General features: G+C 28.9%; 3 protein-coding genes across 8 annotated transcripts; all 3 read left to right on the forward strand.

Annotated features, from left to right (window-relative positions):
• Window positions 1-7,243: 7,243 nt before the first annotated feature.
• LOC111026765 lies at window positions 7,244-20,174 on the forward strand. Of its 3 annotated transcripts, none has more exons than XM_022304900.1 (4): window positions 7,244-7,386; window positions 16,248-16,417; window positions 19,204-19,329; window positions 20,107-20,174. In XM_022304900.1, the coding sequence occupies exons 2-4, from the start codon at window positions 16,286-16,288 to the stop codon at window positions 20,149-20,151; spliced, it is 303 nt and encodes a 100-aa protein (XP_022160592.1). In that variant the 5' UTR covers window positions 7,244-7,386; window positions 16,248-16,285; the 3' UTR covers window positions 20,152-20,174. The 3 variants fall into 3 exon arrangements, with proteins under 3 accessions (XP_022160592.1, XP_022160591.1, XP_022160590.1); XM_022304899.1 differs by lacking the exon at window positions 7,244-7,386 and adding an exon at window positions 15,371-15,749; XM_022304898.1 differs by lacking the exon at window positions 7,244-7,386 and adding an exon at window positions 15,905-16,164.
• A 14,223-nt stretch (window positions 20,175-34,397) lies between these two features.
• Window positions 34,398-41,190, forward strand: LOC111026767 (phenoloxidase 2-like). The gene is made up of 13 exons (XM_022304903.1): window positions 34,398-34,530; window positions 35,391-35,520; window positions 35,780-35,969; window positions 36,173-36,396; window positions 36,941-37,143; window positions 37,262-37,412; window positions 37,500-37,601; window positions 37,891-38,055; window positions 38,149-38,277; window positions 38,343-38,531; window positions 38,780-38,915; window positions 39,529-39,764; window positions 40,581-41,190. Exons 2-13 carry the CDS (start codon window positions 35,413-35,415, stop codon window positions 40,866-40,868), a joined length of 2,121 nt encoding a protein of 706 aa, XP_022160595.1. The 5' UTR covers window positions 34,398-34,530; window positions 35,391-35,412; the 3' UTR covers window positions 40,869-41,190.
• A 5,558-nt stretch (window positions 41,191-46,748) lies between these two features.
• On the forward strand, window positions 46,749-58,396 carry LOC111026758 (probable phosphorylase b kinase regulatory subunit alpha). Of its 4 annotated transcripts, XM_022304891.1 has the most exons (25): window positions 46,750-47,307; window positions 47,374-47,430; window positions 47,531-47,689; window positions 48,329-48,545; window positions 49,996-50,078; window positions 50,141-50,332; window positions 50,406-50,594; window positions 50,659-50,811; window positions 50,909-51,082; window positions 51,154-51,367; window positions 51,644-51,753; window positions 52,757-52,904; window positions 53,198-53,270; window positions 53,340-53,431; window positions 53,490-53,651; window positions 53,709-53,850; window positions 55,966-56,099; window positions 56,156-56,328; window positions 56,393-56,515; window positions 56,582-56,810; window positions 56,888-56,940; window positions 57,283-57,447; window positions 57,541-57,594; window positions 57,664-57,867; window positions 57,931-58,396. In XM_022304891.1, exons 3-25 carry the CDS (start codon window positions 47,627-47,629, stop codon window positions 58,150-58,152), a joined length of 3,369 nt encoding a protein of 1,122 aa, XP_022160583.1. In that variant the 5' UTR covers window positions 46,750-47,307; window positions 47,374-47,430; window positions 47,531-47,626; the 3' UTR covers window positions 58,153-58,396. The 4 variants fall into 4 exon arrangements, with proteins under 4 accessions (XP_022160581.1, XP_022160583.1, XP_022160580.1 ...); XM_022304889.1 differs by lacking the exons at window positions 47,374-47,430; window positions 52,757-52,904 and adding an exon at window positions 52,145-52,292 and having other exon boundaries at window positions 46,749-47,307; XM_022304888.1 differs by lacking the exon at window positions 47,374-47,430 and having other exon boundaries at window positions 47,221-47,307.
• The last annotated feature ends 13,693 nt before the right edge of the window (window positions 58,397-72,089 follow it).

Genomic DNA, 72,089 nt, shown 5'->3' on the forward strand with positions numbered 1-72,089 from the left:
ATAATAAAACCAAGGTGGATTTAATAAATAATCATAAATAGGCTACAGGTACCTATAACATCAACAATTATAATTATGTGATAATTGATAGTGTTATTATTATTGTACAATAGTGTAAGTCTTCGCGATGGCAGCCGACCAAAAACGAATCGCCGCCGCCACCATGAGAACGCGACCGCCGAGATAGTCATCGCGGGCGGGTACGTGCCCGACGTTTCGGGTTTTGTTTTCGGTTTTCCTAATTGACAATTATTATTATTACTGTTGTTGCCGTTGCATTGTAAAACGAGCGCGAGCGGGTTCCGTTTAACCCCGGTCGTAAGTAATTCAGCGGCCGGGGTTTTTTTTTCGTTGTTTAAGGTTTAAGAGAAAGATCTCACGGTTCTATTCAGACAGCATCCGCGGGTTCAACGCAACAGTTGTCGTGTTTGTTTAATTTATATATTTTTTTTCTTGTTATCGTTCGACGCGGTTTTTCGTTTGTACCTTTCCTTGTTGGCGGTGCACGTATATCGTATATTATGTAATAACTAATAAGTAGTATATAATACTCGGATCCATATTCTTATAATAGAAATTATAATACGCACAGGATTAGTGTAATGACTCCAATTTGTTGTAGAAAGGCAACCCACATATTATTATAATATTATATACTTGAACGACCACGCGAAGATTCGTTCTCGATCGTCGAGTAACGCTGAGGCATCAGCGATATACGCATATAATTATTTCATTTATTTCATTAATTAACTAGCTTTAAGTTAGCTTTAGGCCTTGAGCTGATTGGTAAAAAGGGGGGGGGATGTTACCTCCTGGAACATTTTTGAGTGAGCCTAGGACCTAGCCTATTGGACACGTCGGTTTAAGTGTAAATCGCACGATGGCAAATCGGATCGGGCTGGGCAATTTATACCGCCAAACCGACATCGTTACTTTATTTCTTCGACTTCAAGATTCGAAGGCGTTACTCTTCATTTTTCTCGACTCCGAGAAGTACAGAGTATTTTTATTTAGCTATGTCGTCAAAATGAGAAAAACTGAGGAGGCCACCACACATATTCTGTTTCCCACCGAAAGGTGATGACTGTTGCACATCGTAGAACTTGCAAGGTATAATGTTCAGCATTGTTTCCTCAATAAATGTAGGCTGCTATATATTGTATTTTATTGCTCTAGACATCTAAATAATACAAGAATGTATCTTATTAAATTGCAAACTCGGGACTGCCTTTCAGAGCACATGTTTTTATCATACGTATTGCTACCAATGTGTGACGTTCTTCTGCGATAACGACACTTTAATATTTAGTCAAAGACACCCGATCAGTGCGATTACCTTCAAGAATTGCAATATACTGTATAGATATCACTGATGATTGGCACTGACAGTCACTATTATTGTTACTATCTATATAATAATATCTATAACTGCATGGTTTCCACAGTATTCTTCCCCCTGAATAAGAAACGCAGTAAAAGCCAAATTTTTAAAAATTATAGATGAATAATATTATAGATTATTTGATAATATTTTTATTAAATAGGTAGCAAACTATGAGTCTCTTTTATTAAGCGAAACTCAGTAAAAATCACTATAAACAGTCAAACAGCATTACAAGTGATTTCAAAATGAAGTAGGTACCTACCAATTAATTTCAAAATATTTTATAAAACTAAAAAAAAATGCAGTAAGTTACTTAATTACCCCTTATAATGAAGCAGTACCTGTATGCAATGGATATACTGCGTATTTTATTAGTTATTTGATTTCTCTACATACTTCAAAATGTACTTAGTATATTAGTATCATGGCTAAAATGATTTGCAGTAAAGGTACCCGAACATTTTTTCAATGTCTTTGTGTCTATTACAATTTACTTTACATTTGCGTTTAAATACAAATTAATTAAGAAATTGTTGTGGTTATCCTAATATCTTAACATATTAACAACATATAAACTAAAATCAGTATTACACTGAATTCATAAAATATAACTATGTAGTTGTAGTTGTGTGTTATCATATTAAAATAAAATTAAGTAACTCCTAGAAAATCAATAAATAGGTGAAAATAATTAAATTTAAAAAAAAATTCAAAGAATAATAATATATTATGCTGATTTCTAACTAAAAAGAAAAAAAAGAGGTGAAAAATGAATGAACCATAAAATTCTTTTTACCAGCATTTGGTTTTTGGCTATATAACGCCTTTCAATTTTGGAGAGTAGTATTTGTTGACTGTATTGGGACTCAGTATTCTCATACCCTAGAGGAGGCTGCAGGTTAGGTTAGTATTGATATTCTGTATTATTGGTCATTTGTTTTCTCTATTTATAAGGAAAATGCACATTGAATTTTATTATTCTTATTTAATATTACATTTTATTTGTTTTAACCTCGCGGTTCAGTCGGTGATGTTTGACCACGCTCGACTCTATTTTGTGTATTCTATGTTTCAACGAAATCAATCTTGAAATGTACGAAACTCAAATTTAACAGTAAATCCTGAGTTTCACTGGTATTCGTACTTTTACAGTTACATATAGGACATAAGTATTTATTATAAGTGTATATTATATAGTATTATAATGTATTCTTTTCTTCTCACAAGCATTGTGTAAAATATTATAACTATACATTTTATAATCAAATACTTTAGGTGCTAGTATAAGTAAGATACTCCAAAAAATCCGTCGAATAAAGCTCCATACTCTACAGAATCTGATGGTCCACATTACTCCATCGCTGTCGTCCGTCCAATAAATAGTTGTATGTTATAGTTATAAATATTATAGGTATGATGTTTGATCTGCACTTTTAGTAGGTACTGTGATTTATCTACAACAACAATTATTATTACGGTGCGTTTCGCGTATGAAACCTTTCAAATTATTTTTAGTAATTAATTATTTTACCATTTTTTTTCTGACTATCGTATTATATTACAGTATAGATCATAATGATACTAGCAAGGCTTGATGTTTAATGCTAATAGTTAAAACATTTTTACCATGACTAGGTAAATTATGTTGGGCAAGTTTGGAGTATACACTATAATTTATAGTGATAATAATAAAAATATGATTTATATTAGTTTATATATATTTAAAAATAATTCGAATTACATTTTTTAAAATTGTTAGAACATATTTGAATGTAATTATTAACAAATACATATTTTGTTTGCATGTTTGATGCCATTTTTTAAGTGTCCAGTTCCTAAATAATACAAATACAATTTGAAATCTCCCGTTTTAGAGAATTAATCTAACTACATGTTATCACAAATTTTTAATTTCAAATACTACACTTACATAGTTACATCGTAGAAAAATAATAAATATAGACTTCACTTAAAATATATTTTCGAACGTTTATAATTCCTTTAAATGTATAACAAGGATCATTATAATCATACATCATTTTATAACCCATCCTACATTACAACGTATTTTTCTCAATTTTGGAATAGTCACTATAAACGTATTTCGATCAATTTCAATTACACTGTATTCTTATTCAATTTACGTCGGACAAAAATTACACGTTCGCTAACAACCATACGATAGTAATTATTGTAATCGCCGGTTAAGTACCTGTATAAATATACACGAGCCGCACGGTTCTCTGCCAGTAAAAGGTAAAACACACAGCTCGGGGGCAATTCATTTATTTACTTTATCGTTTGATCTAAAAGCCAAAATTACGTAAATCACGGTCAAGTGGGTAGACTCAGCTATTATTGTAAACACTCGTACACAAACACATTTATTACAGGTGCATTACCGTGGACGATAGCGGGAAGGAGGGAAAAATAAAGAACGGTGGTGATTTAAAAATAATGAAATTAAAGACCTTGCCGTCCTGCGGCGTTGTAAATAAGGCCACCCCCTAAGTTTGTACATTTATTTTTCCGTGGATTAATTTTTGTTTTTTTATCTCCCTACAATCGTAAATACCTGGTCACTGAAACCCCTGAATTATTAAGGGCGGACACAAAATTAATACGAATTATACTTTTGTGCCCGGCATGTAAAAAACAACATATAATAATATTAGGTTATTATGACCGATAATACACACACAGTCAATAATCATATTAAAACTACAATTCAAAAGAATTGATCATCACCAAAAAAAAAAACATAAATTGTATGCATTTGTATACCTACCTAGTACCTATTTTATAGAGGGATGATAATATCAAATATTTTGTGTGCGGTGTAATATATTAATTGGTAACACACTTTAACAATACATATATTATGGGAACAGAATATGTTGTCTAACATCATTATTAAAATGTGATTCACTAAATAAATAAGTACAGCCATAAATAATAATAATATAACAACACTCAGTTCACAATGCATAGGGCATAGGCCCATAGAGCATAATATGGTAAATAATATCATAATACAAATTAGATACATCTCTTGCGTCAGCAAAAAGGTCACAATGGTTCTTGAGCACATTGTCAACAGAGGCTGTAGCCCATAAGCGCAGAATACGACCCAAACACAAACCACTAGAGCAAAAAAATACATTTTTAACAAGCTATAAGGCACAAATAAATTTTTTTAGAAATGAAATGTATTTTATTAAAATCATATAATGTCAAATCATCAATTAAGCTTTAGGAAAAATATCGAAATGAGTTAAAACATTTCAATTTAAAATTACATATGACGCAAACGTAAATGATCGTAGCGTAGTCTGGGTATTTAAAATTAAACAACCCACCTATTTCCATTTTTTATTTTACTATAATAGCCCTATTATTTTCGTATACAGAGACTATTTTGAAACTTCTCATAAATTACAAAAAATATCAATATAATAAATAATAATTTACTTTGCAATTGTAAATAATTTAAATTGTATTTACAAGTGGTTAATGTTATTGTAAATATTGATTTACCTAAAACACAAATATGTAAGTTTACCCACCCATCAGTGAGTAGTATGTAAAAATGTCCATGTTAAGAATGGCAAAGGAAAAATTGTTCAGATAAAAATGTCTATGACTATATAAAAATTAGTTGGTACCTATCTAGATATAGAAATGTTCACATACAAAAATGGAAAAGAGAAAATAAATAAGTGAAGAGGAATGGATAAATCCACATTATCAAGTAAGGGGCTAAGTACAAAGTAAAATTAACTCAAACCAAATGTACATTAATAATAATATTCAATCATTGTTCTCTTAATACTGTCACACAAATAAACACAACACGTTTTCTACAACGAAAATGAATCAAAAATTAACAACTATTTTATATTGTGTCTGTGTCTCCACCGAGACATAATTAGACAAAAATAGGTGATGTTTAATAAAACATAAAATATATATTAAGGTTTTATTATCTCTTCCTAAAAAGTAAGAGAAATATTTTTAAATTACAACAACGTAGCTAAAATCATTGTTTTTAGTTTAAGTTTTGACTTTTGATTATTAAATTCGATCATATTTTTAACTCCAAATGTCTATAAAAAAAATTGTGCTTGTATATTTTAAAGGTTTATTTGCATCAGAGTGAGAAATTAATGAGAATTCTTGTATCAAAATGTCAAGCATTACTTATACAAATCGTACGTTTCATACATTTTAGTTACAAAATAATTTGAAAATGTGAGAGATTTTGACGAATTTTATCAACATTTCAACTTCAACAGTTATAAAAAAAAATGTTGCTCTTGTATTTTAAATATTTTAAAATCACTTTCAAAACAACTTTTGTGATATCTAGTATTACGTAATAATAAGCTTTATGGTTGAGACTTTAAAATCACAGCTTTCAGAAATCTTAAATATCTTAAATTTAGTCAAAATATTTAAAAAATGTTCATTGAGTAGTACCTATATAATTGATAATTCAAGTAAAAGTAGAATGTTTCAAGTCTTTAAGGTTAAAACGTTTTGAATTAAATCAAACAAATCCAAAATCATTTTTTAAGCTTTTAGGCATTTCTAATTTCGTCAATATTTTAACCTTAGAAGCTCATTATAAAATATGTTTGTGGAATTGCGCATGTCTATGATTTTTGTAAAATAAACTTATGTACTTAAAATCTTTATTTATTTTTCGAACTTGAATTTTAAAATTTCATGAATTTTAAAAAATGAAATAATTTGCAAATTTTAGTAATTTTGACAAGTTTTGTAAACAAATGAACTTTAAACTCTTATAAAAAAATATTTTAACCTTTAGCTTGATTTATTTTTATATGATAGGTACCTACATGATTATATGAACAATTTATGAGGAATTTTGAATCATATTAAGTTATTTTGTTGCAATTCCTGAATTCCATAATATCAATATATTTTTCAACTTTGAGAGTGGTTACTGGTTATACTGGCAATTGGATCTAAATGGTTACTTAGTTTTTTTGGTGTAACACAAAAATGAAAAAAGTAGATACTTGAAATGTTCACTAAATGTTTAGGTATATGAAACATGGTATAACTTTCAAAATATATTGACTCTTTTTGAACTGTTAATAGACATTTTGATACTCTCTTATTTGACACAATTTTTTTTCTTAAATGTCAAAAAATATTTCTTTTGATAAAAAAGCATTAAAATTCAATACAAGATTTCTCTTAAGAGATTTTAATCAAATTTCAAAAGTATTTAAGATACCTACTACATAGGCACGATATTTTACTTATAAGAAGTTACGAAGATGATTTACTAATTATTTTTTATTTTAATATGTATAAAATAATCAATTTTTATATCTAAAGATTGTAAATTAAGAATAAGAGGTTTCTCATAAGTATTTCTTACTGTATAAAAGACAATAAAACATATAAAAAGTATATGAACACAGTTTCTTTATGGGTATTTGTAATGATATGCTCACATATCATAATTATTGTATATATTATTTACTTATTCAGTAAAATAAATAACGGTCGAGTTGTCTCACTTAAAGGAACGATTTGCATTATTTGGTCACGTAGAAACTCACTCATAGTTGTGACCATCTGTCGCCACTTGTGTGATCTGTTTCTTACGAAGCCGGATACAAGGGATGGTCCAATCAGGGTCTCTATCACTAAGGATAACGGTAAATCTTTAAAAACACGGAGGCCTTTGATTTGACCGCCTGCGAATCTGGCTGGCTGGACCGCGTCGTCACCTCTCATCAGTGCATGAGCACCTCTCCTAAAACACACAATCTCTCACGAGTGCAGGCGCACCGCGAAAACAGATTGGCAACCTCTGCATACCGAATTCTACGAGCGACAACTGGACTCCCTTTTTTACGAGCATAATCAGTGTGTTACTTTATTTTTTTTGAGTATCTTAAATAATTAATTTTGTGTCCCCTAAAGCTCCTACTGCCAACCCAGTGACAACTGCGAGTCAGGTAAGACATATTAAAATATAAAATAAAGTATTGTTGACTACAATATATTAAATTATATGTGCATGCATTTACATTTACATCATAGAAGTGTATTTGATCAAATTCTCGAGAACACGACCTCGAGAACCCTCCAACAATCAGGAGGAAGGTATTAACGTAAATTTAGATCATCTTAAATATTTGTGTCGGCAGGCGTCGTACTAACATTTACGGGATTTTCTATAATTTATTTTATTCTTTTTATTTTTGCGTTATTACATATTTCAAGTTCAGATTTGGACGAAATATGGACAATTAATAACGTTTTATATATTTCGCTGTAATTTCAGAAATGTTATTACTTATTCGTGACACTTAAAACTTTTAAAGTATATAATTATTATTATTTTATTTTATTTTTATTTATTTAAAGCCAAACGGCAATTTATAGATACATTGTAATAATTAGTAGATTACAAGAAGTGATAATAATGAAATAATATACATAGAAAACATAGTTATAATTATAGACTTAAGTTTAAACTTATACTAAGTAGTGTTCAGTTAAAAAGAGTACATGCTAAGGTAAAATAAAACTAAGGACCAAAACGTTCAGAAGAGATAAATAATAACATAGTCAACTACAGATCAGGAGCTATTAAGTAGGCGGAGCATTTTATCTAATGGATTATTATGGGAGTAATTAGTACGGTGAGAGGAGACAAGGTATAACGGGTGATTTCTAGTGAAATGCACAGGAACGTGGAAAGAGATAGAGGACAGAAGGTTCGGGGCATCTATTGAGCCGTTAAGGAGAGAGGTGATGAATGAGAGATCAGCATCTATACGACGAGATGCAAGAGTAGGGATATTTAAGGAAGTTCTAACTGATAGGTAATTATGGAGTGGGTGATCAATATTGAGTATAAAAGCGGCGTAGGAAAGGAAGCGGTTTTGGACAACCTCTAAACGTAATTGGTCCTTGGTCAGCTATGGGTACCATACAACTGAGCCATATTCTAAGACAGAGCGGACAAGGGAAAAATAGAGGGAGCGAAGACAGGTAGTGGACGTGAAAAAGCTAGCGTTGCGCTTTAAGAACCCCAGAATTTTTAACGCTCTACCAACAGTAACATCAATATGTTGTTCAAAAGAAAAAGTAAGAGTTAGATAGAACCTGAGATCTTTTCCAGTGGATACACGTTCAAGAGTTGAGCCATTAAGGGAGTAAGGATGGATTATTCAAATTCGTTTCCTATGAAATGACATAACATGACACTTGTTGAGGTTGAGCGTTAAGCCAATACGTTAGGCCCAGAGAGAGAAAGGAGTAGGACTAGGAACAAGGTTTGTATTGTAGGTTTTTGGGACGGTAGGTTGGAATACGTGTGTGTTTGATTTGGCAGAATTTCGAATGGGGCACCCGTAGGTTTCTGCCATGCCCCGGGGGTGGGGGATGGCAGCACTTGTTCTCCGGTCCCCGCGACTTGTCCGGAGAAAAATGCCGCCCGGTGGCCGAGGATCGAACCGCGATCGGCTGCGTCGCAGCGGACGCGTCAGACCACTTGGTCACCTCGTCCCCCATTTGTCATTATTATAATCATTCAATTACCTACAGAGTATAGAGTTCGAGCGTCTGAGACGTGTCACTAAGACTAAAGTATTAATAACTCTACGTAATAACTGATAATGTATTAATATTAATTTCCAGCAAAAATAAAAGTCGTTATTTACTGCACAATATACACTAATAGGTCTTCCAGTTACCACAATAATAAGAAATTCATAAAATATGTTTATAAGTAACTACGAATGTGATGATGTCAACAACGCTTATATAGTATTATTACTATTATAGTATCGTTATCTAACGCGTACCTACAGCACGCTTAAATGCATTTCTTTCTGTCTTACTTTGCTAGTGTTTTGATTTTTTACTGTTCATTATACTTATTATAGTGTCTACTGTCTACTGTCTAGTACTCTAGTGTCTATATTCTATAGCCGTGGGGTCTACCTTCAATATTTTAAACCTTGTATCCTACATCATAACGGGTCGTATACTCGTATACTTTCGTCAACAATGTTGAGCATTTACTTGAAAATTTGAAAATACTAATATTTTTTAAAGGATCGAAATTGAATCCAATTTTTAAGTATAAAATCTAAACAGGAAACGAATTTTAATTTTATAAGAACCGAAAAGAACCAAAATCTAAATTTAAAAACCGAAAAGGAACTAAAAACCGAAATTTTAGATTTTCTAGGAACCGAACCAGAATCGGAACGGTAAAAATCATTAAGATTCCAGTCCCTGGTTTCGACTATAAAACGCACGCAGTGTATCAACGCGTGAGTCAGTGTGGGTATAATCTCATTGATAACGTGATAACGACTGTCACGGGTTTTGGAACCTTGTACCGATAAAAATAAGATTGAACTCACGTTTCTACGGCGGCCGTGTATAAGCTGAAACCACTAATAATTTCCCTTGAGGGGAGGGTATTAGTCAGACCGACTCAAAATCGACACCGGTCTGAGAGCGCACTTTTTAGAATCTAATAAGATAAAAAACACAAAAAATTATCTATATTTACCGGAGTAATAAGAAAAAAGCACGAGAGCGAATTTAACCGTTCAAAGTTGTATAATATTTTGTATTATCATTATTATTTTTTTATTTTAATTTATTATATTTCAAACAAACAATGTAAATTAAATGCAATGTTTTAAGGAACAATTATATAAGCCTACTGAAAACTAACCTAACCTTGAAGAATTAAATTTGGTAGATACATGTCTATTCATCAGTTTAAAATAGTTATAAATATATATAAACTATAATAGTCGTTGTAATAGAAATTGATACATATAAGAAGTCCATAGACTCGAATTTTCGATTTAAGTTCAAATTTTGATAAAAGTTATTCAAATAATGAAAATTTTCAAATTATTTTGTTGTTAAAATGTATAAAATAAATAAATGTTATAGCTAAGCATCGAAAATTAGAAACAAAGAATTTCATAAATAATTTAAACTGAAAAATCTAAATCAAAAAAAATACATAAGCACATACATTTTTTTCAAAATAAGTTCAAAAGTTCACGAAATTGCATATTAAAACCAAGAATAACAATTTTAGTTATTTTCTTTTAATTTAAAAATATTATTTTCGGGAACTTGTGACTTTTATAGTACATTATAATATTGTAAACAGTATATTACAGACAGTGGCATTTTCAAATGCCATTTTTTGGCAAATTAAAATAGACATTTTTTAATGGTGGGGGCGGTCAGGTAGTACTCCCCTCAAACCTGTTGGTTAGATAATGGCTACATAATAATTTAAATCACGAGCCGCGAATCCAACGATCTGTTTAGTTGGGCTTAGTATAGGTTAGGTAAAGTTGAAATAGGTTTAGTCTAACCTAACGCCGCGCCGCTTGCGGCTTTGGCCGGATAATTATTTAGATTTAAATCAATTCGATAACAGCAGCGACATCTACTGTCGCAAAATCATTTTGTACTCTAAAACGTACTTGAAGAACTGCCCGTCACAGCTACTCAAATTCCTAGTTAGATAGCGCTGTCATAAACGAATTACAACGATGTGGCTGTGGCCAAACCCTTATCGGGTTACTCTTTAGGAAAACTTTTTGATGAGCTACAGCCACCCCCACCCCAAATGTTTGTTCTAGTTGTGTTACCAAGTATAATCTAATATATAAAAATATGTGAAATATAGGCACATTAAAAATTATTGAAATCATAGTAAAATGATCGAAAACCGACAAATAGATGTATAAGATGTTTAAAACGGATTTTGTTCTTGAGAAATATGTCCAACAAAAACGTAACTCAAGTCCCGGACCCAAAAAATGTCTTCCAAGAAAGTCTGCATAGTCAATGTAAAAATCTAAGCGTGGTGCCCTCAGACAACTCGATTTGTTCGATGCTGGTCGCTTGGCAGTCGCGTCACACGGATCGCACATAGTAATAATGTAATAAACATATTATTTTATATTATTTTATAGATGGAGACCAGCACCAGTAAACTTAAGGGTTTGGAGAGTCTGACAATTACAGAGCAAATTATAACATATTAATTGCAAAATCATGTAAAAGTCTGGGGGTCTGTAGCTTCAAGGGGGGGGGGGAGAGAGTACAACTTCACGCACATGCCAGATCTAAGTCTCGGATGACGGGAGGCTGGAGTGCAACAACTATTTAATATTGGAGACTCTTTAAAAAAATAATGTTTATAAGTCTTTTGATATAAAAATGTAATTGCTTTTGTGATTTTTAATCAAGTAGGTAAGCACTAGTAAGTAATAGTTGTATAAGACGTTTATTAATTGGATGGTTCAATAAGATTTAATGGATCAACCATAAGCCACTGAACCATGTTTAAGGGACAATTAGTTCACTATTGATTCGTTAAATATTTAGTGATTGTTCATTCGACCCGGCATAACTATTGTGTATTATTATAGTATATTCTAGTAATTTCATTTATTCTTATAGTTTATTATTATATTCTTATACTTAACATGTGGATCTACGGTGTATTTTTTTGTTATGTTTTAGATTCTTAAATTATTAATTATTAATCTATGTATTAAAATATATTATAACTATGCATATGCGCCTTCACTGTATCTATTACACTTTCTGTTAAATTTTTATTTTTGTTCCTTAAAATAAAGATTATTAAGATTATTATTATTATCTTTGTTAAGATAATAAAGATTAATATTTGAGAAACGGGAAACGAAAATTATATATAGGTAGGTAGGTACTTGACAAAAAATTATAATAATAATCGCTTGACAATCGCATTGTATGCTAACATTGGTAATCCTAATCCCACAGATAGCCCGTAGGTATCGCATAAATCGCGCTGGAATCACATCAAGTAGTGACAATCGCATCATATGCCGCAATACGACATGTGTTCTTATTAGGTAGGTATTTCACTGTCCCGGCGAATAAACGTTGCAGAATACATCCATTGTGAATTTATATAGGGATTATGAAGGTAGCTTACAGAGAAGTAACGACTCCGGCACCATGTAGTGAGCCCATATTCAATACACTGTCTATAATACGTGTCTTATTCTAGGTCAACTCCTACTAATTATGTCCTACGGCCCTACGTCTACTGTTCTCGTAAACATTCCATCAGTGGTTCTCGGCCTTTTTAAAACTGCCGCCAATTTGAGAAGCAAAATGTATTGTAAAATAACTATTGCTATTACTGTAAGATAACTATTTGTAAAAATATCTATAATTGATTCTTCTACACTTTTAATTGGCTCTATTTACATCCTATCCAATCTAATGTAAATATTTTCAATGATCATACTAATACAGTTCATTGGTTATTGTGTAATTATACTTACAGCGATGCTAAAATTATTACATTGAGTAATTTTTATTTACCAGTTATTAAAAATAGACATTAAAAAATAGTGTAGCTCCTTCTTGTAATTGTGGTAAAGTAGAATCTGACTCATGGGCAAAATATTTTTCAAATCTTTGTCTAAAGCAATGTAATGCTATAAAAAACATTATAATAATATTGAAGACTGAATCTTATCAAATACCTTAAGCGTTGAAACTTGAAGTGGAGTGTAATTGTATGCATTGGTTCCAACAGAAAATTTATATAACCCTGCTTTATTAGTTACATTTTAAAACAAAAAAATATTTAACACTTGTAGTTTGATGAAACTTTATATCATTACTTAAACTGTGATCATTATCTACTATTAATTGGGATCACGCGTTTCATAAATTGCAAATTAATGACGTGGTCAATGTGATTTATGATATTATTGTCAAAAATATTGATAGACATGGGTGTCAAAAAATATTTTTGAAGTTAACCTTTTTTATAGAATATGATGGATAAACCCGAGGGTGAACAATAAACATGTACCGTAAAGGTACATTAAAACGTTAAACTGACAAACAAATATAAAATAATATTGGCCACAAATATTTTCGTTTGCAAATAAGATAGTAATTCAAAATATTTTACAGGGAGTGTAATCGACTGTTATACTAGTAATCCCTATATTGAATTTGATACTACACGGAAAAACATAATTTTAATTGTAATTTTATTTTAAATGAAAATATGTTCAATCAAAATTTTTAGTTTAGTTTATAGTACGTTTATTGCATATTTGTTACATAATTAGTCCATACCACGATATGCACTTTTTTTTGTCAAATAGGTAGGCTTTTCTGAGAATTGACAGCTAGTCGTTAAAATATATTGTTGAGAAAGTGGAATTTTGTAAATTTACAGACGCCTGATAAGTGCCTATTTCGTAAAGGACCTATAAATGTCTTTGTATTTTCGCATATCCACCAAACCGATTTTATTTCGAAATACATGACTTGATTATTGGTTTAAAGCGTACATAAGGACATTTATTTCGTCTAGAACAATATTCAAATATCAATATTCGATTACTACAACCATTGATTATAAATACTAGTATTTATAATTAATGTTACAACCTACCTACAATCTGGGTATCGCAATACTACATAACGTATATACTACTATATATAACTAGTACTAGTACTTCTCAGACATTTGGATTTCGTTGTTTATATTTAGGTACCTTGTACCTACTACGTAGTATGTATGTATATATTATTATATAATATATTTTTTTTTTTGATTTCTTGAGCAATAGGTATGTATCTACCTATAGTCACTGTATATTATAAAATGTTCATGTTTAATGTTTAAATTAATCCAGTTTCAAAAAAAAATAAATAAAACGTGATATTGGTTTTCAGGTAATTAAGAAGACGGCATACCGCCAATTTGGTAGCATAAAAATCTCCATACATAGAATAACTTATTCTAGAGCAAATTTACTTAAAACAAAACTTACAGTGGGCAATATTTTAGAGACAATCTCATGTCAGTTTTTCAAAATAAATAATAATGCATAGTAAAATAGTAAATGAAAGTATAATAAATAGTGTTTTCATCAATAAATTAATCAAGATATACTTTAATTATCAAAACACGGATATTAAGTTATCGGTTTTACAATGTATAGTTCTATTGATCTGTACACAGAAGGGATTATTTTTTTTTGTTTTAATAAAAGTCATTTTATCCACAAATTTTTTCCGAGTTCCAAATGCTACCCCAAGTGTCCTGGCATCCCCAACTTTGAAGATTTTGTCAGGGTGAATTGGAGGAGGTAGTTAAAGTAAATATATGAAATATCCTAAAATTATTGTGTTCATAAAATTATGGTGTAAATGCGATGTTTTCCGCCACCAGTACCTATTGCCTATCCTAATTTAAGGCAATGGAAAATTAGGAATTTGCGTTTTTATTATTTCGGCGTTCGTCTTCCAAAACGCAAGTCAGCCGCCCGCCGTTTTCCGCCGCAGATAACCTATAGCAGAAATGGCAAACCTTTTGAACGCTGCGTGCCCAAAATTAGTAATTTTTTTAGAGCGTGCCATGAAAAAAATATTAAAAATATAATATTTTATTATACTATAATTTGATTGTATAATTAATGTATTAGTATAAAAAGGTTAGTTTAGGTTATTATAATTTATAGTTCCTATAATATTATATACCTATTTTATAATATGTAAAAGTAAAAATTGTCGAGTGCCCACAATATCTTTTCGCGTGCCACTCCCTGACCTATAGCTACTGTAATATAAAACAATGAATTTTGAATTCGAGGGAAAACGGCAAAACGCCGCGGAATACGCAGTGTTACAATATAGCCCCGGCCTAATAGGGGCTCTTCTTCTAAAACCAGTCTGAAAAGATAAATAGTTTTTTTTCCATGATTATGTTGCAAATTGCAATTTCAACGGAGTGGGTAGCTATATTCTAACTCTTCTAGCCATTATGTGCTGCTTCTAGCGGAAAAACGCTCAATTAGATTCGCCTGTAGTCGGCACTCGGCTGCGGCATTACACTGCTCGAAAACTCGGCGGTATCGTAAATATGTAGCACTGCCGTGGCCTTGAAGACTTCTTAATAAATAATAATATAATATTACGATGCAAATAATTGAAATGGATTGGTAAAACATAATTAACTGAAAACTGGCCATACTGCGGCCAACGTTTCACAATCGAAATTTCAGAGATAAAAAGCTGAGTAACCTACAAGTTAGGTTATATCATGAAAAACGTATACCAGATGGCAGGCCGGTAGTCGGTTCGTCGTGAGAGGGGTTTTTTTTCACATTTTTCGGTGGTCCAGACGTATCATCACAGCCCTCAGGACGCAATCAACAACACACGACCACTGGCTAATCGACTGTTGCTTCTACCTTTATTGTTCTACGATATTATTAACGATTGTATTTGAAAAAAGGTATTTATATGCGTACCGTTGTGTACAAATGACGATGCGCAATTGAGAATTTTATCCCTTGCGTCATAGATTCATTACTTTTTTATAACATTATCTATAATATATTTTGTATTGGCAAACAGCGCACCCAGTGGTGATCGTTATCTGTAGTTTCTTGTCGATGAGTTTTCAAATAAGAGCACCACGTTATCTGATAGTTGATTCGATTAAACGCGGTTAAAGGCCGTAAGCCGTTACTAGTCGTGATATCATAACTCCGCTGCCGTAGTCGAATTGTTGTTCCCTCGCGGGTCGCTGCTGTCAGTATATTAAATTCACAAACACTAGTCTTCAATAGTTCATTGCATGGCTTTTCTAGTCGTCTGCATGGTATAAGATTTGTCTGTGGTTTAAAGTTTGGTCATAACACGTTTAGGTTATTTTCTATTGGATATTTGGGTTATTTCAGTACCTACCTATACTACGATTGATATTTTATTTAAACTATTGATTCATTAGTTTTCCTTCTATTTGGTGCCAACATCGATTTCAAGATCATGGAGATTCATATTAATGTATCAAACATGTGCCGAATTTGTCTGATTGAAGAAAACCTGATAGATATTCTGCTACTTGGAGAGCCGACCTCATCGTGGATGACCGATATCCATCGGTACTTTGGTGTCCAAGTAAGTACCTATGTATAACATTCACTTATGGTCTCACAGGTTTTGCTTAGTTGTAGATTATTGATCCCCTCCATGGTGCATTGATACACCTTGATCCATTCAAATACTTTTATTATGAGAAAAATAGGTTCTTATGTACTTGGTGGTTATTGCGACTCTACGATATCTGGTAAACTTAATTGTGTCATTGTGACTATCACACTATCACAGATTAACACTGTATTTTATTATTTTAAGATATTTTGTAATGTTTTAGATAAAATAATATAAATTGCCAATAGGTCTGCCTAACAAAATTTAATGCATACACTCAACTATGCCAACAAACCAATTCCCTACAACAAACACATGTAGGTTAACTTTTTTTACGGGATTCAATTCTGAAATAAGTAGTATGGTCCTTTATGAATAAATCACAGCAATGTTCTTTAAGTTTTGTTGTGCAAGCTTACTTATATTATTTTGTCTTGCAGAATGTAGATAAAAAATTATCTAAAAACAATTGCATGAAATTAAGTATACCAGAAAATCGTATACATATTCTAGGTAACCAATAAGTATTGAACAATATAATATGTCATTTTCTTAATTCAACCGTGATGATCAAAGATCTATTTCTAATTCTAATTAATTTAAGGCAATCATAATAAATAAACCAGTAAACATAATTAATTTGAATCTTAAAAATGTAGGGTAAGTATTATACTTATATTGAGATAAATAATACCAACATTTTCAAAAAAAAAGAATAAACTTAAAATTAAATGCATTTAAACTTTTAACTTCTAATTTACATATCGGTTTTGTTGTTATTATACTCGTCATGGAAAATAACTTTATCAAATGTAATTTTTAATTTGATCTTAGTTTAAACTTAAATTATATACCTAATTTCATAAAATGTTACGAGGAAGAAAAATGAATAGACATTATATATCCTAGAAATTGTCCTATTTAGTGTTGTTAGCTAAGGCCAATCTAGTAGTTTTGATTAAATGTAATACTATCTCCCAATATGTAGTCTATCGTCTCTTTACAAACCACCTAATTATAAAATAATTATTATATGAGTTTACGGTCTGTCAATGTTTTTTGTTCTTTTATAGCTGGGCTATCTACATCATTATGATTATTGTAGGCTGTGGTGGCTTGTGTGGTTCTTAATAATAGGTGGCCCATAAAAGATACTTATGTAGACTTTGAAAAAAAAAATTTGCTTTAAATAATGTACTTGTCTTCAATTAATTTTTACTAAGATTTTTAAATTCAAATCATTTATTCTTAATTAATTATTTTATTCTGTTTATAATAGTAGATAACTTTAAAATGAGATTACAGTTGTGGCAGATATTGTCCAATACATGGTAGTACATTATTGTTTAGACAATTGTCATAGCAGCACACCACAATAAAAATAGTACTTGTGAGCACGAAAAACGGCAAAAACCTTTTTTTTCTTTTTAATTAACCTTTTTTATGTAACAAACTATGTGCATAATAACTAGAGCTTGAAAGTTGTAGAAGTTACATATTATTATAACAGACCAAGCTAAAAATCCAAGCTACATAATGGTGAGTTTAAAAATCAAAAATCTTAAATGCATATTTCGCATATTTTGTCGATTTTTGGAGAAAAGTGCATATTTATTAATTTTCATACACATTATTGTACCTACATACTTTCTAAAAAAATGTTTTTCATTATTTTAATATTATTAAATATAAAATTCAATGTTATTTAATGTAGGTATTTATTGTCATCGTCTATTCAATTATTGACAACGGTGAAATGCTCATGTTGTAATCTCAAACTCACTAATATTGGGAATATTGGGATGTACTATTTTTAAATTTTTTTTTTTTTTTTCAGTTCGATAAAATGTCAAAAAAGCAAACAGTTTTCCACCATATTTTAAATATTATGAATTTTATTTTCCTCTATTTTCCATTCATTTCAAGTACAAATCAATAACAACTTAAAATGGTTTTTTTTTTATTTTCAAATATTTTTTTAATTGTTGTGAATATTTATTACATTTTTTTTTCATATTTGTTATTTTTTCGTACATAATACATATATTTCCTGTTGTAGCTTTTATTACTTCTGACTTCTGAGCACTAACAATAACCAATTATAATTTACTATAGATTTCTAATAATTTTTTTATGACATTTTTTGGGTAACACATATTATGTGCTCCTCTGCACCATAGCACTAGCCACCACTGATGGTAGATGTAATTTGTTATTTTAAACCTCATTTTTGTATTGACGCTGATTTGAAACCGTTAAGTTCATAGCTACTTGGCATAAGAGAAAATCTCGGTGGGCCTCTTAAAAATAATGTATTGTGTTAAAATATATGTACTTACCTATATCTAAATACATAAATATACATGATATATCTAAAAGCAAATCAAATTTTAAAATTATAAATTCATAGTAAATTAATTAAAAATTATGATCATACTTCTCATACTAGGGACATAATGATTGATAAGTATAAAATGAAATGTGTAAAAATTGTATATATTTATATATTTAGTTCTAAACTTATATTTTAAGTTTAACACACGCACTAAAAGATGATCATAAAAAAATTTTTGTCAAATAGGCCAATACTTTGTTGAGGGCCAATAGAAATTTAAAATCTCAGAGGATATCTCCGGTGCTGAGTGTCAATGTGCCTTTTTTTGTGTTTTACAATGTGTTTATATGCAGACAATTGAATTACTAATTCGATAAATAATAATGTGGAATAATACCTATTAATTTAATATTTTTAGTTAACATTTCATGAAGAGAAGTCTACAAAATTATGCATAAGTTGCTACCGCAAAATTGAAACCTGGCGCAAAGATGTGCTTAATGCCACAAAAAACCAAAATGTTATTGAATTTCTAGATGCTACGGTATGTAAACAACTTTTTTTATTCTGTCTACCATTATATTCCTGTATTTTATAATTTTGCTATTTTCTAGTAATCACACTGTTTTATAAAGTTAAATAATAAGATCACATAGATATCAGAATTTAAATTAAAATATTAAAAAATATATATATTTTATTTTATGTAGCAACCTATGTCAGAGTATACATAGTTAAGCACTGGAAAGGTTAATTAAAAATTAAAATTAAATAATTAATAATACAATATATTATAACTTGAGTATTATTAACTTTATAATTTTAAATACTCCTTTAAATACATCAAAGAGCACTTGTTTGCGTCACAACGATATATCTTTTTAGTATAACCATTGATTTTATAATATACAGATGGCTTATCTGTATACTCTAAAATCAATGGTATAACATCAATTCAAAAAAATTTTAAAAAAACAAACCATAGTAATTAGATTAGTTCTTGTTTAATTTTTATTTAAGAATTATGATAATATTTAAAATAGCACCTTAAATAGCATAGGTAGTTAATTAAAAAATTGGAACATAGTATCACTTACATGTTTGATTTAAATATGGAGACATTTTGGATGGGAAAACTTGTGACTCTTCTTTGACACAAATGTAGAAAATACCATACTAACTTAAAAATATTACTGAGTATAAAATATAAATAAAATTAACAGTTTCTTATATTTTGTCCCTACATCCTTAGGCCTATTCACCCTTTGGTTAGGAAACACTGATAACTTATCTGAAATATATGTATTGTTTTTTTCTATAGATTAAAAAACAAGGTCAGGAAAGAAGAAATAGACAAAATCAATAATTCAAAAATAAATTTAAGATGATGAAAATGTAATAAAATATTGTATAAATATTAAATATTTAAAATATAGCATATTTTGTTATATTGGAAACTTGACTGTTTTTTTTTCTATACTATGATTGAAGTACTTTGGAGTGTTTGCATACCAAACATTAAACTATTGAATAGTTATCTATTTAGCATAAACAATGTAGAAGAGTTAGAATATTGAACTAAATCAATTGTTTGATGTTTCAAAATGAAATATGAGTTATTTTAGAATTAAAATACATAATTTGTTTTATAAAATCAACTAAATAGTAAAAACTGTTTAGATCTGTAAATATTATTACTTATTTATTTATTTGTGTTGAAAATTGAAGCATAGACCTTAAATATAGTTTTTCTTTTTGTATTTAAGATTTGAAAAAGGTATCAAGATTAATCATTAGTTTCTTTTTCTTTAAAAAAAAAATAATGTTTACCAGAAGTCCAAATTGTGGACATTACAAGTGGACTTATAATACACTTTTACTGGAGGCGTTGTTTTTAATATTAAGTTTGCTATATTACATAGTTGTAATATTTACACACAATCCATTAAATAAGAATAAAATTTAAAATATATCATGTGTAAGAGAATCATGAATATCAAACTTTTAAAACCAGACCATTTAATGTTTACGATTAGGACGTGATACCCGCATGTGTTGTCTCCGTCTTACAAGTGCGTACCATAGCAAATTTTACGCTCAGCAGAACACGTGTAGCTCCGTTAGTTTAAAAATTAGTGCGAATTGACCTCTTATAAAATCTAAAGGTAAGATTATTATCTAGTCAACCTCATAGGTTTTTTATTATATTTTAATTTTAACGCGAGTTATGAGTATTTTAAGATGTATAAAAATTTACAATTTTAAAATACTCATAATTCGCGTTAAAATTAAAATATAATAAAAAACCTATGAGGTTGACTAGATAATAATCTTACCTTTAGATTTTATAAGAAGACAATACGCACTAATTTTTAAACTAACGGAGCTACACGTGTTCTGCTGAGCGTAAAATTTGCTATGGTACGCACTTGTAAGACGGAGACAACACATGCGGGTATCACGTCCTCTTAAACATGAATTAAATATTCTATTTTTATTTGTGCCAATTTGTACATTAATATACCTGATTGTTTATTACCAGATTGCATGAAAAATGTATTAATTTAACGGTCCAATAAAATTTACTTTTGATTCGTTAAATGTTTAGTGATTGTTCATGCAACCTAGCATATATCATGTAAAAAATAAATTTTATTTGTATATTATGCACCATTTAAAATTGATGAATGCCTATTTTGTAGTAAATTTAACGTGCCAATATATTTTGTATCGTTATTTGATTATTTCAATAAAAGTGTTGTTAGTTTTAACTTTATTGCACCTATTATTTGTATTCTGTTTACATAAATAACTATATAGGCAAAATACAATTGGCGTTGCTGTGTTATATGTTGGGTTGTAGAACAATATTAATTGTGGTTGGAATGTATTAAAATGTATAAATCTAATATGTGTATGAAACATTTCTACTTCAAATTTCTAAGTGTCTGCTTGACACATAGTCAGTGATCGATCGCGTGTATTTTAGAATTTTAAATTTACCATTTGTGACACAATATATAAGTATAAATATACATTAAAAAAACATTTACAAGGAAATTGCATTGTCGATGACTGTGTATGCCAAAAAAAAAATTTCAATTTGAAAACATTTTGGGTAAAGAAAAGAAAAATTGAGACATAAACGGACTATTCATAACAATAAAGAATTAAAACATTTAAGGAATGCAGTACTTATTTATTATTAAATATTATTGCAACTAATAATGTCATATTTTTTTTTTAAGAAAATCGGGTAAGTGAATGTCGCTCTACTGTACAGAAATTTAAAAGTGAGTCACTGTAATGGATGGTGTTAAATTTGATTTCAATTTTATAAAATCATTGTACGCGGAAAATGATTCTGAGCAAAGATTATCTATAAGTCAGCCTATAATATTAATTAATAATTTAGTATATTTGATGATGTAATTGTGATAAAAGTAATTCATTTTGCTATTAAGCATTAGTACTACAGTAGTTTAAATAGATTTTTGCCAAAAAAAATAAAATTTCAAAAGTAATTGTGTATATAAAATATAACAATATAATCTAAAAATGTTGAGTAGATACCCATGAATAATATTTTTAAATTACAACAAAATAACTTGAATCATTTTTTTTGTTAGGTATTTAATAATAAGTAATTTCTTCTAAATTTGAATATAAAATAAACAGTGTTGTCTGTGTTTATATATTTTTTAAATTTTTTGGTTACAAGATACGACTTGTGTGTGACTTTGTTTTAATTTTTCAAACCTTAGCTTTAAAAGTTGAACATTTTATAAATATTCAGCTACAAAAAGAATTGGTACATTTTCAATTTAAACTTTAAACGCTTGCAAAACATAATTGTATCTAGGTATTTTAATATTTTTCAACTGATATTATAACAATATACCAGAAGTCTTGTATTCAATTTTCAAGTTTTTTTGACCCAACAAATAAAATTGTATTGACAATGATAGAAAGAAAACTAAATAAATTTAACATTGTAAGTGTCAGTCTCAAAACGGGTCAAAAGATTTTCATTCTTTTCATCAAGTATATCAATGAATAAAATAAACATATGGTGTGAATCTCATGTCCTACAGATATTCGTCTTTGAATTACATCAAAATAAATAAACCTCTTGAAGATACAATTTAGAAACTTTCAAATGCCTATAAATAGTTCAACACTAGTCAAAATATTTTGAAAATTTGATGGTGTATAGAAAATGTGGTTGTATACATTCAGTGAAAATTGCACGTATCAACGGTATTTTTTTTTAGATACATAAAAAAATCAAAATCGATTTCGTCAAAACCCGGATTTCCGTAAAATGCTCAATTTTTTGTTTATTTTTCCTACTACATTTGAAAACTATTGGGTATTTTTTGATTTTATCCACCTTAAGTACCAACTAGATTTACTTTCCCTAACCTGAAAAGATGCTGTTGAAGAAAATCGAAGCACTTTTACTGCCCCTGACAGACAGAAAAAAGCACACATCATTGTAAAATCAATGTTTTCAACGCTCCGCTCAAAACCTAACAATAAAGAAAAGTAAAATAAGCAATAGTACTATCCATGTAAAAGTATAAAATGTTGAAATTACTGTATCTTTAATTTGTTTATCAAAGCTATAATTCCGGTACTAGGAAAAAAAGTACGATATTAGGTCTCTCTACTTTCAGAGATCTGAGAAGTAGGTACATTAAATTCTGAAAGTAAGTATAGTTTTAAATTCATTAATGTATAAATTACTACCATTTGAGATAGGTATTATTTAAAACTGCATAGAATTAATTTTTCCTTTAACCCAAAATGTTAATAACGTTTTGACTACACCTAAAAAACACTTAGGTTGTAAGCATGTAAATTGTTATCTAATATGCGCTACCAACTAATAAGGTGATGTCAATAGGCGACAGAGGCAATTTAGTATTCATAATTTTATTGTAAGCATAATGATTAATTTGTTCTTAAATCTTAATGGTTCTTTAATTTCATCAAAACACATTTTGTTGTTTTTAAATCAACCTTCAGCTTGCTGTTATTGCTGTGGCCACGTGTAAAATCAATTTGGAATCAAAAGCGACTTGTAAAATATTAAAAATAATTGTTTTATCATGAACTCAAATACCATATTTTAATAAATTTGTATTTATTTAATAAAAAATTTAGAAGGTTTGTCATACAATTTCTATCTATTTCTTCTTAAGTTCAATTATTTTTTATTACCTCGGCTATTACATATAGATAATTATAAGTTGCAACTACCTATTTTGTAGGTACCCACATTTATATTGTTTAACATTTTAACGAGTTATAGTCTGTGTTTTTGGAGATTTAATTAAAATTTGATGCATGCTAAAACTTAATTTGCTAGGAGCTGCACATTTCAGAATCATTGATGTTGTTAATAATAATAGTTTTTGTAGTTTTTCTGTTGCATCATTATTTTTAGTACTTTAGCTCTAAATAGTATAAACAGTGAAACCAGAAAAACAGTTGCATATTGGAGAGGAAAATCGGAAAAGTGACCGTGGAAACATCACAGAATACATTAATAATATATATTTTATCATCAAACATCGTTATCATTAAATTTAAAAAAAACTACCTATTTTGCTTGGGTCGTGAGGGCTAACCCGAGTTAACAACTTCTATATAGTGGGTAAAAGAACGAGGTAACTGCAGTGGCGTATTTATATGCAGGCACTATAGGCACAGCGGCAAATTTTGAGGGGCGGCATATTTTTCAAGGGATTTTTTTTTCGATAATGATGGCATTGTATATTGACTTGGTAAGACTTATTAAATCGTTGTCTGTTATTGTAAAATACTCTAATAACTACAACAGCCTACAAGATTATTTTAAATTATTGAAAACAATGGAATTGGTTTAAAATAGAATTCGAATTTATTATTTTTATAGTTTCTTACAGCCGCGTGCCGTCTATTTTAAATATTCACGCCGCGGCGGCGCGGCCAGTGAGCGTCTACCGTACATATTTATAACAATTGACAATAATAGTATAATCCAATTTTTTCAACTTGAAAAAGACACCAGTCCTACAAAACGTTTTGTGATTTATTCGAAGTACTACTAAAAATTACATCTTTAAATTCTTTGAAGATAGTTCAGTCCGCTGAGAAATTACAAAAAATGTACCGAATGATTTGGATAATACTTTTTCGTCAGAATGCTTACATTTGCAATCTTATTTACTGAATAGTAATATGGATATTGACATCGATAGTTTAACTCCAATCACACTGTGTCAGTATTTGAGAGAAAAATCTTTACATATTGAAATATTTCCAAATGTTGACACTGCATTAAGAATTTTCGTAAATGTACCAGTGTCCAATTGTACTTCCGAGAGATCGTTTTCATGCCCCAAACGTGTAAAAAACTACTTGAGGTCCACTCAAACTGATGAGAAGTTTAACAGCTTAGCATTATTCTCGATAGAAAATGAAAATTTACAAGAATTAAATTGCGAGGATATAATTGTCGCATTTGCAAAAACCAAATGTTGACGTAAACCGATCGTTAAATAAATAATTTAGTATGTAAGACATTTAGAATATATATAAATATAAACATTTTGTAATTCCTTTTTTTTTCTAATATTTTTCAACTTTAATTATTATGTTTTTGTATTTAAAATATAATTAAAATTTTTTTTGCATACCTACCTAATTAAATTTTATTTTACCATAATTAAGGGCAGCAATTTTCCACAGGCCTACAAACGGTAAATATATAAATACGCCTCTGAGTAACTGATATATCAAAGAACACCGGACTACCGGAGTAAACTCGAGTAGCCAGAATTAATTCAAGTTGAATTTTCGAACTCACCTTTGGGTTATGTTTATAATATTTGACTAGGTATTTGACTCGTAGGTAATATTCTAGGTCTCTATACTTAATATTAATAATATTAGTTTTAACAAAACAATCATTAGAAATTAGGTATAGGATGAGGAGTACTTTTTTAACAATTCGTTTAATTTAACATTATTCAACAAGCAATAGATAAGAATCTAATAAAGTTTAACAGTTACTAATATTATATAGTTGTAAGAGCTAAAAGCTGGTAAATTAAATAATAGATATTTAGGCAGTGTTGGTGCATTAAGTCCTCACAGTAATAGTGGACACTCTTATCGTGCGTTGAGTATTTTAGTCATTGTAGTATGTGATACGAAAAGTGGTGGGCGAGATGGTGGGTGACCGCAACGATCCTAACAAATTTTTCGTGGTAGTGGTTATTAAATCTTTTGTCCCCAAGTCTGTAGGAAATAATATAAACGGCCGAGAGCGTGGAACTGTGAAATTCTAACACGAAAAAAAGGGACACAAACATTTAATATTAAATGTCTATTGTCTGGGCGGTTGTGGTAATCGTATTGTTCAGTGTACAGCAACTGGTGTGCGCAGCAAGTGGTTGCAATAAAGTGTGAGCCACTGTATACTGACAGGGTGAGGTCTAGGGTACGGCAGCTGCCACCCGCCTTGTTTTTGTTTAGCCGACTTAAGTTATGAAGTTATAACCATTTCAAGTTGGTCATTTTTGCTTTTCTATTTAACGTTGTAGATACCATAGTGGACTAGTAAAATAATTTCAAACTTAAAACAGTGGCTCTGAACCAGTGAGTCGTGAACAAGGGGCCTTAGAATTTAGGTGTACTTCGAAATTATGGAAAAATATAGAGCATTCATACATACTTAATTAGTATATCTAATGTGTAAACTATAGACTGCCCCAATTGGGAGCGTAGTTTAGAATTCTACTGTCCACATTTTAAAGTCCAGATTTTATCATTCTAAATTTTTACAGGTCCCCCTCCTCCCAACTTCTTTAAGATACCCAAGAGTACCATGAACAAAAGAAGTTTGAGAACCACTAGTTGAAGCGACATGATTAATCTAGAGCTTAAAGTTTTGGATCATTCAAATTTCAATAAAATGTTAATTTTTTTTTATCGCGTAAGTTAACACCATTTGTTGGCTTCCTTTAGTTAGTCTTCACTCCAGCTCTTTAGGCATCATTATATTATTCAAAAAACAAATATCCTGGATCATAAATCAATATACCATAAACCATGTAATCATTTACAACTTATTTAATAATATTCAATGTCAAACTTCATTTATCAGTGTTGAATAGTAAGCTAGATTAATACAAAAAAATTTCAACACTTAAGGTATAAAATTTTAATTTCAGTAAACGAGAAAACTTCCATTTAGCTATTCATAGACACTTTAAATATTAGGCTAGGTAGATATATTTTTTTTTTAGATTTTTGGCAGAGCCATGAATGTATTGTAGTATTGATTTTACAATCAAACATTTTGTTTGTTTTGTTATTTTGTTTTGACGAAATACGGTTAGTTATACCTAAGACCTACATGTATATTTTGTTATATTATTTAACCTACATTTCTATTGTGTGTATTATTATTTATTTATTTGAATCAGAGATTTGACAGTTAACACAAATATCTAGATTCTAGATAATTATAGGAAGTGTATAGGAATAAGAATACGTCGACTAGAATTTAGGGAAATGCCTTCAATATTTTCAAGCCCTTTTACTTAAATTGGACTGTCTCTTGACAAGACTCAAGACATGCACATATTAATCAGTGGTATATAAGTATTTAATCCCGGACGAAAAATCCGGATTCATTTTTATTGTCAGACAAAAAGTCCGAAAATACAAATTATTTTAGTACTATTCTATTACACTTTCGTAGTTTCGTTACATACTATAATATGTCTATATGTTATTATATATTACTAATATTCTTTTAAAAATGTAATTTATTGTAACATTCTATTAATTAATTTAATAACTTTAATTTATTATAGGTAGTTGGGGACATTAGGTAAATAAATACATAAAAATAATTACCTAAATTACCTATAGGTAATAATAATGAATTGATAATAGAAGAATTTTTGTATCTTTGTTTAAGAAACCTTAATTGTATTCAATTGTTACTATTATTGTGGATTTTGATATTTGTATGGTCAACTGTTGGTAACTAGGTAAATATAGGAATAGTCATCACATTTAAATATACATTTTGTATTTTTGGACTTTCTAACTGACAACAAAAATATGTTCAGACTTTTAATCCAACAATAAAAAAAATGAATGCGAACTTTTTGTCTAATTTTTTTCAGAATGGACTTTTTGTCCCCGGACTTTAAGATCGAATACCGTAATCACTTGTAACGAATGCCAATAGTTATATATTTCCATGTATTTAATATGCATTTCTAAGATAATTACAATGTGTGTTTATTATTAGTACTTTAATTGTCAATATAGTATCTGTTATTATTATAATAAATTATTGTTCCACAATGCCAATTTAAAATATTTTCCGTTTCATTATTTTTTTATCGCGAAACATGATTTATTTTTTATCACATATTTTAGAAAAATTACATAATATTCTAGTAATTTCAGTATTCAATTAAAATAAGGGCCCTATATACTCTGGGATTTTTTTAAATTTTGGAGTTCCAATTAATAAATGTCAGGGCCCTGGCGCACGCCTATGTGGATAGGTTGTTAATTAAATAAATTATAATAAATACCCATACATATCAAAATCATTAAAATATTAAAATAATAATAACATAATATTACAATAGTTATTTCAATATATTTATAATATTTAATTTTACTGTTAAATAAGTTAAATTGTTAATCGGTATCTTATATGCCACAGATAACCGATTCCCACGCACTTAAAACTACCACATCCCATATAATACATTATACTACGATAACTAGAAAAATCACGAAATGTTAAAAATCAACATTTTAAAAACAAAATTTGTCATATCTAAGAGATTTTCATTTATATTTAACAGGAATATAGGATAAACAGTTTTATTGTACTTCCCATAAATAATATAAATATAAATATAAATTTCAATTAAAATTGCATGAACCAAATAAAAAAATTACGGAAAATACATAGGTACCTAAAGTAGAAGTGACAAAAAATGGAAAATTGATTAGGTACAAACACGTAAGCCAAGTAAGAATAATATTGGTTTATTAATTGTACCTATTGTAATATTGGTTTTTACATATTTTTTATTGATATTGTAGATAAGTGTTAGTCGTTCATTTTAAAATTGTCATTATTCAGCTGAAAGATTTTAGATCTTATTATTTTTACTATACTTACTCTATACTTTATGTTTCTGTTATAAGTTCTATGTTGGGTTTATTTACGGGGAGGGGGGCGCTAGCCTATATTTTTCTCAGTATAAAATATTTATTCTAATTATGTAATTTAAAAAAATATGGGACGGGTCTAAATAAAATTTTGGATTGGGCTATAATCAACTCAGCCCGCCTATTCTACGCCTATGTTTCCAGGTCTCAATCGGTTATTTTTCATGAACAATTAAAGACTGCAATTGATAGTACATTATGTTTTTATAATAAAATAGGTTTTAATTAGGTTTTTATTTTAATTTATTTATTTCATATTAATTTAGACATTTATTAACGAAGTTTTTATGCTTGAATTAGTTATTTATCAAAGTTATAAGTGACACTAGCTTATATTTTTTCATTGGCAGTAGTGAATTCATTGAAGACTAATTCGATAACATAATATATAATATTTATATATAGTTATTCAATTTAATTCTTTTAGTATTCGAGTACATGAAAAATCTACACTTAGGTATGTAGTATTAGTATACAAAAGTATGGTTTCAGAAATTAATTTTTAAAGATTTCCTTTATCATTTTTAAAATGAGTTCGGATACATAACAATAATGTTTTACAGTTTTAGGTAAAAGTTTTTTTTCTGTTTTACTTTACATATTTTAGAGCTTATTAGCGATATCTAGAGGCCATAAGACCTAATGAATACTGAAGAGGTTGGCTCTTAACAATTAATTGTCTCCCAAAAACTTTTATGCAACTTAAATATACCTACTTCATTTAAAAAATATGTGGGTCATTATGTATTATATTAAATTTTTAATAATGCAATATATTTATTTTCACCCTGATCTTTTTTTCAAACTTATTCGAAAAAGTACCTGTATTACGTATTTGTATGATCTTTAATTTCATCGTACCCATGACCGTTGGCCCCAAACTTGTCTTCTATATGTTTCTTTTATATATAACTCTCTATTTTCCAGGTACAGTCGAGTAAATAACTATAATTTTACCTGTTAAATCTGATCGCTTGGGTACACAGGAAGCCGTAATGCCGTTAGGGCTGCAATTCGTTTGCGCAAAAAAAAACATTACTTGATTGCCCACACACGCCTGTCACGTAAAACCCTACAAAGTTAACTCGTTTGAGCACGGATGTAAGAAGGTAGGTGGGTTTTTGCACTATTTATTATCCAACGATTAGGTAACGATTCATCGGACAACACAATCACCAACGAATATTATTTAAACAATAATATAAGTATTAAGTATATAGTATAGATACCTAGGTAAAAAATTTTTTTTTTATTAGAGCTCCTTAGTATAAAATATTATAACTCCACAAATCACAATTAAGATATAAATATATGTAATAATAAAATATAAATACTGTTGGAGGTTTGGAATGTTTAACACCAAAACACTTTCAATTATATTATATAAAATAAAACTGAACTAACAATTTTAAAAATAATATAATTATTTTTATACAAGTAATATAATATGACCTACATTAGCTACAAATAATAATATATCATTATTTGAAAAAAGAGAATTTCTTTTTAACTTTAATTTTTTTATTACAGTATAATCTATAAAATAATAATTTACAAGAAGTGCACGGCGGTGCAATGTTGGATTGGTTGCGTTTCTCAATGCCATGATACCAAATCTAAAATTTGAATTTGCATATTTCATACAATGAAACTGCTTGTTTTTACGTTATTGCGCTTAATTTGCATATTTAAGAAAATTTTTCGAAATTTCAACTTCACAAATTTCACCCGATCTAAAAAAGAAAATAGTGATGCAGCTGTTACTCGCAGTTTTATGTACCTATTTGCTATACACAACTCACAACTCCTTATAATTTTCGTGGTTTGAAAATATTATGATGGCCTGATTGCCCGTATCGTTACATATTATATAATATGTTGTGACACGAGTGATACGATAATTTTAATATATTGCAGTTATTAAAGTTATTAAAGGTTCTTTCTTTGAAACTAAAGGTATTCCCGGTAAATGTAAAATTATTTATTTATTGATTTAAATGAAAAATTTAATTTTTAATTTTTCCCATCATTATATAGTTGACGAATAAAATTCAAAAACCTCGGAAATTTAAGAAACAAGTTGACAATCAGTAGATTTTTAAATTTTTTATATTAAGTACACTAATTGTAATAAATAATTATTAATAAAATAATAAATAATAATAAATATATTAAATGCATATTTTAAATTTTTTTATGCATATTTTATGGTTTTTAAGTGCTATAATTCCCGAACCCTGGTTATAGGTATTTCATTAATCTCCGATCTACGGATAGAGTATAATATCTATACTATTCTGTGGTATGATGAAATTAAAATAAATACATTTGACTTCGAAATAATATGTGATTATTCCGTTGATACAAAATCGTAGACATTTAAGTCGTATTATGTGACTGATAGCGTCCACCATTAAGTTTTAGGTACCTATAAATTATATAATTTAGGTACCTACTTAAATGTACCTACGACTTGAGAAAATCTAATGAAAAATGATAATTTACTACTTCTAAGTTACAAATATTAATACTTTACATAGGTACTCATAACTCACTTAAAAATTAAAATATCGTACAAAATCCATTGAGAGAACACATGCTAAAAATTATTTATACACTTACTTCTGCACCAGTATTCGCCTATTTATAGCTAATCATATAATCATAAACACTAGAATATATCTACCTACGTAGTACGTCCTATACATCATACATAGAACCTATAGGATATATATGGATGTTTTTACTGTATAGGTAATATATAATTAAACACTTACTATGGATATTAATCCGACGATGATGGTACCGAGACGTAAAGGCAACCATGTACAAAATGTAAACATCAACGGCATTTTGCATTAATTGAAACGTAAGCATAACCATTGAATTGAAATCATTAGATCGATATTAACAGCTTAATATTTATAGGTATGAACATATATCTATAGCGTTCAGGAATTCAGGATATTCAGACTTTATTAACACAAACACAATAAATTGTTGTACATTATAGACATTATACTTGTTATTGTTGTTAATATATATTATTTAGCTATACAGTGACGTACACCAGAGGCGTATTTATATATTTACCGTTTATAGGCCTGTGGAAAATTGCTGCCCTTAATTATGGTAAAATAAAATTTAATTAGGTAGGTATGCAAAAAAATTTTTAATTATATTTTAAATACAAAAACATAATAATTAAAGTTGAAAAATATTAGAAAAAAAAAGGAATTACAAAATGTTTATATTTATATATATTCTAAATTTCTTACATACTAAATTATTTATTTAACGATCGGTTTACGTCAACATTTGGTTTTTGCAAATGCGACAATTATATCCTCGCAATTTAATTCTTGTAAATTTTCATTTTCTATCGAGAATAATGCTAAGCTGTTAAACTTCTCATCAGTTTGAGTGGACCTCAAGTAGTTTTTTACACGTTTGGGGCATGAAAACGATCTCTCGGTAGTACAATTGGACACTGGTACATTTACGAAAATTCTTAATGCAGTGTCAACATTTGGAAATATTTCAATATGTAAAGATTTTTCTCTCAAATACTGACACAGTGTGATTGGAGTTAAACTATCGATGTCAATATCCATATTACTATTCAGTAAATAAGATTGCAAATGTAAGCATTCTGACGAAAAAGTATTATCCAAATCATTCGGGTACATTTTTTGTAATTTCTCAGCGGACTGAACTATTTTCAAAAAATTTAAAGATGTAATTTTTAGTAGTACTTCGAATAAATCACAAAACGTTTTGTAGGACTGGTGTCTTTTTTCAAGTTGAAAAAATTGGATTATACTATTATTGTCAATTGTTATAAATATGTATACTGTAGACGCTCACTGGCCGCTAGTTACGCTAATTAGAAAATAAAAGTAACTTAACTTAGTTTAAAAATCAGTTACTTTTTTCATATACCTACAATTAATAATACATTTTTTTAAAGCAACCAACTATTTGTATTAAAAATAGTTGCTGTAGGTACTTAATAAATAATAATATATACTTTAATACTCTAATCAATGATTAAATCCAATAAAACAATTAAATACAATAATTATTGACAAATATAATGTCAAATATTATTCAATTAAGCTGTAATTATATGAATGAATACAGTAATAAATGTGATAATAATACAGATTAATAAAAATATTAATGAGTTTACAAACTTTGTAAGGTGTATCGGACATTGAGTAAATAAATACCTAGTTATATTTTGTCTTATCTCATTGACATCAGTCGCCCTTATATTTGTTCTGTTCATAATACATAAAATAATATATTCTGCAAATATACAATATTATAACTATTATCAATCATTTTCATATGTTAAATAATATTATCTTTATTAACATATATATTTTTTTTATAAAATTAATTGTTACAAAATAGAATATATAATTTTAAATGTATGGTTTTAGGAAAAAAATAAACTTAAAGTGACAATTAAATTAATTAACTCATAAATTACCTACTGGAAAAAAAATTGTAAACGTTAGAAGTTACTTAAAATAAAAACAAGGAACTCATAATATTATTATTATACTATTTATTGTAACAAAAATAGTGTGCTTATGTATTTTTAATTTGTTTATAATGCTTTCCTCATCCAATTTTAAATTTCATGGTTTCATTTTAATACATGCAAGCTGACCAGATTCATAATTTTATATTCTTATTTAAATTAACATTATTTTATGTAATAATATGGAACCTTTACTACTTTATTAATATTTGTATTGTCTTTAAATATTTTAACTGTGGCGAGTTGTAAAGTAATTTTCTTACGACACTAGTGCATTATAATTGTTGAGGTATAATAGTTTTATTTTTATACTAGTAACTAATAACATTTCAATTTAAATATTTCTAAAATTAAATTATCAACTCATGACTAATTAGCCATGGTTATTGATCTGAAATCGTCTTTTTACTCTCAGTATGCTAATCGTGTGAGAAAAATTGAACATTTTTTTTCATGTTAAATGAACTCTCCGAATAGCTATAATAGATGTCAATTTAATGCTAGTTTAGCCGTGGTTATCGATCGAACAACTGAGCGCCACAACTTCCTGCTTTGGTTTGAAAAACTCTCAAGGATTTATACGCAAATAGTTCACACCAAATAATCTAAAATGCATAATATGATATTAAAATGACTGCCGCAAAAATTGTCTTTATTTATATCTATTATTCTAATCAGCGCTGAAATGGCATTATATCATGTGGTTTAGGTCTTTTCCAACTGGCAAAAATGATAAGTTCACCACAATAACTATAGGCTATCATATTTGGTTTTATTGTGTTCAATATAAAAGCGCTGCAAACGCATAGAGCAGCATCAGTCGAGTACATTTTTCTCTCCGCTCAATATATATAGGTCCTGTACTATTATAGGTGTATATTATAAATTCTAAAGTAAACACTGAAATTATAGTAGTTTATACAGACACTGGTAATTATATATTTATCATTATTATACATTTATACATGAGAATTATAAAACTTTTTAATAATATAATTTGTATATTATATACTTACGTATTATAATATACAATTTTGGAAATAATATTATAATATATTATTATTCAAAGTTAAAACAATTTTGAGCAAAAACGTTGTGTCAGAGTATATTTCTTAGTATATATTTTATTATATAATAATTTTACAATTTATCAGTAATACCTATACTAATACTGTTGAACTATTATTTTCCAAAAACGAATACCATATATTTTATAATTATTATTTTTATACTATTTCATACAATATCACTAGGTATATTTGTTACTAACTTTAACCTAAACTTATTATTTTTCAATACCTTGAAAAAATCTGGGATAGGTTCATAGTTTTAGATAACATCAAATTATTCTAAATATTTTGAAATTGTCATTGTTTACTTAATACATATATAGTACAAATTAATAAAAGTAATGATAAAAAGTTAATAATTTTTTTTAATTAAAACAAAATTATTTAAATCTTTATTTTTCGTTTAAATATGAATAAAATAACTTCAAATATTTTAGGGAAAAAATGAGCCAGTATATTTTCAATATTTTGAAAATTCAATAAGTAATACTTCTGAGAAATCTTGATTTAAATTTTCAAGCCGAGAATTTTGTTACCGAGCATAAATCTTTTCATCAACATTATAATTATTAAAACGTTTATTTTCTTAATAAATACCAATAAACTATATGTTTATACAATGTAACATTGTAAAGTGTATTAAAATATTGAATTACAATGTGTACTAAGATTTATTATAAATAATTGAATAAAATTACTTTTATTATATATGTGCAATAGAAAGGATATAAAAAGAAATACTATGGCGGACAAAAATAATATTTTGTACTTGTTCGATCGTCCAACTGAACCTATATTCATTGGAAAAGGCGATGACAATGTGTCTTTCGATGTACCCACTGAATACCTGGTGAGTAAAACAAGTATTATTTTTTGTAAATTATAATAATTATTATTTATCACAAATGTGTAAGCAATCGATTCGAATTCAAATAAAAACAAATACTCTAGCTAAAGTTTTCATATATTATTAATTATGACAATGGTTTTCGACCTTTCAATAGTAAATACTATTCGATACCATAAAAATATCGACACAAAACCAGCCAAACCATTTGAGTACTTATGTAACTTACAATTGTTGTTGTGTTTTATTTTAATTTATTCAGACCGACCGTTATAAGCCATTGGCGTCGGATATCCAAACTCGTTTTCCCGGCGGTAAAACAGTTCCAATAACTAAGTTGAACAATATTCCTGACTTGTCGATTCCACTGGGACTTAAGAGAGATGTGCCGTTTTCGCTTTTCAACCCGTCCCACAGTAAAATGGCTGGCAAGCTCATTGAGATTCTAATGAGTTAGTATACATTTATTATATTATATAAAATTATGCACCATGCTCGTGCAGTATAGGTATAATTATATTTAAAAACATTTATGTTCGGTTGAACATAATATAGTGTAATAGTACATATTTAGTACATTGGTACTATCTACTTACGAAATAATAACATAATATTTTTAATTATGGGTTATAATTTATTTCTGCGTTATTTTCAGACGCGAAATCCTACGACGATCTCTTGTCGCTTTCCGTGTATTGTCGAGACCGGATCAACCCGTACATGTTTACTTACGCATTGTCCGTAGTGTTGATACACAGACCCGACACTCGAAATTTGAGACTACCATCTCACTCCGAAATGTTTCCAAGTCTGTATATGGACTCTTCAGTGTTCGCCCGCGCCAGAGAAGAATCCGCTGTGGTCCAAGCCGGTTCTAGGGTAAGTGTTATCTCGCCCGTAGTGCTTCTATCTGTATATCTATAATACTTATAAATTAATACTGTGAACAAAGCTTGGGTAATAAGGTGATAAGTGAAAAATCACTTCTTTTAAAAAGCATCTAATTTTTATATTGACTCTAGTAAAATTTTAATTTTTTATAAATGACCTAAGAAGAAAAAAATCCAATATTTTTTTAATGAAAAATAGGTAAGTATGTAGAACGTTATTTTCTATACAACAGCAATAATCAAAAATTGGCCAAATATAAGTTTTTCCTCGTAACGTCCAATTAAAAAAAAAAAAAAAATACCTGAAGTAAAATTGTACGTACAGAATCATGAGATCGTAAAATAAGAATTTTAGTGTATATAGGTAATACGTACCTTTATATAAAAGCTATTTTTTTGACCGACCACTAAAAATATGCAAAATGCTTAAATCATATATATATATATAATACCTAATAATACTTACATCTATGATCTATGAAATTAATATGGTTACAATATTGAATATATAATATAATATTTTATTGCAACAGACTCCCATCGAAATACCTCACGATTATTCTGCCAACAACCTGGATGCGGAGCACAGGATTAGCTATTTCCGAGAAGACATCGGCATTAACCTTCATCATTGGCATTGGCATTTGGTTTACCCATTTGACGGACCACTCAACATTGTAAATAAGAACAGGCGTGGTGAATTATTTTTTTACATGCACCAACAGATTTTAGCTAGGTGAATAATAATAATTAGATAAAAAATAGTTGTTTAAGTATACATTGTATGAGTTGATTTATAAACTTACATACAACTGTATATAATATTGATATATGTATTTATACGTTGAACTTAGATACAACATGGAGCGGTTAAGTAATAGTATGAATAGAGTAGTTCGTTTAACCAACTGGGAACAACCGATTGCAGAAGGTTACTTCCCAAAATTGGATAATATTCTAGCCAATCGCGTGTGGCCCCCTAGACCAGTTAATGCTGTACTTCAAGTAATATCTTAATTTAATATACTATGTAACACAGATACTATGTATCGACGTATCGAACATAACGATTTTTTTTTTTGTAAACAACAGAATATTAGCAGAGAAGTAGAACAAATCACGTTTGACATCGAAGATCTTGTGCGTTGGAGAGACCGAATATTCAATGCTATTCATTCTGGATTTATTATTAACGTAATTATGGACTTAAATTAAAAATACAACAGTGATAGGCTTGAGTTCAACAATAGTTTTATGATAATTGTATATCATGGAAAAGCCTACTCGGTTAAATATGTTTAACAAGTGAAATTTTAATATCAACACATTTAAAACAATATAATGGAAATATTTAACGGCTTTATAAGCCATTAAAAAAATAATAACTGTGTATATACTTTTCCTATTATATCAAACTAGCATATTATAATAGAATCTCTAAGCTTTAACGGTGTTAAGTATAAAATATTTTATTTCATTACAGACTGCAGGTCAACAAGTCAGATTAACCGAAAATGAAGGAATAGACATATTGGGAAATCTTATCGAAGCTAGTATATTAAGTCAAAATCCAAATTTGTACGGTTCTCTTCATAATAATGGCCACAACGCAATTGCTTATATTCACGATCCTGATAATAGATTTTTGGTAAGAGCATTTTTTTTTTTTTTGTTTTATTAATATAATAATTGTATTTCAATAAACACCTACCTATTGTACCAAAAACTTAATTATTTTCAGGAAAACTATGGCGTTATGGGAGATTCGGCGACAGCTATGCGGGATCCAGTATTTTACCGTTGGCACGCATATATTGATGATATATTTCAAGAATTTAAAGCTACAATACCCAGTTATAACGTTCAAAATGTAAAAACCATATCATAATATACATACATTTTTTAAATCGTTCATTAACATTTAATTTTTTTTAGTTGGGCTTCGACAACGTAGCTGTGTCAAGCGTAGAAGTAACAGCTACTGGGTTGCCGCGTAATGAATTTGCGACGTTTTGGCAACAAAGTGACACCGACTTATCGAGAGGCTTAGACTTCTTGCCACGTGGATCGGTATTTGCAAGATTTACTCACTTACAACACGCTCCATTCAGTTATAGGATTGTAGTAAGTACTAACTTATATATTTTATCATCATAATATTGTAATTAACTATTTAGTTTCAAATGAATAATGCTTTTAAATTAAAAATATCTCAACCTACTTTACACAATATGTTTACAGTAGTAGGCTATAGTTTTTATCAATCGGAAATCATAGAGTAATTCAACTCCAATCGCCTTTCGAGTTTTATAAAATAAATGTATAAAATGTGGCTTACCGAAAATTAGTAATTATTTTATTTGTATAAATAGGTTGAGAATAATGGAAATCAACGAATTGGAACAGTTCGTATCTTCTTGGCACCTAAATTTGATGAACGTGGTTTACCATTCTTATTTAGAGAACAAAGAAAACTTTTTGTTGAACTTGACAAATTTAGTACATCATGTAAGTGTCTTCATGATTAAAAATATTATTTATTTTCTTAGATAATGCATTATGCTGAATGCTGATTATTTATTTTGCTTATCTATTTGAGAAACTAAAAAATTAAAACCAATTTAGTGTGTATTGAGAAAATAATATAGCTGTCACATTAAAGCAATTTCGAAAACCCTAGCCATCAATTATCACATTATTAAATTAAAGGATTGCCAAACTACCATTGAATTAATGTTTGATAATTAATTTCCTAAAATATAATCTCAAACTTATTGTCACATGCATTGTCAAACTATTTTTTATAACATAGATGATATATGTAAATTAAAACCAAGGGAATATAAAATGACATGATAATATTAAACATATAACATAATCGAGAAATATCCATGAATATATATTATATGTAATAGGTATACTTATACATAAAAATAATCGAAACGGTTGTATTTTTTGATTCGACCAAAAATTGAATTATTTTATCAGTCTTTAATGGTATTGATGCATATAGTATAAATTATTATAATCATTTTCCAAATTATAATTAAATGCTTTCGATCACATTAAGAAATATTTTAACTATATTGATTACTCAATTACTTTATGAATATGTGTACAGTAAAAAGGGGAAGAAACGAAATCGTTCGTCGATCAATTGAATCATCAGTAACTATACCACATGAAATAACGTATAGAAACCAAGGAAGTAATAGACCGGCTGCCAATTCAGATGCAGCGCCAATGTTCAACTTCTGTGGTTGTGGATGGCCACAAAACATGTTGATAGCCAAGGGGTCGTCCGAAGGGTTCCAGTGTCAATTGTTTGTTATGGTATCTAATGGCGAGATTGATCAGGTATGTATTTCAAATACGATTATTATTTATTTAAGATTAAAGGGTTAAAACAATCGACATTATAGTATTATACGTATACAGTCATACAGGTACTTATTATACCTTAATTCATAAATATCTATATTACAGATTAGGTAGTCTACTAAATTTTCCCACATTTTTCCATAAATCTAACATACCTAGCAAAACAGATAAACACTCGGTGTATATACTGTAGATCATATTATATTTATAAATCGATAACAAAACATCTAGACTTTAAAAAAAACTATGATCATCATAATGATGTCATATTGACATCACACTTTTATGTGGAGTTATCATAGGTTTACATTAATATGTACATATTATAAACAATATAGGAACATTTTACCGACCTACCAGAAGAGGCACGATTTGGGTGCGCAGTCCTAAGATACGGAAAAATATCTTCATACTGTGTTACTTTATCATAAAAAAAATATGTTTGATATTAGGCACGTAGTCTTATAAAAGCAAAAGAAATATATTATTATTAAAGCTGAATACAGCATGTATTATATTATAGGTTGTTAACTCTTAATGTTGTCAGTGTCAACAGACAATCTGGTACCATAGTTTATTTTTTATTTTTATGGGTGTATTAATTAATACTAAATTTGTTTCACTGTTCATCTTTAATAATAATTTAGTGCACTTACCTTTCCTAAAATGACATCAATCATAATATTAGCCATTAGGTACTTATATACAGTAACTCAAGTACCTTCTTACAAGTTACAAGGACTGTTTTATACTATAAATTATAAAAATACAACTCGATATTGTCCGCAACAGGTGGCGAACGCTCAAGGGGACGGGCAAACTTGCGACGACGCATCGAGCTACTGTGGTGTCCTGAACTCACGTTATCCGGACGCCAGATCCATGGGCTATCCATTCGACCGTACACCTCGGGACGGCGTGGTCACTCTCCAACAGTTTTTGACGACCAACATGGTAGTACAAGACGTACGCATCCGTTTTAGCAACCGTACGGTTGCTCCGTTGCAAAACGCTACAGCGAACAGACCGACCGCGGCTGCAACCACGGGAGCCAGTGCTAATAACAATAGGAGGAACTGAGAACTTCTCGAATCGTAGTGGATACAACACGCACGGTTAAGACACCTAAACCTTTAATTAAATAATTAAGTCTATAAACAGTATGGTGTACACAGTAGTCGATGTATTGACATGAACAGTTTAACAAATCCTAAGGAGGGTCACCTAGTTTAGTTTCTCTATTTTTTAAATATTATAATATTATTACTTACATTGACTAAAAGATTTTAACCCCTACGCGTGCGTGTTAATATAGTAGTGTCTCGATTTCATTTCACTACGTTATTATATAATATTATGTATCCATTCGATTTTGTATCAATATAATATATTTATTAATGTATTATGCATACCCACATACTAATAGTATACTGTATACTACATACACATTTACAAATCTACATTCTACAATGCACACATTATAATTAATAATAATAATTATTACAGTTACATATTATTATACCTTCGTAATAAATCATATAACATATTTTAAACCAATTATTGGCTGTATTTTAATTATATATATGCATATGTGTTTTATAGATGTGAATACTATAATGCTTAATGCGTATAGTATACCGACTTATTAGTTACTACTTATAAATATAATATGAAAAAGATTAAAAACAGTCAGAATACTTACAATAATTAAGTCAGTCGAGGTATGGGAAGTTATATTATTATAATAATAGTATCAAAATACTAAGTAGGTGCTTATTTACAATATATTCTAGCCAGTATCTCATTGTGGCTTATAAGCCAATTATTAAACCTTGTTTACATAAAATGCAAAAACACATAAATTCTAAACTAGAATAGATTATGATCTAGATTTCGATTTCACTTAAATAATCATACAGATTATAAATTTATAAAAATAGTTATTTTTACATTACACAATAAATTATCTTCTGAACAGGTAGGTGTTATGTATATAACTAGCTCAGTTTCTCACCAGTCGTAGAATGATGTAAGGATCAAGGATGTAAGGACAAAGGAGTAAGGATGAACTTTAAGAATGGTTTAATTGTTCAATGTTTATTAACAAAATATCATTAGTGTTCAAGAGGAAAAATATTTAAAGTCCGTCTAAATTACAGTAAAAATTGTAGTGACCAGTAATGTGCTGTAAGTACTGCAGTCGCAATCACTGTAAATATACACGTCTGAATAAAGTGATAATCCACAAAAATTATTTCCGTTGACAGCAATGAACTTTCTTCAACAAAAGTCGTTTATCGTCGTCGTAGGTATCTCCACTATTCAGGGGCGGAGTGGCTCAACAATTCTTACCGGGCAAACAGATATTTTCGGGCCACATACATTTATTTCAAATTTAATTTCTTACCATTTATTGTCTTATTGCTAGATGTATGCTTACCATTTTTTGATTGGGTGAAGTATAAAACAATTTAATAATATTGGTGGTTCACATATCACATTATTAATTTGTTTTCGTTGTTTTTACAGTCATCAAAAATAGCTAAATATTTTAAATATTAATTATTTTCATCACACCAGGACCAGGCCACTTCTTATATAAGCAAGCCAGGCCACCGGGCATTGTCCCGGTTGCCCGTCGGGCCACTCCGCCCCTGCCACTATTCCATTAATAAGTACGGTACTTAAAGTACGTATGTCCTTGTGTGGCAATGCGATTCTGGAAAGATCCCAAACTATTATAATTATTATTTTCCGCGTTCGCGTAGCACATAGCGCTAGATTTAAACATGTTTTCTGGAAGGAAAATGAATCTAGTTAGTACTTTGGACCGTCAAAAGTAAAAAGTAGTTATAATATTTCTGTATATTAGCCATTATGTGTCTAGAGAGTCACTGTAATGGATGTGTTAAATTTGAAATTTGAATTCAATGTTATGAAAAAGGATTCTGAGCGAAGACAATCTACAATGGCCTATTATAATATTACTATGTAGGTACCTGCCTATATTTTACTATTAGACATTAGTACTACAATAGTAATAGTAGATAGGTTAAATTTATTTTTGTCGAAAAAATTGAATTTGAAAATGTCAATGTGTGTATAATATATTCTAACGAAAACACTTAGTCGAAATCCATGTCAAAAATTGCTAAGTCAAAAAAAAACTAGTTTGCCCCAACGAAAATAATGTTATTGACATATTTATTGTAAAGAAAAAACTAATAAAAACGAAAATAAAAAATATCCTTTGACAGTACAAAATGGGTCAAAATATTTTGAAAATGTTATCAAGACGTATAGATGCATGCTGATTTCTGAATTTAAGAATACGACTGTAGGTACAGTAAACTGTTACCCAATGACCTATAAAGCGTCGACGATAAGATGTGCACTGAAATCTGAATCCAGAAAATTAGACTGTGATATTTAGGTTACTAAAATACCAGGGGCGGACTGGGCCGGCGGGAAACAGGGAACTTTCCCGGTGGGCCGCTGTTCAAAAATAATTTGTTATTATTACATTACTTATAACTTAAAATAAAATAGCCAATAGGTATAAATTCAAATGATGAATATTTTATATTTTCATATTATCATAACGCACGTGTATGAAAAATTGTTTACATTTGGTTTTTAAAAATAGATTTTAGGTTTTGGTTCGGCTGATACTCCATCAGGAGTTTGCGTAGGATCAATAATTTGAATAATATATTATTTTAGCAATGCAAGAAAATCTTTGCAATCAACCGCAAATAAGCATTAAAAATGTAAATACCTATCTATTACCTAAAATCATTATTTTTCCCTAACATTTTTTTTAAATAATAGGTATGCAATATGAATATAATTTATTTCCAAAGGAAAAACGAGTTAAATCTAGGTATAAATAATAAAAGTTTATATACTACTATTTTAAAAATACTAACATTAATTTAAAATTCAGCTAGAAGCTGATTTAAAAAGAAAACTATCAAAAAAATTAAGGATGCCCAATAATGAATGCAAAACAATTTGTGAAAACAAATGATTGAATAATTTCAAGACAAAAAAGAAAAACAAAGAAATCAAAAAACTTATTTTGACAACATTTCGGTTTTTGGTGATGCTGCTTGTAGCATCGTATGTACCAGGATCGCACGTGCTAGTCGCTATTCATCTTCGATTTTGTCTGCGGCGGCGGCATCAGCGGCGACGGCATTTGCGACGGCGGCAGTTGTTACTGCCACTCGTTCAGCGGTATGAACTCCTGGTACATGCGTGTTCTGATGTACCTCCGTCATGATTTCTACAACGTTCCTGCAATGTTCCTACAACGTCCCTGCAACGTTCTTTCAACGTCAAATGAAACAGCAGTGTAAAAAACAAATCGTCCCGTGGTTTTCAGCGAATTGTATCATTCTAATTACGTTCATTATGATCATATTAATATATTATTACTTATTAATTATTTTTCAATTTTCATTAACAATAAAACGTATGAGGAATTTTTTTCAAGTATTTTGACCAATCAAACATTTTTTATCAACATTAATTTTAAAACTAATACAAAACGAAAATTGTATATGCCTATAATTAGTTTCACATGATATTTTGGAAATGTTGTGGTGTGTAGAAAATGGTAATATAAAAGTCTAGAAAAAATTTGCATATATCTATATTAATTTTTTTAAGATTTAAGCCAAAAACCAGAATCGATTTCATCAAGTATTTCCTCTTTTTTTACAAAAATTATTTTTTGTTAGAAATTCGTAAAAACTTTTCTTTTTATATCTAAGACTTAAAAATAAGTAATGCCTATAAGTTTTTCTACCTTTACCAAAAACAAAAGTGATTACCTAAAAGTATCAATTATTTGACTCATGAGCGTTTAGAGTTATTTTTATGACATTTGATATAATCACAAATATGAAATAATAATAAGTGATTTTCTTATTTTGTATGGTAATTAAAAAACAAATAATAGCAGATACATGATAAAATTTTAAAAACTAAATGACTTTTTTTGAGTTATTTACAGACATTTAAAATTTGAATCTCAATAAAAATGTTTCACTTGGTCAAAAAGCTTGAACATTTAATACAATGTTTCTCAAAGGTTATCATAATTACAGTTTAAATATTAAAGGTACCTTAGGTACCTAAGTAACCACAATTTTTTCACAAGCATGTAAAGTTCAAATTTTGCAAATTATTTTGTAGGTAGTTAAAAATGTATAAAATGTAAAATTTGTATAGCTATAAGGATTGACAATTTATATATATTATTATATATATTATAGGCTTACAGTCTATATTCGTTCAAAATCATTTTTAGTTTACAGATGACATACAGTGATTTATCATTGAAATTTAAGTTAACACAATAGGTACATTATTGTGACTAAAATATTGGCCATATATCCGTCTCCGTTCAGAAGTTCAAAATCGTTTTTCGTATAGGTACACGGTACACCAATAATGATTTATCACTGTCCATTATTGAATTCAAATTTATAACACATACTTTTTCCAGTTACCACTTACGACTCTTATATTTACGAATACCATTATAGCTATATAACTATATTACGATTAAGTGCAGTCGTGCAAACATGCAGTAACATCCATCATAAATGAGTACGACTAGTACGAGCACTCGAAAAGTCAATACTTACTATACGCCTAATCTCTAATGTCTGTACAGCAGACCGAGTTCATCGATTTTAAAAATATTTTACCGTAAGGGAATTAAAATGAATACCTATGTTAGTTTTATCCAATATTTTTCTTGTCACAATTTAAAAAAAATGTAAGACTTTTCTAGAAAAGTAGAGAACAATGGTGTATGTAGTTTTTTAAGGTCTAAAATATAAATGATTGTATTCTATCAGACTTCTCATCTCCTTTCTTTAGTACCAAAACGATTCGCGAACGTCACTATTTTTTTCAAATAGAACGTGAACAACGTTTATATTTTTAATGAATTTGAACCATTTTTAAGACATTTTTATATTTACCATTTAATAAATAATATTGATTACATTTTACAAAAACATTTTTCTATCATAATATTTCAATTATATTATTTAATATTTATACTTATTTGATTACGAATTATAAAATAAAATATATGAAATTCCAGTGAGCACGGGTGTACGGCTCGACATACAACAAATTATGATTTCCACGATTTCGTAAAAGTAGGTAGGTATTTATAAACGGTTTATAAAAATTAAATAAATAATTTTTCAAAAAACAAATTCAATTTTTTAGCGAACGTTCTGAACACTTCCAAAACCATCCCTGGAGGCTGGACGGGGGCTTAAGAGTTCCCCCCCCCAATGAAATTTTGTTTAGAGTATTCCGTGTGTCCGTCCGAATTGTACAGTGTACACCCTAAAGCTCAGTTACCTAGGTTAATTAGTACCCATAGTTGGCCATAGGCGTAAATCGCCGGCGTCTAAGGAGTAAGGGGTCTTGCCCCCACCACTCCGAAAATATGCATTTTTTAGTCGTGCGGGATCGAAGTCTCCCTTACTCTTACTCACATTGATGTTGAAAATGTTAGTGCCCTTGCCATTTTTTTTTGGATTTCCGACTATGAGGCTATATGCATATTTTATAGTTCTGTCTACGGGAGATTAATGATCCATTATTAATCTAGTTTCATGTTCTGTAAACAGAATTCAAAAGCATGTACTTACAGAGTACAGAGTAACTTTATTCTACAGTTAACCCCGCTGTTTAAGCAGACACACGGTATACAGCCATACGGACATGAATACATGATCCCCGCTAATCGCTACAATAATTAATCATTGTATAATAATAAATAATATTATATTGCACTCACACGGACGATGCCCCGCGCCGTTTTAGCGACGACCGTAAAAACTTGCCGGGCCTTCGGGTCGTGTGAAGTGCTGATAACAAACGAGCTGATAAGGAAAAAAATATGATAAAAAATAATAAAACTGAGATACGGACAGTTCAATATTCAAAAAATTTGGACCAGCCAGTGAGACAGAGAGAGAAACCAAGTGGTCGACGTAAAGTCGAGCGAAAGAGAAAAACCGACGATTGTTTTGGCTGTACAATGCCTACATTACATTGTGTCTTGTCGGATGATTATCTATTATAAATAGAAGTACGTCTGACACGATCGTCCCGGCCCCTCGAGACCCGGTCACCCAGACTGACTGGGTAACTTACGATAAGTCCGTTTTCCTCGACTGTATGTGTCCGACTAACTGCCGTCGGGTTTTTTACAGTTTGTTTTATTAATTTCACTATTTACCTACTGCGCTGTAGTGTGTCGAAGCCGTTTGCAGCCCGCGACCTCTGCTGTTAATCTCTAGTTATTACCTTCCGTACCTTAGTTTTTGTCTGTTACCTACAGTTTGGTCCTTATACTCTTGTTTGTGTTAGTGTGTGAGAATAGGTAATCAGAATGTCAAAAATGTACAACAGAAGCATTGCTGGTCAGCGACTGGACTATTATCATAAAGTGGTTCACAACATCATACTGTGCCATCAGGTACGACTAACTGATTATTATTGTTAAATTACCTTTTATACGTGTATCCTATACCCTCCATTATAGTATATACCAGCTAGCGTTCAGCGAACAGAGTGATCAGCAGTCACTGAAGAGACCTAGGTACCTGTGCCATTTTGTTTGTGAATCTTGATTTACTTTAATGAAGAACTAATGTTAGTGAATTTTGGTGCTAATAATAATTATATTTACAATTTTTTAGAATCCAGTCACAGGATTGTTTCCGGCCAGCCCAAACAATTCAGATGCTTGGATCAGGGACAATGTATATACAGTATTGGCCGTGTGGGGCTTGTCAATGGCCTGTAAAAAAATGGCAGATATGGATGAAGACCGAGCAAAAACTTATGAACTTGAACAGGTACTTTAAATGAATCAATATAGATGCTACCTATATAACTAGTGTAACATAAGCTACCTATCAACCCCAATTTTTTTGCAGATTGTTCAATACTTTAATTTATTTTTAATATAATTTCAATTTCTATATTATTTTGACCACTTAATCATAATGTTCAAATATTTATTTATTTTTGTTTTAGTTTAAAAAACATAAGTTTTTTAACATAAGTATTTATAACTAGGTATGCTAATGTACAGTATGTGAAAAATAATTTCAGTTTATATTTAAAGTGTATTTTCATGGCTTGACAAATTTTAAATTTTGATTTTTTTAACAGTGTAAACTATTTTTATAAATCTATAGTTAAATTAGCAACTCTAGTCTCTGATGACACCATCAAAAGTTGTTAGTTCACACAATTCATTTTAATATTTAATATACCTATGTTTTATTGTATAATTTAATACTTAATAATTATTTAAGAATGCCTACTATTTAAAATTTGAAAAGCATGTATCTATTAATATTAGTATTTACGTCTTATTTTACAATTTGTTGTGTTCAAAGCACTTTTAATTTTTTATGAATACTGATATGTACATGTATAATTTAGTTAAGCTAAGCTTAGATTATAAATTATAATTTTATTTTTTGCAGAGTTGTGTGAAATTGATGCGTGGGTTATTAATGGCAATGATGCAGCAAAAAGATAAAGTAGAACAATTTAAAGTTTCTCAGAATCCGTTACATTCTTTACATGCTAAATACAGTTCTGCAACTGGGCAAACTGTTGTTGGTGATAACGAATGGGGACACTTACAAATTGATGCTATTTCATTATATTTACTGATACTAGCACAGATGACAGCATCAGGTAATTTTCAGGAAATTTATTCGCTTTGAGTAAATAAGCGTTTAACCAAACCAATAACGATATTCAGATAGTTTTGTCCTGTTGATAATTATTATTAAATAAGAAATCATAGAAGAAAATTCACTTGAAAATTTAAAATTTTTGTCATTAATATTTAATAATTGTTAATAGTAATACATTTTCATCAAATCTTTTGCTTTGTTTCTTTGACCCCAAAAACAGAATATTTGCAAACAGGAGAACCAACCTTATGTTGTTGGCTTTAATAGTTTATTGAACAAAATTTATCTAACCTTAAATTTTAAGTTAAGAATACTATCCGTATTTATACTGCTTTTTCATAACATTTAAAATTTCTGAAAGTTAAGTTTGATAATTAGGTAGTTAATTCATTTTAATGTTAACATATTGTTGGTCGCATTATGAGATATTTTCTCTCCTGATTAACATTTTGATTACCACTGTCTATTAAATATTTTTATTGCCTTCAGCTTCCATATACCTTATCAGTTACATATAATAAAAAAATAATTGTACGTTAATTGTATATGTGTTGCTTAATTGACCATCAATTGTCCGAATGACTGTATCTATCAAACGTGATCTGTACATATATAGTAAGCGAAATATTTTACTTGAGTCACGAATGAATAATGATTATATTATTAAAGCTCAATTATTTAATTATATTTTATTGTATATAAATATGATTCAGTATTTGAATTTTAAATGTGATCAGAATAGCACAAATTGCATTACAAATGTGATTTAGTAATTTAAAACTCATAAATATATAATATTACATATAAAAACAATCTAAAAAAATTCTCAGCATGCTACCAATGATGAATAAAAAAATAGATGTGATCCATAACATATTTATACAACTCAAAATTGGTTCAGAAAATTTTGCTAAGTTATGTGTTGAGACATGTTTTATGTTCATCTTGTAAATGTACAACATAGCAAAACTTATTTTGCGTAGGAAAACTATACTCCCTTTGTATTTATAGTTTGATTACCAAAATTCCTCAACCCATACGACTTTTATCTGTGACAGCGTTTTTTTACACCACTAACCAGAAATTCGAATACATAATGTAGTGAAAAAAAAAACAAAAAAAAATATTGTTCTCAAGTTAATAACTTTGACTATATCAAAAAATTCTACAACAGAGATAAAGTTCTTCCCTATGCATTGCGGAATTTTGGTAATTTTACTATAAATACAGAAGGAGTATTAAAGTTGTCCAGCACAAAACAGTTTTTGCCATGTTTTGCACACATGTGGGTTTAGCATTGTCTTAATTACTTTGAAAGATTTGTTTTCCTACACTTAAATTTGATAATGATATCTTTTGAGAATTTATAATACTAAAAACTATCAATTGGTTACCTATCCTGTGTAGTCAACTAGTTTGATAATATTTTTCCATGATTATATTTTCAGGTCTTCAAATTGTATTCAACTTGGATGAAGTGTCTTTTATTCAAAATTTAGTATTTTATATTGAATCTGCATATTGTATACCGGTTAGTACATTTTTGTTTTTTAAATAAAACTTAAAATATTACCTTATTTAATTTTAACTTAGGATTATGGTGTATGGGAACGAGGTGATAAATCAAATCATGGCCTTCCTGAATTAAATGCTAGTAGTATTGGAATGGCTAAAGCTGCACTGGAAGCAATGAATGATTTAGATTTATTTGGAGCACGAGGTGGTCCATTTTCTGTAATACATATATTGTCAGATGAAGCTCAAAAATGTCATGCTGTGTTGCAAGTTAGTGATAAAAAATTATTATGTAAACATTTTTGTTTAAGTATAAATGTCAAATTAATTTTATAATTTTTAGTCTATGCTGCCAAGAGAATCAAATTCAAAAGAATTAGATAGCAGTCTTTTGTCAGTCATTAGCTTCCCAGCATTTTCAGTTGATGATCCGCAATTGATTCAATTAACAAGAAACGCTATTGTATCAAATTTGATGGGAAAATATGGTTGTAAAAGATTTTTAAGGGATGGGCATAAGACTCCACGTGAAGTATACTAATTTTCATTAATAACTGTTTTATGTTTAAATAACTTATACAATATACATATTATAGGATCCTAATAGACTTCATTATGACCTTCATGAACTGAGAGTGTTTGAAAAAATTGAATGTGAATGGCCATTATTTTTTTGTTATCTGATATTAGATTATTGTTTTCAAAAAGATACAGAAACTGCAAATTTCTATGTTGATGCATTAGAAAAGGTAAAAATAAAAATCATAAAAATAGTTAAAATCTTATACTTGTTTAAAGTTTATTAAAATAATAGCTTTCATGAATCGTATACTTTGTATTGAGCAGGTTATGATAGATTCAGAGGACAATATTAAACTTGTTCCTGAATTATATGCTCTAGAAAGTGAAAATATAAATGCAGAAATTGAAAATCCAGGTAGTCAAAAACGAATAGCATTAGGAAGATGTCCGTTTTTATGGGCACAATCACTCTATATGCTTGGAAAACTTTTGCAAGAAGTGAACTATTTTTTAGATTATATATATTCCTAATCAAGATTATTTATATTATATACTATAAACTTTCATAGAACTTTCTAGCTGTTGGAGAACTAGATCCATTAAATAGGCGACTCTGTTTAGAAAAAAAACCAGATGTTGTTGTACAAGTAGTTGTTTTGGCCGAAGATAATGCAATCCGTGATCTACTTCTTCAACATGATATTGTTGTTCAAACTATTGATGAAGTTTCACCAATTGAGGTGCAACCTTCAACAGTTCTTAGTCACCTTTATACATACCTAGGTAAGTTAGTGTTCTATATTTTATTTTCCATATTATTAATGATTGAATTGTTGATAATATTCAGATATTCTAATATTATTGTAATTGAAAAACATACATTCTAATATTTTGAATTTACAAGAATTCCTTGAATAAATTTTATTTTATATTATATATATTAATTGTATTATATTTATTAAATATTATTCATCTTGTACAAAATTTAAATCATTGCTTCATTATTTTTATTTTCTAGATAATAATAATCATTCTTATTTTTTTACATTTGAATACCAGGCAGAAATGAAAAACTTGGATTATCTGGAAGAAAATCACGTGATGTTGGCATTCTGAGTACCAGCAAATTGTATACGCTGCAAGATCGAATATTTGCATTTACTCCACAGGTATGGTTGTATAATAAATAAAATGATTATTTTTAAATTAATTTAATTTTTAATATGAGGTGTATACCTAATATGTAGAATGTAGATTGTAGATTAGTTTTATGTAAATTATATTATTTGAAAAAAAAAAATTTTAATTTTTGTTGACATTAATTTAAGTTATTCATACCTTACATTTTAATAGTATAAACACTCATAAAATAGTAGAGAAATTGTCTAAAAAACAGTATAAACAATAATTGTTAAAACTGATTATAAGTTTAAAACAATTTAAATTTAATTTAAACTATTTTGATTTTGCATTTATAACAAAATTATTAAAATTAAAAAAATTAGTTTACTAGTCTTCTTTAATTGTAAAGTATAATTTTTTTTAACAATTTAAATTTAGATTACAGATCGTCAAAGGTATTACATTGCATCTGACAATAATCTGATGATTGATTTATTTAAGAATGAAATAAATTTCTTAAAATCTAGTTGGCAAAACTTGTTAGGCCGACCCACAGTTGTTATTGTTATAAAAAAACTGCATTATGGTATTTATTGTTTTATAAATATTTAAAAATATAATTCTGTGGTAATACACTGTAGAATAACTATTAATAACTACAAAATCTATTACTTATTCTTTAACATAAAATGAGTTTGATTTAATATGTTTTTTATGAGACTTACAATTCTTATTATTAATTATTTTCATTTGAATTGTTTTTTTTTTTGTAAGTAGTAAATGTCATAGATAACAACATTATTATAATAACAGTTTAAAGTGTATTAATACAAAAACCTGACAAAAAATTGTTTTCATATTAAATTGAAGTGTTTTTTTTTAACATGTACCTATAAACTGATTAATAAAAAGAAATATTTGGGTTTTTTTCTAAATACACCACAAAATAATTAAAATGTTTAGGGCAGTTATGCTTTTATTTAGTTTTATGTATTTATTATGTAGTATGTAGTGAATGAATTAGTGCTATTAGGTATTATTTTCTAGTAGACACTTGATTTGGACCAATATTATATGGGAAATGACATTGAATTGTTATTTAACAATATTATGATGGATCTAGCATTTTTGACAATGAGTTGGAAGCATATGTTAGGTCGTCCAACATACACTATAATTGCTTCTTCCAATTTTGTAGGTAAGGTGGATATATAATTATATAATATATTCAAAACTATCAATATTAATGGTGTAAAAAATAATTTCAAACATATTTAGTTATTTAGTATCAATTATTAAGTTGCATAGTATGGAATAGTATGCATATTAGTTTGTTTAAGCTTTGTGTTGTTAATGTCGCATGGCTATATTTTGAAGTTTTTAATCAAATAACTGCTGTAATAGAATTGACTTATTGTAAACCAATGTAAAATTAATTATTTAACTATCTATTTCATTTTCAAGTGTAAATATTATTCATACTGTATATAGATCAAGGTAAAATTCCATTAGCTGTAATAACAACAATCAAAAAATTGAAAAGTGGTTACATTAATGGAACTAGGTAATATTTCATATTAAGTAATTGATTCTAAGTACAACAAAATATATATTGTATTTTATTTTTTTCTAGAGTAACATTGGGAAACCTTAATGGCTTTCTTAGCACTTCATGTGTTACAAATCTTAGTTTCTTAGGTAGTCAAGAAATTGGAATGCCATACAGTAAGTTTTTCTTAAATTTTTAAATTTACTTTTATTTATCAGTAACTGTACATTTTAGAGCTTAATACAGAAGTAGAGCAATATTTAGATGAGCATATTGTCAAAAGTTTTATGAATCAGTCAACTTTATTAACCTGTATGCCCAGCAAAAATGCGAAAATTAAAAGAAAAGTGTCAGTTAAGGGAGCTATAAAGAAAACCAGATCATTCATGCTTGATGGTGAATATATTATTTTAAGTATTTATGTAATTTTGAATTTTTCAATATAATTTTAAGCAGCTGAAGAACGACGTATTCAAGTAGCTGAAACTATGGCTGCTTCAAATTCACTAGTAAATAGAAGTCCATCTCCTGAAAATAATTTAGTTATGCCACTTAAAAGAGATCATCACCGTCCACGACTTCATAGCCGTTTTAAGTAATATAAATAATTTTTTTTATTCATTTTAAGTATCTAGGGGTTTTGAAAAAAATATTATTATTCTCAAACAATTGTCATACTTGACTCTAGAGTATGAAATAAACTCTTTTGTAGATATCAAATAGTATAACTTATTGCACTTTTTGAATTTAATTTAAATAACTATAATATATAATGTATGTTATAAATAATGCTATAGCTGTATCAAATACATATTGTATTACTTATAATTTTGATTAATTATTATTTTTGTAATTATTACTTAATAATAATATTAACATTTAACATTTTAACATTTCAATCGTATTTGTTGTAAATTAGTATTCTCTGAAAAGATTTATCATCGGTAAATGTGAGATTGTTTATGCTTAAAGATACCACCTTTAATACTTTAACAAATTTCAATATAAGGTATTTTGATATTCTAAATATCCATTAAAATATTTTCTTTTGAACAGTGTTATCTAGTACCGTGACAAAAGTTACTTTGTTTGTAAGGTGTTACATAATTTCATTAGAATTCTTTTGATTAACAAAAATGTAATTAAAATTACTTTTGATGAGTAATTTATAAAGTATACTGTGTTGATGTGTTTAGTGCCTATTGCAAATTGAAAAATAATTATAGTATTATGAAGTATGTCTATAAAAATGTTTAATGCAGCTACTATTGTATTAAGTATGCTAATATAATATTTATAATTCATTTTAGCTTGTCACAATTCAGTATTCAATGTTTTTGAGATGTTTACTTGCACTGTAAATTATGAGTAAAGTTAATTAAATTTATTATTTTGTTTGATTTTTCTAAACACCATAATAGGAACGCTGAACATTTCTTAAGACTATCTATTGTGGATTGATGTTAATTATGTTATTAAGTTTTTAATTTTAATTTATTTCTACTAGTTATTAATTTCTACTAGCTAACCTCAGCACAATTAACACAGTCATATAAATTAAGTTTATTTTTTACTTTTATTTTTAATACTCTATTGCCGAGTTGCATGAACAATTTCAAAAAAATCTTGTTTAAGTGACCATTATCCCACTATTGATTTGTTAAATGTTTAGTGATTGTTCATGCAACCTGGCATAAGTCTGAAGAATTCAGAGCTGTATAAAAGCTTTTCAACTATTACAAAAATTACTTTCTTATTTACAATCTACACTAGATTATAAATTATAATATTATTTTTTCTGATAGGTGTACTGATAAATGATAAATCAAAATATTTGCATTGCAGCGTTATAAATTATTACAACCATTTGTCCCGTTATAAGTTATTATTTATAATTTTATAATGATTTTTGTTACATAATATTTAATGACATGATTGAAAGCTATTTTGTTTTCCGTATTCTGTGTCATTCCAACAGTCGACAGCCATATGTCTGTATCCGTGTCTCATTTTTTGTGGTTGTATATCTTTTTCAAATTTCACATTTTTACTATAGTGTATTTTTTAGATAGGTTGCTTGTAAATTGACAATACATTGCTTAGAAATTAAGTTTCTACCCTGTTTTTTTACTATTATTGTTTTATAATACTATACCATTATATTCTTTAACCTCAAAATATGCATTATAGTGCATTAAAAATCTTGTATACTTTTTCATTGGTGTATAAAAAAAGGCTTCATTTTAAAGATACTGAAGTTCAATAAAAATATTAATGTGTTGTCTTTAATTAATAATCATAACATGTGGGTGCATGTTAAATAAAATGTTATCGCTATCGTACTAAAAATTCTAAGTTTTACATTTCTCACTAGTTACTATAAAGTTTCATGCAGTTGGAACAATTTAAATATAAAAAGTTTCATTAAAAGTAAATGTTTAATACAAATATCCATGATTTATAGCTATTGAAATTCTGAAGATGTACATTTTAATATGTATTTAAAAATATTTAAAGAGTATTGACTGTGCAGGAAAAATTTGGCCCAAAACTCGTAATTATATGAGTTTTATAATAAACTATTTCTCATTTTATCTTTGTATTATTGTCAAGGTATTGAGTGAATTACCTCAATTAAAGATTATGATTTCATGTTTTGATGCATAAGTTTTTTAGCAATGCTTCAAATTAATCTTTAATATAATTTTAGGGCAAGTACAGAGTTACTGTATGCTGAAGCTGAAATGGATGGTATTTTATCTATGTTAAGTGAATCAGACTTAGAAGAAAAGGGAGATATTTTACAATATTTAGTGGACACATATGGATTAGAATATGATACAGGTTAAGATTAAGCTTAATTTTATTTATATTTTATTCAATTTCTAATCTCTTAATAGGAATGAAGGAGGACTATAAACCAGTTTTAGTTAAAGACTTATTAAAATTACTTTACGAAAAGGCATGTCAGCAAAACCATTGGGGATTAGTCAGACATACAGCTGGAATGTTAGGAAAGCGTGTGGAAGATTTGGCCAAAGCTTTAACAGATCTTTTAGTTCGTCAAAAACAGGTAAATGAAAAAAAAATAATGTTGAAGAATCATTTAAAAAAAAAATAACAAACATTAAATATAGGTAACTATTGGTATGCCCCCATTTAATGAGCATACAATATCAACACCTTTACCTGAAGGAGAATTGCGACAAGTAATTCATGATGCTTATGGAGATGATGAAAGTACAGCCATGTTAACGCAGGTAATGCCTATTAATTGATAATTTTAAAATCTATCTAATACATCTATTTTGTATTTCAACATTTAGGAACTTTTAGTTTATTTGGCCATGTTTGTACGAACTGAACCACAATTGTTCTTGGAAATGTTAAGGCTTCGAGTTGGTTTGATTATTCAAGTCATGGCAGGTGAATTGTCTAGAACGTTAAATTGTTCAGGGGAAGAAGGTTCTGAACATTTATTTAATTTATCACCTTTTGAGATGAAAAATCTACTACATCATATCATGAGCGGAAAAGAATTTATATTGAGTAGTGGTAAAATATTATATTTTATTGTTAAAAAGAAGATGATTTAAATAATTTTTTTTAAATACATTTGATTTTGTTTTTAGTGGGACGTGGTAATTTTTCAGTAGTAAGCTACAAATCAAGCCATGTCAGTAAGGTTAGTAATTGCACTTAACCCATTGTTTGTCGCATGTTGAGATATTTTCTTCTTTTTTGTTGTTTAAATTACCACTGCTTATTGTATTTATTTATTGGCTTAAGTATCTATATGCCTAATCAATAAGATATAATTTAAAAATGATTGAACATCAATGAACATTTTAATGAACCATCAATTGTCAGTATTCGTCTAATATGATCTGTACTTACAATATTTGGACTTCTGACAACAATTGAAAGAAATTCTCAACATACGACTAATGAAATATAAATAATAGATGCTACCAATGACAATCCAACGACTAACTCACAAATTCATATTTACAATTTTATTTACTAGAAAAGTCAAATTGAAGGATTATTGTCAAATGATCAGACAGAGGTCAACAGTGAAGCATTAGAGAGTGATCGTCAAGGTCAGTGGTTACGCCGTAGACGTTTAGATGGAGCATTGAATAGAGTACCTCGAGAATTTTATAAACGTGTTTGGATAATCTTAGAAAAGGTACAAATACTATCGACAAGCTCAAAATCATTAAAAATAACCTTTCTGATCTAAAACAAAGTTTGCAATTAACAAACTGTTCTTTTTTTTTAGTGTTGTGGAATAGCTATTGATGGAAAACTCTTATCACAAAGTCTAACCCAAGAAGTATGTTACATTTTTCGGTTTCGAAAATTATATTTTAACATAAAATTTATTTATTTATACTTACCTTAGATGACATCTGGTGAGTTGAAATTCGCCTTAGCTGTAGAGACTGTACTGAATTGGATACCACATCCAGAGTATAGACAGTTGATAGTCGAAACATTGATGATTTTTACACTTTATGCTGAACAAGAAATTTCACCTACTCCTCATAGAATTATAACAATTGAAGATTTTGTGCACAAAGCTAATGAATTATTTTTACAAGATCAAGTAAGTTCAATTTTTTTTATATACTTCATATTCACACATATTAATTTATTTATCTCATTATAGATTACTATTAATGGGGATGCCACTTTGTGCTGTGCAAAAGTACACAAGGAACTGACCCAAGCTGGTTCACTGTTATGTGGTGGAGCTGCGTATATTTGTCAACATTTCTATGACAGTGCTCCGAGCGGAAGTTACGGAACAATGTCATACATTATAAGAGCAATTGCCTATGTCTTAGAAGATTCTCTAGGGCTAACAGATGTTGAGTGTTCCATTTCATGATTTTGTTCTTTATTTTTGCTAGAAAATTTTAGTGCTATGTAATATTATTGTTAGTTTGGATTTTAATTCCAATTGGAAGTAACTTAGTCTTAGTTTTTTAATTATTGCAAAGAAATTCCTATGATATTGTTTATGCATATTTTTATTATTGTTTATTTGATCCTAAAATTATGAATTCTACGGTTTGAACTGTACTTTAATTATTGATTGTTTAAGCAATAAATTAAAATAACAATATTAAAGATTTTTTTTCATTATTTTCTATAAAAGAAAAAAAAGTATAATAAGCATAAGTGATGTGTTATACTATTATAATAGAGTGGCTTCTGTGGCTCAAGGTAAGAACCAATTAGTGACGGCATTCTTTTCAATAATAAAGATTATTAAAAAGATATTTATAATTAAGTGAAAATTGTGATTAAACATACAGGTTTCTAGGTTATATACATATACTATAAATTATTAACATAATATTTAGAAAAAAAATGTAAATATGGTGATTAAAAAGAAAAAGTTTATAACTTAATTAAGATATTATCCTTGTTATATTCAGTACTTAAAATCATACTCATTGCGATGATTTTTAATTTATATATTATAGTTCCAGTAATTAGTTTTCAATATTTAAAAAAAATAAATTGTTAGATTATAAAATATAAAGTATTAAATAATAATGTTCTTCCATGTTATTTTGAAAAGTTATTGCTTACTGTCTATAGTATTCTTGTTTTTAAATTATTTTAATGTAGTTTATTATATTGTATCAATTTAATATAAATATTTTCAACTTATGAATGATTGACCATAAAAACTTACTAGGAAAATTAGTCTTAAGCATTTCTAATTTTTTTCTCAGTTCAGTCTTAAAATTAAACAGATACCAAGTGCAATGTTACAATATATTGTACATTCTGATTCATAGTTTATAAACAATTGTTTGGTTACACAATTTTATTTGAATAATGATGATTCTAATAAGTTTGTTAAATATGTATTATACAAGTATACTTGTAGTATGAATTTCATATTTAAACTAATGATAACACATGTCAGAATGTCAGACCTTCGACTGGCAAGAATGGAGGTCTCGTGTACAAAAACAATACAAGGAACATTTAGAGTCAACAAAATAATTGAACACAAATTGCAATAATAAAAATGCGTTAATGATCAGAATATGGATTACCACAAAAAGACGACAAATTTAATAATATTTTTTTAATTTCCTTGATATATCGTTAGAATTGAGCATTGTCACATATACTCTGAACATTTGGGTTTCCTATGATATAGTTCATTATTGTTAAAGCTTTTGTACGTTTCTTAGATAGCTAAAATCATCTTTTTGTTTTAGCCCAAATTCTCAACCATTAGCGATCAATGTTTATTTATACTTTATAATTGTCCACCAGTAATTTTGATAGCAATTTTACATTTAAAATTGTTCGTAAAACATTCAGTAATTGTTACATTTACAATTATAATACAGTGGGTACTGCTTAATGTGGATTACGTTAACATATAAGTACATATATATATATTTTTTTTATTCTATTATACAATAAGTTGACATTATTGACAAATCTCATATAAGTGACCATATACTATATGATAATAAATGACATTTGGCAGTATCCCCTATTGTAAATAATTTTATTTTTTACAAGTTTTATAATGATTAATGATTATAACATAATATAATAAAATGGAAAACATGATCTGTAGCTATTGTCTATTACTAATTACTATGTCTTACCTTTATGATAAAAATTATATTCAAACCTTCAGTTATGTAAGGGGTCGGCAATAAGCAGCCCACCGCCCGCATCTAGACCGCAGAGATGAAATAAATGGACAAAAAAATATTTTGCTTTAATGATGATTTGACTTCATGTAGACTCAAATTAATTTGCAAAGCAATAAATGGTTTGTGGTAATTAATTTTTCAAATCATCCGGACCCCTTAGAAATTAATTACTGACCCCTGAGTTAGGTAAATAAATTAGATACAAACAAACAGTAAGTACCTATCAAACATTCAATCATTAATATAAGATTAGGTATATAAATTTATGTTTCATAATAATATTCAATATAACATGCGATTATAATTTATATACATAATTGATTTCCTACACACTAATACAGTTAAACACACTCATAAATAATAATAATAATGAATATTAGAAAAAAAAAATATTTTTTCTGTTAAATTTAATATTAATTTTAATGCAATCCACGCGATTTACTTTTAAAGCCTTTGGGCTAACCAGAGTAGCAAATATCAGGATTAGACAATATTGATTTTCCTTTTCCAAATCCCAGGAAATCAAATTTCAAAAATATTTTGAAATGTTACTAGAGATTAAACCGTTGTGCTGTGAAAAATTATGATGGATAGAAATCTATTCATGAATTTGGTTGAACTCCGTAAATATGACGAGCTAACTGACACAAATTCACTTAATGACATTTAATTTAATATATTCCCAAAATAGGGATGATATTATCATAGAAGCATCAAGCATACCTAACTGCATAATCCTATTAAGTTTTTTTTAACTAACAACACATCTGCATAGGGATAAATCTGAAGCTTGTTTGATGGGGTTAGTTGGGGGACGATAAGGGATATTTTTTAATAACCTAAGGATAAGGTACAAAGAAGACTTGACCGTAACTAACAATTGGATTTGAAGTCCATAGAAGGGGATGAAACCCCTCATAAATTCGCCCCTAAGTTTCCATTTAAAATATAACCAAGAGGAATCGCGTGGATCACAATAAAGTATAATAATATACCTAGATGCAATAATAATACAAGTAAAGGTACTTAAACAGTTAAACTACTTCAACTACTTGTATAGATAACAAATATTCATAAATTAATTTTGTAGAAGTAGACTAGCTAAACCACATTCACTTAAAAAAAACAAATTTGCTCGCCTAGAATGTGCTGAGTCTCCATAAATATTGTTAATCAAAGTGATTTTGCACTAAAAACATGCTTGTTAAATAATTAATGCGTAATATAGCGTTTTATAATGCTTACTTAAGTTTTAGTGAATCTGAAATTTTTTCAGATTTCATCTACTCAAATTGTTAGAATGTACCTATTTATTAATTATTATTATTTTACTTTATTTACATGCTACATCATTTTTTTGTTTTACCTACCTACAATACCTATCATTGTAGTAGGTATAGATACCGATGAGAATTTTAAAATACATTATTACCCTCTTATCTTGTTAGGGAATCAACTACAGGAATTATAGTGTGGTACTATTATCATGATAGGTTTGGCCGGTTTGGGTATAGGCTTATAGGTGCACAATTTTAGACCAGCTATACCTACTCTAAAGAATGTATTTGTGAAATGAGCTTGATAATTTATTGTATTATTACTTATAATTAGAAGAGACTGGATATAATGTAGTCACATATTCTTTTTGACTGTTAACAGTACCTAATGTGAATCGGAAATTTTGAGTCAGCAGGTAGGCCCGACAATTAGGGTATCTACCTATCTACTAATCTAGTTCATCATCACAGTAAAAATAAACATTTTAAAAGTAATCAAATATTCACCATTAATAAATTAATATTTAAATGATAATTAAAAATGTCTTATTTTATAATATTTTAATAATACTGATTTTAATTGCTTATATAGTTTTGTTAAATTGTAAATAAGGAATTAATTGTCTTAAAAATCGAAGTTTACGGTGTAATTAGTGATTACCTACTTAATATTTTGAAGTTTCATAGTTTCAAATAATATTACATTAGTGATTACTGATTAGTATTAGCATTGATTATAAATACCTACTAATAGTATAAAATGTATACCTAGTCAATGGAATTATAGATAAGGGGTGGTTTTTAAAAAAATCATTAAATTCGGTTTTGACCCGGTTTTGTCTTAACATTATTAAAATAATGAATTTATAAAAAACTTTATTAATATTAATTTTTTTATATAACATAAATAATAATCATAAAGTGATATTTTTTTATTTATATTATATTATATTAAATTCATTTTTTATTTAGGTATGTATTTAGATTTTTTTTTGAAGAAGAAGAACATCAACATTCAATTGATCTGTCAAACATTTGATTTTTAAAACCGGAGAACTGAAAACCAGTACCGGCGACCGGCGCATCCTTAATAAGTATAAAATATTCATAATACCGAGTGATATGTGTTGAAAATGTTCCAATTGACTGAATATATTTAATGTTTGACATCGAATAAACGTTTGAAATATTGCTAGGTACAACCAAAGTAGTTATCCAAGTTATACATAATATGCTGTTATATTGCACCTGCCAAATTACTGAACAAAAATTTAAAAATTAATGGTGATTTTTCCAATACACATTTTAAAAGTTAAAGAATATGTGTTTTATAATAAGGTAGCATTTATAAGCTACAGTTATACCTATATAAAAATTATCCAGTCTCTACTATGGTTAGATTAGAATTTTTACGAAATTAATGATTAAAATAGCACCTCGTTCTTTAGGACGGCATATAAATGAATTGGTAATATCAACAATACCTCAATAATTTAATATGGCACTTCAAATAATTTTAAATGTGTTTTATTTTCTTACTGTTTTGTGTTGAAACTTGTTTTCTTAGAAAACAAATTTATTTTTTTTTCAATTAAAAAATCTTTCAGTTGCGTTTTATCATGCGTAATTAGGTAGGTATACATTGTATAAAATTGAAAATGAAAAGGTAGTTGAATAGGAAGCCGGAAGAGCTCCGCTCCCAAGTCATTTATTTTCGAGGAGAACGTATTATTAATATTTAGGTCCCTTCAAAGAAAAAAAAACTTTAGTCACAGCCAGTAAAATCAAATTAACAATTCAATTTGTATACTTAAAAATATTTTTCCAATATCGTATCTTATACAACTATATTAACATAAGACTGTATCTTATTATTATTATTATTATAATTGATATAATTGCAGAAAAAACACAGATAATTTTATTGACTTAAGTATGTACCTATATAATATGATAATATAATCTCTTAAATCATTTTTAAACTTTTTGTACATTCAGTTTGTTCAATTCTTTCTTTGGTATCCGTGTCGTTTTAATACACGAACAAGGAACATCGATAAATAATTGTATGGTGGATCTTATACACTAAGTTCGTGCCGAGAATTCTATCAGTTTGTTATAAATATAGGTAGGTACCTAGCTATGTATAAACTGGTTAGCCAAATTGGAGTTTCCGATTACAAATAATATACGAGTATAATAAATTAGTATGTATATAGGTATATAGGCAATATGGAAATCGGGAAGTTTGTTTTTGGTATTTTCACCTTCATAATAGTAAAGTTAGTATGTTTTATTCTTACGTTTTTAACTGAAAACTTGCCGTCTCTTGCACTTGAAGTCACAATGTTCATTGCATTTTTATACATATTATTGAACCCTCACACATATTATAACGGGTAGGTATATAAATTAATACATGGTTACAGTTTGAAATTCTAACGTCTCCATTTCATCTCCTTTATTAGACTACCATATATCTTATCCACATTGTTCCATCGTTTATTTTGCTAACATATTTGAATTGGCTAATTTGTAATCTCATTCTATTGTTATTGGTCCTTTTTTTGTAACAAGTATCATATATGCGAACCATAAAATCACATTCTACAAATGACAACGTGTGACGGTAGTACTTATATTATAATTAGGTACTATGGAATCAGAAATATTGCTTGACATTTGTGGCTTTCGATCCTGAAATGTACATGTTGCTAACTTTCTCGCATTTTCTGATAGGGCTGATAAGTACTTATTTAGGTACTTTAATAATGCCATAAAATCGATTATAATAATAAATATAACAAAATATGTTTCAAACTTATTATAAAATAGGTAATGTTACGAGTGAACCACCTATTTGAGAAACGACATAAGTCACAAAATATCACAGATTGAGATATTGAGCGGAATGTGTTATCAAATGATAGACAGAATACGAATCATGCGTGAGCATAAGCAAAAAAAATATTTAATTCTACAACTGTAAATAATCAGTATGTCAGAGAAATAGCCATGTAACACTGGTAGCTTAAAAACAGTTTTTTCTTGTTTTCTCAGAATTACCTTTTATAGACTAAGTCGTTTCTAAAATAGGTGGTTCAAGTATATATAACATTTAACAACACCTACATAAAATTAATAAATTTAATGGGTGCATAAAAAATAATGTATAGTTATTTAATAAACCAGACCTGGTGTGGCTCAGTAACTGTCCTCAGTCACTAACGTGTTCTAACCAGCGTAGCTAGTTCAAGGATCGATGACTACTCAGGTTTTTAGTGACGACTCCTCCCCCCGCATACACGTGTTCTTAACCCGACCTAAAGCCTCACTATAAAAATGCTAATGGCACTAGTTGCCTATGCTAAAGATCAATAAAAAAAAATTTATTTAATAAACGGATAATAATAATATAGTTTTTGATAATTGATTATAATACATCTTCCAATTTTATAATAAAAACATTATTAATAAACATTTCACACTAAATTACACAGCCCCCAATCAATCAGTTAACCCTTTATCCGAACTTCTACAAGGTTAGTAAATAATTTACTTACCCTAAAATCCCGACTCATATATTATATAATATTATTGAAAAATAATGAATTGTTTCAAAATTTAAATTATTAACATTTATTTAGAATATGTTTAAAAAATCTAAAAAAACATTATCAAATATTTGTAGTCAATATCAGTGTCGCAATAATAACCATGAGGGTTAGCAAGGTAATTGGCCTTGCAAATTGCGAACTCGATAAAATATATTTTTTTTACGGGTATGATTTTCAGTTCACAGGCTTTTGTGGCCCGAAAATCCTATAGGACTCTATTGCGACACTAACTAATAGGCCGTCCATGAAATATCCTTAATGTAATACATTTGAGAATATGGCCTTACAGACATTTTTTAACGTTAGATTTTTTTAGTAACTTTACCCGATTGAAAAAAAAATTTAAAAAACATTCAAATCAAAGTATTACAAAATTGTCTAGGCAATCTATAATATTATTATAGAAATATCAAAATCACAGTTTTGTATATATTTAGTGATAACGAATGAAATATCATATAATGAGGTAGGTGGGGACAACCCACAATTCGTTTAAAAATATTAATTGAAACAGTTAAACTTATATTCGTATCTTTTTTAGAATTTTTGATTCGTATGTAGTATAGAACCCCGTAAAAAAATTATCTTTTTATTCTTGCCTAATATTTTAGGTGTAATATTGGTAATTGGTAATCATTGTAATAATTACACATATAATTTTAGTTGACTTACTCAGTAATATTCTACATCTACATAAGGTACATTGTGTAATATAATGAGGTGTGTAAAATATGGAGTCGCACGCGTGTATATAGGTTGGAACCTACCTTCTGTTGATTCAATGGTCTTTGGAGGGTTGAGTTTTTGTTTTTTTTTTCCAAAACTGTTTGAGAGAGAAATTTCGTTTGACGCATATATTTGGCTTCACCACCGAATCATTTTCCAAAGCCACGGATAGATTATTCTCCATCGGAGTCGCTGGAAGATCGCTTTCCACCGGAGTCGTCACTAGATGTTTGCCTAATGGAGCCACCGACACTGTAATTCCCACCATCTCCGGAGCCACCACCATCAGAGCCACCATCGCTGGAGCCGTCACCTTGTGTGCCACCTGCATCACCGAAGATGAAAACCCTGGAGCTGCTACCACCCAAGCCGCCATAGCCGGAGACGCGAACACCGAAGCTGTCACCACTGAAGTAACCACCTCTGGAGCCACCAATACTGAAGATACTGTCAGAGGAGCCTCCACCGCACGTTTAGGTTTAACGATGCAGCGTACTATGGCATTGTTGCTCATCGCTAGCACTTGTTTGTGAACACGATCAAACAATCGAATACCCTTAATTTTGTTCCGTCCTAAAGTATAACCGTAAAATAATTCGTTGATATATTTATCGCTAACCCACTGGTCACTAAATGGATACTCGGGTGCCGTAAATGGACAGTCGTCGATATTGCATGGGCAGTTGGTTGATATAAATGGACATCCGGTTGACACGCATGGGCATTCGGAAGTTTTGTACAAACAGCCAACGGTCGGACAACAGTCAACGACCACATTTGAGCAGCAGTCAATGGTCCCAATTGAGCAGCAATGGACAGTCGCTGTCGGACAATATTGGACGGTCGTTATCTGACAACAGTTGACATCCACCATCGGATATTCAACCTCAACGGGTTCAAGCTGCAGGCACTTGATGGGTTCTAACTGAAAAATGGTAGTTTCAAGAGACTGTAGTGCCACCAAGGCTTCAGATACTTCTAACGTCAAAAGCTTACGTTCGTTTTTTGAGACAAAATTATGTAACATGTCCTGCATTATTGTGTAACGAGCGTTGTACATGGCGTTGAGTTCTATATATTCTGAGTCTTGAACCTCGTCTTCGGATTCAAATAAGTCTAATTTCTTGTATTTGTTTTTCTTATTCTGGTTCCAGGGGTATAGCTGCCTTATCATCTTACTAAGCACGCTTTTCTTTAGTTTTGCGTACAAGCTTAACTTCTTCTTTGTCGCATTTACGTCATAACTGCGATCGTCTTCAACCGGCGGTGAATATTGAACCAACAATTTTTCATCACTTTTTTTATTGTCGCTTTTTTCTCTTCCACTGTGGCTTCCTTTTTTTCCTCCACTGTGGTTTTTATTTTCCTCTACACCGTGGCTTCCTTTAAAACCTCCACCATGGACTTTTTTAAATTGTGGATGGCCTCCATCTTGTCTTACAATTCGTACTCCATCTCGTCCTCCACTACTACGTCTTCCATTTCGTCCTCCACTGCGGCTTTCGTCACGTCTTGTATTGTGGCTCACGTTATTTCTTCCCTCATGGCTTCCATCTCGCCCTTCATCACGTCCTCCACTTCGACTTCTGTTGTGTCTTCTACTACTACTAACTACATGTCTTCCATTTCTACTACTTTGGCTTCCATCGAGCCTAACACTGTATGTTTCTATACATCCTCCGCTGGGGTTCAAAGACCGCATCAGCAAATGCCCTTTAATTTTGATTTTAATTTGTCTTATGCTCAATACTTCGGATATGTTCTCAATAATAGTGAAGTTTTCTGGTATACATGATGACGGCACCACGGTCTTCATGCCTGGTATCCAGTGCGAGTTGTCGTTGACGCTGTACAAAACTAGTGGTGATCGGATGCCCTTGCCATACACTATGGCTGTCCTGTCTGTTTCGTTGTATATGTACATGTCGTATCCAAAATCATTAGCGATCACCGCTAATTCCTCGTCCGACCACCAGTAGTATGGCAGATTTTTTAATTCAAACATGTGAAATATATTGCGCATTAACGAGTTTGGTTTAATATTACTGCCTGTCATGCTTAAACTATCGCCTAACGCTTTACATATCGCATGCAATCCACAGTTACCGTCACTCGGCACGCTGGGTCCTTTTGTATAGTATTTAAACGTATTTAAAATCCTTTGCTTTTTGTCAGCTGTTGTAAGGTCTCTATTCATATTGAAATGTTTGAATCAACAGTTTGCAGTCTATTTAATATATTATGATTCCTACTTGTATACTTCTTGGTGGAAATCCTGACCGTTAACTGCTCTTAAATTTGGCGCAACGTTCTAAAAGTAAAACATTTAAAACATTTAAAATATTTATTTATTAATCTAAAGGTTATAGGTACTATATAGGGATATAACTAGATGTCGAAGGCAACAAATGTTTTGGAACAAAAGTCTTAAAACAATTGCTAAAAATATGATCTTAAATTAGATAAGAATTGAACATTTTGCTATTTTTTTTACATTTTTAAATACATAATATTATTTGTATATTCTCTACTTCCTATACATCAACAATCAACTAAATGAAACTGAAAAGTGTGGTTTTTGAAAAAAAACTTAAAATGGGGAACATTACGATTTGGATTGTAACTATACAATCAAAAATTAATTTGAATAAGTCATGAAGAGAACAATAATCAAGTTACATTTTGAAATATACATTTCGTTATTTTTCAGAAGGAAATTAATCAATAATTATTTCAATATTAGTTATCAAGCCCCAATGAATAATACATTCAAGTAGTACAATTAACAGAATTCCAGAATTTTATTTTGATTTTTGATACGAGAAGTTGTTATCGCAAGTAAAATTATATATAATGTTTATAAAAATGCTTTAACACACTGAAAAACATCTCCAGAGCCACATATTAATGCATCCAGTGAGTAGTTGGCTCTGTCTTTTCAGTCTCCCTTTTACTTTACTATAACTTGATTTTTTCCTTTTTTTATGGATGTACAATACTGTATAGGCAAGTTAAAATTGGTGTTGTAAAAATAATAAGTCAATTCAACAACATCAAATGTACTACTACATACGTTAGATGTAAACATACAAAACAGATAAGTTTAAGAATTTGCATTTGATCTAAAATATCATTAAAAGGAAAAACACTAGTTGTTAAATAATGGAGAAAAAAATCGGAACCCTGTAGTAAGTACAAAAGTCATTATTAAAAATATTGTTAAAGCATCTGTAAAATCAAAAATTGATTTTGACTCCATTTCATTTCTTAAACTTTTTAAGACAAATTCCAGAGTGAACATTTTCTGTATAAATTGCGGTCGAGATAATAATATAGGTGTCATATTGTAACCTGTTAATGTTATAGAGCAGAAGTATTCAAACATTTTCATCTTTTGTGTGTCTACAATATTTTGACGGCTCCCAAATTGTTATGAAAACATTGAAACAATGAGGATAAAATTTGGCCAATACGGGTGATAATAACAGTGACTCAAGTGTCAGAAATAAAACTTCTAATGGTTGCGTACTCAGTACCGTTATGAATTTTCATAATCACTTTAAGGAGCCTCGTTACGACTATTATTTATGGGGCAGCGTTTAGGGAGTTTCTAACCTTGATTTAACTGCCCGAGATTTAAGTGCTAGTTGTAAATAACTATTAATGTGAGTAGAATTCGATGAAGGTACCAGTTTCGTACGTGCATGTACATGTCAACACTCGTATAACAATATAAAATTCATTATTCGATATTTACTGACAAGATTAAAGTTAGGTAACGTTGCATGATTTTGATTCTGAAAAAATGTTTGAATTCAGCAGAAAAAATGGCAGAAGATTGAACGAAACACTCCATTTTTTTTTTATTTTAACTATGATTTGAAAAGGATCCTATTTTCAAGTTTCCAATTAAAGTTCACAAATATATAGGATTTAATTTTTACGAAGTGTTTCATACGATCTATCATCTATAGACAATTTTTTTGCGGATTTCATTCACCCGCTAGTTATTTTCTTTGAGACTGGCCAAGTGATAAACCATACAATTAAAAGAGATTTCTTGCACATGAATGTGTTTGTGTATTAACTATTTACGGTTATTGCCTATAGAAAAAGCATACTTGGTGGTAATGTAGTTATCACCACTTTTTTGGGTCTGGGATTTTGCCTTTGTTCGATGATAGGTTTTTTTTAAGAAATCATTGATGTTTGTCATCTAAATAGTGGTCGACGTCTACTTGGACTTAATGATAATAACATACAGAATCCAACAACCAGTTTTTGCTTTAAAAGGTGGTTGTCAATTTAATGTCACTTCATGCATCTACTATCCTCACTAAAGTGGCATTATGTTTAAGAAAATTGAAATTTTTTAGATTTTGCTTTTTGCACTATAAAGTAGGTCTTATTGTGTAAAATATTACGTATCCGCTGACCCACTGCCGCGTGGTCAGTTAATTGTTATCACTTGATTTAAAAAAATCAAATTTACAACCCCTAATATAAACTAAATTAACTAAGGGCTGATTTTTTTACAGACAGAAATAAATGAGATATATGAGGGTTATAAAAGCCAGAACTTTCGCCTAAATATATACTGGACATAATTAGTAACTGCCGTGCACTCAGATTACTATTGTGTGTAGACAGTGACTACAGTGTGGTCTGTATTCCACTTCTTAATTAAAATACTTGACCCTTATTGCTTATTACAGATTATATTTTTACGTTATTCATATGATTTTAGTACTACTTGGATTTATTTTTTACTCTTCAGTGAAGTACGTGGTGATCTATGTAAAATGATTTTAATTTAGGTACCATTCAATAGTCATTCTTTACTTCAGTATTCACCCGAATAGAATAGCTTAAAATTGTAGATTTTTAGAACTGTACTTATTTAAATTAAAATTTGGAGTAGAACTATGAAATTAACTCTAGTTAATAAAAACTTAAAGAATTTAAGAGCTTTAAATTTTAGTAAAATTTTAATAAAAAATATTAAAAATTGATACTAAATACCATCGGTAATCATTTTTTTTCAAACCGCTTTTTAAAGTCAAATTTGATTAAGGCCCTTGCACCCTATTGCATTTTCATCAAAATGACCTAAGTTAATTTCTAGTAGTTCAATTTAAAAAATGGAAAGATTTTTTAATTTATATCGGTCATAGCATATATTAATTATTTTTAAAAATGTTAAGTATATTTAATTGAATAATTAAAAAACTAATGAAATTAAAAATAATAAGATAAAATTGAAAAAATGCTCAGATCGATGCAAAGTAATTTTGCATTCAAATATCTATACATTTTTCTAATCGGACTTTTGAAAGTACTTAAATGTTTGTGAAGCATATTTCACGTCGATTAATTCGTTTTGAATATTTTGATCTAATGAGTAAAATTGTAAATGACATGTTCATTCACGTGTGTAATATGCATGCATCGAGTGGGAAGTATGCACACACTCAATTATGATAATTTGCTACACACACAAATACGAGCAATAATCACAGGGAGCGAAAGAACTGCACAAACATGATTCCTTAAAAGTAACATGATTAAAGAGGCTTTAAATTGACCATCAAATGAAAAAAAAAATTAAATAGTTCTGACGTATACAATTCTTCTTTACCAATTTTTTTTATAGACTACCCGACTAGTTTTAACATTCTTGCATATCTTTCAAATCAATCTAAGTCAATCTGCAAAAATTAGACATGCTGGACTATTTTAAGAATTTGAAGGTTAGTAATAAGTGTATTGTTAGTACATTTTTTATACTAGTGAGCAATATTTTGAATTAATATAAGACCAATTTTAAAATATAAAGTATACTATAGATGGGGGGGAGGGGTAAGGGACCATCCTCATCCCCATCGTCCGCAATTTTAAAAATGTTCTATTGATTTTCAATTCTTCCACACTCCCTAGTCCTTAGACAAGTTTATTATATACAAGCATACGTCATTACCTATGATAATATGAGTAATATATAATAAGTAATTAATATAATAACTACAGAAATTTTAGTTATTATAGTTATTAATATTTTTTATTGCCTCCCTCCTCAATTTTAAAAACTAGATGAATGTGAAACTGATGTACAACTAAATATTATTGTCGAGGCTGTCGAACATAATGCGTATTAGTTATCTCTTTGGATTTCCCAACTGTTAAAATAACTACACACTATTTGGTAACCCTTAATACTGTCGATAGGTACAATGGGAGCAACGGTATGATTTGTACGTGAAAAAAATAATATTGTAATATATATTTAACCTTGAGTATCACGGTTACCACATCTTACTCGAAATATAAATAACTTTTATTTGTATCAAGTATCAACCCATCCCTCATCCTCTGGAAAAGTGGTCAATTCCATTTTAAATATAACTTATATTATCGCATGTTGTCTTATAATTATAAATTAAAAATAATTCAATTTAAATATTATAATTAATCTATAACTATACAATATTATCTATATATAAATATTAAATA

The sequence above is a fragment of the Myzus persicae genome, unplaced genomic scaffold (assembly GCF_001856785.1).
Source record: "Myzus persicae strain clone G006 unplaced genomic scaffold, MPER_G0061.0, whole genome shotgun sequence".
NCBI lineage: Eukaryota > Metazoa > Arthropoda > Insecta > Hemiptera > Aphididae > Myzus > Myzus persicae.

Excerpts from the sequence above, each read along its gene's own strand:
- LOC111026765 (XM_022304900.1), top strand. The coding sequence starts at position 16,286 with ATGGAGATTCATATTAATGTATCAAACATGTGCCGAATTTGTCTGATT. Across the intron at positions 16,418-19,203 it reads ATCGGTACTTTGGTGTCCAA|TTAACATTTCATGAAGAGAA; the intron begins GTAAGTACCTAT and ends TAATATTTTTAG. Across the intron at positions 19,330-20,106 it reads TTGAATTTCTAGATGCTACG|ATTAAAAAACAAGGTCAGGA; the intron begins GTATGTAAACAA and ends TTTTTTCTATAG.
- LOC111026767 (XM_022304903.1), top strand. The coding sequence starts at position 35,413 with ATGGCGGACAAAAATAATATTTTGTACTTGTTCGATCGTCCAACTGAA. Across the intron at positions 35,521-35,779 it reads ATGTACCCACTGAATACCTG|ACCGACCGTTATAAGCCATT; the intron begins GTGAGTAAAACA and ends TAATTTATTCAG. Across the intron at positions 38,532-38,779 it reads CATTCAGTTATAGGATTGTA|GTTGAGAATAATGGAAATCA; the intron begins GTAAGTACTAAC and ends TTGTATAAATAG.
- LOC111026758 (XM_022304889.1), top strand. The coding sequence starts at position 47,221 with ATGTCAAAAATGTACAACAGAAGCATTGCTGGTCAGCGACTGGACTAT. Across the intron at positions 56,811-56,887 it reads AGAATTTATATTGAGTAGTG|TGGGACGTGGTAATTTTTCA; the intron begins GTAAAATATTAT and ends TTTTGTTTTTAG. Across the intron at positions 56,941-57,282 it reads AATCAAGCCATGTCAGTAAG|AAAAGTCAAATTGAAGGATT; the intron begins GTTAGTAATTGC and ends TTTATTTACTAG.